General features: G+C 44.7%; 1 protein-coding gene across 1 annotated transcript; it reads left to right on the top strand.

Annotated features, from left to right (window-relative positions):
• Positions 1 to 12424: 12424 nt before the first annotated feature.
• LOC136613957 (zinc finger protein 585A-like) lies at positions 12425 to 66380 on the top strand. The gene is made up of 10 exons (XM_066594090.1): positions 12425 to 12845; positions 15105 to 15284; positions 15369 to 15492; positions 17220 to 18525; positions 26869 to 27031; positions 30832 to 31011; positions 31095 to 31218; positions 43667 to 44815; positions 48322 to 48339; positions 64923 to 66380. Exons 1-10 carry the CDS (start codon positions 12726 to 12728, stop codon positions 65807 to 65809), a joined length of 4251 nt encoding a protein of 1416 aa, XP_066450187.1. The 5' UTR covers positions 12425 to 12725; the 3' UTR covers positions 65810 to 66380.
• Positions 66381 to 72089: the final 5709 nt, after the last annotated feature.

Here is a 72089-nt window from a genome sequence, read left to right as displayed (position 1 = left end):
AATTGCAAGAAGTGTTGCCTCTTGTGAAACATGTGCACAAACCAAGACCTCACAATCTCCTCCTCCTGGACTTCTTTAACCACATCCAGTTCCATCCAGGCCTTGGGAATCAATATCAATAGAGTTTATTGTGGATCTCCCCCTTCCAAAGAAATAACTGCCATCCTTGTTGTAGTGGACTGACTTACAAAAATGGCCCATTTTATTCCCATCAAAGAGATTCCCACAGCTGAACAAACTGCGTAATTAATGATCGAGGAGATATTTAGGCAGTATGGGATTCCTGATAACGTAGTTCAGTTTACATCAAGATTCTGGAAGAACTTATGTACAGTTCTAGGAATTACTGTTAATTTGTCTTCTGCCTTCCATCCTTAGTCCAATGGTCAGACTGAGAGAACTAACCAAACTCTAGAGCAATACCCTCGTTGTTTTATTTCCCATCTCCAGGATGATTACGTGGACTACTTACTAACAGCAGAATTCGCCTACAATAACTCCATAGTTCCACAGGTTAAAGCCACTTTTTGCTAACCCTGGCTTGTACGTGGTATTTATTCTTGACCTTCCTTGTAATACTGCTATTCCTGCTGTTACTCGTAGGCTAGCAACCTTATGGAGCATCCAGAAAAAAACTAATTAGAGGTACCATAAGAGGTGCAAGAAAGGTACAAAAGAGCAGACCAGTCTCTCCTACCTTTCAGGTGCGGGATAAAGTGTGATTATCTACAAAGAATCTTAAAACATTCTCCAATGTTTTGCCGAAGGATCTTTGGTCCATTCCAGATTGCTGTGAAGATTGGCCAGGTGGCCTTCTGATTAAAACTTCCTGGCAACCTGAAGATTCAACCAGTGTTCCATATATCGCTACTAGAGCCTTTTAAAAAGAAAATTTTTTCCTAAAAGAAATCAGCCTTCTTCTCCACCAGTAAGAGTCTATGGTGATGAGGAGACGTACCTTGTGGAAAAAATTTTAATATTTCAGGATTTTTAGGGGTAGACTACAATACTTCATTCCATTCCTGAGAGCCAATCTCCAATGTTCATGCCCCCAGGCTCACAAAGGAGTTTCACCACAAGCATCTAGGAAGGCTGGCTTCTGGGATATCAGGTGGCCATCCTGGAAGAAGGCAACTGTTACGATCGTGTGGGAAAACTAAGCACAGGGCCCACACTATCGTGACCAAAAGGGGAGTAGATAGGATGGACGCACACAGGTTGCACACGGTATTCACACGGGTTTCAGGCAACTGACTCTGTGCTACACGGGAGGATGACATGGCCCTACCTAAGCGGGGACATTGCCCCAATAAGGGCAACCCAGCGGTCTTCGGATCTGGGCCCTAGCTGATCCTAGGAGCCACGCACCAGAACAGGATGCCAAATGACAGGGACTGAACAGGACACACAGAGCCAGAATACACAGCATACAAAATGCAACCAGTAGTGACAGATGATAAGCTGAATATAAATACCAGGTATTAGTTGACATTTTGTACAAAACATGAAAGTTAGCAGGCCAACAACTCATGGCTCCTGGTTATACTGATAGTCCCTACACTAACCAGGAGTCCAGCAGAACCGGACAGAGTTCACACAGAACGCTGCAACAGGACAGGACACAGATCGCAGGTCATACAGCAAGCTAACACCAAGCTGACAGAATTTAAACATAAAAACGGACATGAACCAGCAAGACATAGATCACACAGCAAGCTTGCATAAGAAACAGGACAGAGCCCAGGGCACACAGCAAGCTGACAGGAAATAAACGTACAAATGGACATGAACCAGCAAGACACAGATCACACAGCAAGCTTGCAACAGGACATACAACCAGGGCACGGACTCTACCCAGAGCTCACATGAACACAGATGAAACTCACAGCAAGTCTATGTGTCCTCATACCAGGGGGATAGTCAGTCAGCCACAGAACTGACATAGGGGACTGTGTCAGGGATCCACCAACTGACACACTGGAAGCAGAGAGACAACAGACCTACTTGCAAACACAGATCAGAGTGGGGAGAAGCTGAACATGACTGATAACAAGTTACAGAACACAGAAGTAACATGACTGCTCACCCTGGGACCCAGACAGTGACTGACCAGGAGCTGGGTTTATATGGGAGCACAGACCCAGGAGATTGGCTAGCAGGAAGTACCACACCCAGCCAGCTCAATTAACCCTCAACCACCTGTGCTGCTAGGAAGACATAGTACAACAGACCCCAGCAGCACATGGAACAGGAACTGGTGTCAGGACTTGAACCGGGAGCCTCCTGTTCTTCGGGCAGCAACTTTGCCTGTTTAGCTATACAGCTTGCTGGACAGCTTACCTGTTAAATCATAGCTTAGTCCTTGCTCTTGTTTATCCAGTTCCTGCTTCTCTGTTTAGATCTGTCCCGTTCCTTGATTAGGCAAACTATTTAAGCCTGGCCTTGTGCCTCCCTTTGTGCATGGTTATTGAGCTCCCAGCTTATAGTCAAGCTCCACCACCTGCCTGCTCAAATGAACCAAACTACTACTGCCATGTACTGACCTCTGGCATCCCCCCGAGTACGCTACATGTCTGGTCCTTTGTACTGCAACAGATATTACCCATTACTGACCCCTGGCTTTCCTTTTGACTATGTATTTGTCCGCCTTGGTTACGACATAAAGGCTTTAAACCCACACCAGACCCATTACATGAACTCTATCAAAGGTGATAGAAAACTGTCATGCCAGCCAGCTCCCATTTTTGCCATGCTAGCACTCGGGGTGTAACAGGATAGTGCTGACAGCACTATACACTGCAATACAGAAATATGACACTGAATTTTATAAGTGATCACATTATCAAGTTTTCCTAAAAAACTGCAATAAAAAGCCCTCATACAGCTAAGTCAATGGGAAAAATAAAAGATTATGGTGCTTAAAAGAATATGATAAAAAAAATAAAACTGTTGCTGCATAGGGAAATGGTTAATACAAGCTGGATAGGTCATCAATAGTATTCTTGCCTAGAAAACCCCTTTGATCCATAAAGCAGTTAGTTTGTATAGCCTGCCTTCAATTTCCTTTTTCATACCATCAACCCACAGCTGTAAAATCATATAGCAATATTCCATGTGATCTAAATGATCATGATAAAGTTTACTTATTATTTTTTCCCCATGTTCTTTATCTACCTGCTTAGATTTAAAAGGGTTGTCCTAATTATTTAAGTGTTATGCAAACAGTCTCTCCATATGTTAAAAAAACAAACCATCTTATACTCCCCTTTCCCAGTTCCCTGCTGAGTCCAACCTAACCGATCTGGGACTTCCCTCTGACTTAATGTTTACAAACTACAACAGCCTTAAAACAGGACATCACAGGCTGCTGTAGCCAATAACAGAGCTCAGCTCAATCTTTAAGCTTTGTCATTGGCTGCAGCAGCCAACCACTCCCCATGCAAGGCTTCTGCAGCCTATAATCTACGCCAGAGGAAAGACATGGAGTTGTGGTGCTGGACACAGTTGGGAGCCATGAGAGGTGACTATAAGCTAGTTTGTTATTTTAACACAAGAGGAAAATGTTTGCAGAACAAATATGTCATTCCACCCCTTTAAGAGTACGTTCACACAAGCATTTTCCAATGTGGCTTCCGCTTCAAAGACTGTGACAAAAAAATCGGCGCTTCAGCTGTGGATTTTTGCCGCAGTTATGCAATTGCATGGCTGTGGATTTTGCTCTTTCCAATAGACAAAGCCGTGTACGGATTTTCAAACACAGTATCGGCATCAAGAAGTGATATGTCACCTTTTTTCATACGTGAATTTCAAATTCCTAATAGCAATGGGATGCGGATTTGATGCAGATTGTATGTGAAATCCATCAAAATATTCACTATGAACACACCTGTATAATTTTATTCTGCTTGGGTCTTCTGCGTCTATAATGGACAATAATTTTTCAAAAACCTTTCTGTATTTTTGTGCAAAAGCAGGGTGGAGGTGCGGGGTTTTCTTTTGTCAGGGAAAATTCTGCGTACAGCACCAATCAGGCCCACCCCAATGCCCCGCTGCCGGCGGTAAAGAAGAGACACCACACACGGAGGTCTGGTATAGTTCCTCACACGGGGACATGACTGCGCACTTTATTACAGATTACATGGGAACTTATACCCTTTGGTCTCATCACTAGGAATGGGTGATGGGCTCATTGGCTCAAATTCACCGCATAACCATATATGGGAAGTCCGGATTTCCGGCTGAGACAGTGAAAGTTATGTACGTAGTTGAACAGTCGTTATCTAGATATGGCGCTTCTGGGAAAACAGCCAAGTACACGGCCTTCGTGTTCGGTTCTGTATCATCTCTGAATTTCTGGACACATCTCTCTCGGCCTTGCAAACTTTTGGAATATCTGATGTAAGGCGACATATAAGTTTTTCTCATTTTAACTTTGAATAGAACTTGCATACAGGTATAAAAGCATAAAAAACATATGGCAATATATACATATTCCCTCACACTTTTACCCTTTTGACTAAATGCCCCCTTTAGCCATTGCTTACAAATTTCTGTTCATTTTTAACACTTAATTTAGTCTTTACTTGATCCAAGTTTTCTGGATCTACAGATTCCTCACGTGGGAATTCTGACTCTCCATTTTCAGTAATTCTACCACACTCCTTGCCGTGCTTACTGATAACTATTCCCAGTGGACTTCTCCCTGGTTCTAACCACCGCAGAGTGTGTCTGTGTCATTATGGCAGGCTTTGCATCAAAAAAGAAAGTCAGGACTTGCACAAAATAATTTAAATGTGAAGGTAGATGCAAGCCATGTAATAAGCCCCCTCACAGACTAAGCCAGACTCCTACTGCACACTGATGAGGGACAAGCACCCCGAAACAGTCTGTCTGTGCATGGTTTCTGGCTTGGTTTAATAGTCCCAATCATTGAGGACTTGTTATAAGGGCACGTTAAATTGAAGGAATGCTGCCATCCAATAGATGGTGCTGTAGAGGTTAGAGATCAGCGAGTGTACTCGCTAAGGCAAACTACTCGAGCGAATTCAGTTTTTCAGTAATTCGCAGGTCTTACAAAAAGGGATACAGAAAGCCAAAAGTACAAAAATACAAAAACCACGGTTACATGTAGTAATCAGTTGATTTGGTTTAGGAGATATGGTATGCCTCCCTGAAGAGGTGCAGTTTTAGAGCATGCCTGAAGTTTTGCGTATCAGGGATTACCCGGTTAGTTTGGGGTAGCGCATCCCAGAGGGCTGGTACTGCTCTGGAGAAGTCTAGGAGTTCAAATTAAAGGGGCACTTAGACTGATTTTACTAGCAGAGTGGAGGGCCTGGACTGGGTGGTGGATCAAGATGAGGGAGGCAAAGTAGGGCGGCGCAGTGCTGTGGAGAGCTTTATAGATGGAGGTAGGGAGTTTAAATTGAATTCTGTATTTAACGGGCAGCCAGTGCAGTGACCATCACAGGGCAGAGGCGTCTGAGTAGTGGGTGGACAGGAATATGAGCCTGGCTCATCTTCATTCAGGATGGATTAGAGAGGGTAGAGTCTGGCACAAAGGAGGCCAATCAGCAGCAAGTTGCAATAATCCAGCCGAGAGTGGATGAGGGCAACAGTGAGAGTTTTTAGTGTGTCGACAGTGAGAAAAGGGCGGATTCTTGAGATGTTCTTGGGGTGCAGCTGACATGTTCAGGTGAGAGATTGGATATAGGGGGTAAAGGAGAGATCTGAGTCGAATATAACCCCAAGACAGCAGGTGTGCTGGAAGTTATGGTGGTGCCACATACTGGAGATGTCAGGAAGAGGTTGGTTAGTAGAGGACAGTAACACCAGTAGGTCAGTTTTTGAGAGGTTCAATTTTAGGTAGAGAGAGGACATAGTGTTAGAGACAGTGGACCGGCAGTCGGTGATGTCATGGGAAGAGGTGTATAACTGGGTGTCGTCAGCGTAGAGGTGGTATTGGAGGCCAAATCTTCTGATGGTTTGTTCAATAGTGGCTGTATAGATGGAGAAAAGGAGGGGGCCGAGGACCGAGCCCTGGGAGACCCCAACAGCAAGGGGAATAAAGAGGGAGGTAGAGCCAGCAAAGGGGACACTGAAGGAGCAGTCAGATAGGTAGGAGAGGAACCAGGAGAGAGCAGTGTTCTTTATTCCAATGTAGCGAAGAGTACTGAGGAAGAGTTTGTGGTCAACAGTGTCAAATGCTGCGGAGAGATTGAGGAGGATCAATAGAGAGTAGTAACCACTCGATTTGGCTGTCAGAAGGTTGTTTAACACCCTTGTAAGGGCAGTTTCTGTCAAGTGTAGGGGTCAGAAGCTGGACTATAGGGGGTCAAGAAGAGAGTTTTCTGATAAATAGCTTATAAGGCTGGAGTAAACCAGGCATTCTATCAGTTTGGAGATGAAGGGGAGATTAGAGATGGGTCAGTAGTTGGCAGCATAAGACAAGTCAAAAGTCGGTTTCTTTAGCACTGGGGATATGATAGCATGTTTGAAAGAGGAGGAAAAAATGCCAGAGGTCAGAGAGAAGTTGAATATAGTGGTGAGATGGGAGATAACCACCGAGGAGAGGGACTGGGGAGGTGTGTGGGAGGAGGGTCGCTAGCGCAGGTGGTGGAGTGAGCAGAGAAAAGCAATCTGGGGACTTCTTTCTCTGTCGTTGGTCTGAGTACAGTGAGTGAGCAGCAGTTACTGATGAGACTAGGGTTGGGGCTAGTCTGGGACTGGGAGGTTATTTCCTGCCGGATGTTGTCGATTTTCTACTTGAAGTAGGCAGCCGGCTCATCAGCACTTAGATCCGTTCCCGGGGGCTGCAGTTTAGGGCTAAGTAGGGAGTGAAAAATGTCAAAGAGTAGTTTAGGAGACGAGGGAGGTAAAGTAGACTTGTTTGGCATGGTGGAGGGCGAGGTTGTAGGTTCTGAGCATGAATTTGTAATGAAGAAAGTCCGCAGACGTTTAAGACTTTTGCCACAGCCGTTCAGCACACCTAAAGCACCATCGGATGAAGCGCGTTTGAGGCGTGAGCCAGAGTTGCCATGGTCTGCACCGGATGGCTTGGATCACGGGTTGGGGGGTGTCGCTTCATCCAGGGCATGTTTGAGAGTGTTGTAGTGTGCGGCAGCCAGGTTGGGGCAGGAGAGGAGAGAGATAGGGGACAGAAGGAGACTGTAGGGACTCGGCAAAGTTTCGGGTGTGAACAGCCTGAAGGTTCCTGTATATACGGTAGGTAGGAGGGTCTGGGGAGATACTAGGAAGCTTGACAGAGAAAGAGAGGAGGTTATGGTCTGATAGCGAGAGAGGCGAGTTGGAAGCGGTGCAGAGATGGAGGAAGACTAGATCCAGAGTATTGCCATCTTTGTGAGTTGTGAGTGACTAAGGGAGGAAGTGAGCGATAGAAGCTGAGAGGCAGATGGGGAGATGGGGTCATTGGTGGGGATTTTAATGTCTCCTAGGATGAGGGTTGGAATTTTGCAGGATAGGAAGTGGGGCAGCAGGTGGCAGAGTGATTCAAAAACAGGCGAGGAGGACCTGGGGAGCAGGAGATAACTGCTTCTCGCATGGACAGCGGGCAAAAAATTCATAGGGCATGTTCCTCGAACGATAGGAAAGTGAGAGAGGATGACTGCAGAGTATTGAATCTCTAGGAATAAAGGCCCCAGAACCACCCGTCTCCACACAACATTGCAGCTGCTTCTCCGCTGATGCAGCTCACAACAGCCGGGAAGGGAGCACTACCTATTTAACTCCAGAATGGCTCCTCCCACACAAGAGTCTAGTCTCATGACTGTGACATCATCACAGGTTCTTCAGCCACCACTTCTCCTCCTCCCTGCTGAGCTTCGCCCCTTTATGTACTGATCACATGGTGGTGACATCATCACAGGTCCTATCGCAGTGTAGCAGCTCCTGGTCCCTGCTGTTGTCTCTGTTATCAGTCAGAGGATATATACACTGATATCAGAGCTCTGCATGTGACTCCGGCCGGCAGGTAAGAGATGCCAGAGGGTCTGTGCCAAAAATTTGACGTGCAGCACCCATCTCTGACCACCAGTCCAAGAGAAAAATGTGTATTTTTCACATGCGAGTTCCGTAAATATTGTAAGCGGACAGAACTCCCACGTGATAATCGTCCGTATTTGTTATTCCTTCCCCATTTTCTGTTTTCCTATTCTTTTCTCCATCCTGTCCTTTTGAGACCGGTAATGTTTATATTTTTATTGGCATTAGCTTTATGAAGGTTTGCTTTTGTGGGCCAAGTTTTTTTTCATTGACCCCATTTGACCCCTTCCCGCTCCATGACGTGCGCACATGTACAGCATGGGAAGCTGGCAGTTAAAGGGGGTCTGACCTATCCTATCTGCACGGGACCCCCGTCCAACAGCTTCTTGTCCAGTGCTGCGGGCCGGACATTGTTATCAGCAGACAGGATGTGACTCCCTGACCAGCAGAGAAGCAGGTAGCGGCGTAGTAGCACGGCGCCCCCATTGATTGCAATGGCAGTGAATCCTGCATCGATGCTTCCGACTGCTGGTCAGAGAGGTGGACCCCCAACCATCAACTACTGATGGACAGGGCATCGGTTTAAAAAAAAAAAAAAGGCATACAACCCCTTTAAGGCAAAGTGCCAAATATTTACAGCATATAGATGGTGGAGCCTCCTGCTGTGATGGCAGGGGATTTGAGAGGTCACCGATCCCCTCTATTAACCTCTTACATGCCACAATCAATGTTGATCATGGCATGTATGAAGTTAACAGAGGCAGAACAATCCTTCTATGACATCGTTGGTCCTCGGCCATGAAATTATGGAGGGCCGATAGGTAACAATGGCAACTAGATTCTAGACAATTTTGGGCAGGGGTCCCATGGCATTTGTATGGGGGAGGTATCATCACTCCTTCAGGAGAGCACCTTGAAGGTGAGTGAGGAGACTTATAAGGACATTGAGGCCCCTCTGGGAAATATATCTAAATAAGGAAGATGTAACAAAACCTCTGCAACACCACCTATTGGAAGGCAGCATTCCTGCAAATCAATATCAGACCCTTTATACAGGTCTTTGAAACAATAGGTGGCGCTGCAGAGGTATTGCTCCATCTTGCTTATTTGCATATATTTCCCAGAAGAGCATGCATGCCCTTATAAGTTTCCTCACTCACCTTCTAGGTGCTCTCCTCAAGGAGAGACAATACTTCTCCTGACCCAAGTCATAGGTCTCTCTCTAGCCAAGCCAGAAACCTACTGCACACTAATGAGGGACAAACACCCCAAAACAGCTGTCTGTGTATGGATTCTGGCTTGGTTTTCAATTCCCAGTCATTGTTCCAAAGAACTGTATAAAGGGTCAGACATTGATTTGAAGGAATGCTGCCATCCAATAGATGGTGTTGCAGAGGTATTGTTTCATCTTCCTTATTTGCATCTAGACAGTTGTAATGACAATACACTAAGATGGCAGGTTCAAATCCCTACCAGAAATAAAAATAGTTAAAAAAAAAAAATACAAAAAAATAGTAAGGGCTCCTGCCCACGGGCATATGTGTAAGATGCTGCAGGGAAACTGCAGCGTTTTACACACTATAGCCTATACGCTCTTCCAGCAGAGACTATGTATGGGCTAAGTATGCCACTGCGCATGCCTGGAAATATGGCGTCACGAACATGCTCAGTATGATTTTTGCTTTTAGAATTTTTTTTATAAATATTCTGCTCTGTTTAGAGCAAGATGCATATCAAAACACTGCCTGTACGCAATGTACAGCGTATTATACGCAAAGAAATAGAGCATACTGTGATGTATTTCTCTTGCGTATGAATATGCTGTGTCCACACACTGGTGTGCATTGACTTTCATTGCCTCAATTTACCGCCTATCATGCATGTTCTGAGTAACCACCAGAGATCTTATATGATGTCATGGGGGACATAGATGTTAAAAAAAATAGCTACAAAAATAATTGCAAAAGAATTGCAGAATAAAATTTTAAAAAATAATTATATATATATATATGTGTGTCACCATATGTGCCCTGTAATCTCAGACTATACAAATCGAAACATCTGAAACAAATTGAGGGGCCCATTTCTGCACTTTATTTTAGCATAACTATACTAATTTTAAAAATGAACTATAAATTAAAGAAATCTCTTTTTATTTTTTTTTTCTATTCACTTTATACCCCTAATAAAACTGTAAAATGGAAAAAAAAGTCAGTGATAAAAGATATTAAAAAAACAGCAATATGTTACGAAATAAAAAATACAGGAAAAATAATTATGGTAGCTGGAAAAAAAAATAGAGCAGTAAAACAACCACATGAGTTAACCCCTTAACGACAAATGACGTACCGGTACGTCATGGAGCGTCGGGGTATGTATGAAGAGAGGTTGCGTGGCAACCTCTCTTCATACAGTGCGGGCGTCAGCTGTTTATAACAGCTGACACCCGCGGGCAATAGCAGCGAGCGGCCGCGCGGCCGATCGCGGCTATTAACCATTTAAATGCCGCTGTCAATTCTGACAGCGGCATTTAAATCCCCCGAACGATGTTCGGGGGTCCCGCGCGGCCCCCCCCGCGGTGAGATCGGGGGAGCCATGCACGTATCATGGCAGCCGGGGGCCTAATGAAAAGCCCCAGGGCTGCCTTAGCAGACTGCCTATCAAGCCGTCCCCGTGGGGTGGCTTCATAGGCTGCCTGTCAAAAAGCAGTATGACCTAATGCTATAGCATTACGTCATACTGCAGGAGCGATCAAAGCATCGCATCTTAAAGTCCCCCAGGGGGACTTCAAAGTAAAGTATAAAAAAGAATCAATAAAGTTTTTTTTTAATTGAAAAAAAAAAAAAGTTGTAAAAGTTTAAATCACCCCCCTTTTGCCATATCTATTATTAAAAAATCTAAATAATAAATTAAAAATATGTATTTGATATCGCCGCGTCCGTAAAAGTCCGATCTATCAAAGTAGCACATAATTTTTCCCGCACGGTGAACGTCGTCCGAAAAAAAAAATGAAGAACGCCAGAAATGCACTTTTTTAGTTACCCTGTCTCCCAGAAAAAACGCAATAAAAAGCGATCAAAAAGTTGTATGTATTCCATATTGATACTATCGGAAACTACAGAACATCCCACAAAAAATGAGCCCTTGCTCCACTACGTCGATGGAAAAATAAAAAAGTCATTGCGCGCACAAAATGACGACAGAAAATAATTGAAAAAAATGTTATGTCTTTTAAAAAAAAAAAGAGGAGTATAGTAAAAAAAAACCTAAACAAGTTTGGCATCGTAGTAATCGTACAGACCCATAGAATAAAGTTATCATGTCGTTTTTGTTGCCATTTGTGCGTCGTAGAAGCAAGACGCACTGAAAGATGGCAAAATGTCGTTTTTTTTTCATTTTACTCCACTTAGAATTTTTTAAAAGTTTTTCAGTACATTATATGGTACTTTAAATAGCACCATTGAAAAATACAACTCATCCCGCAAAAAACAAGCCCTCATACAGTGACGTGGATGGATAAATAAAGGAGTTATGATTTTTTTAAAGGGGGGAGTAAAAAACGAAAATGGAAAAAGAAAAATGGCCGCGTCATTAAGGGGTTAAAATCCCTAAAAAATGACGGATGCTTTTGGATGGAAACACGGGTCACCTCACCTCCACCCGGCCGGATCCTCTTATTCTTGTTCTGATGCAGCTATTGCTGGCAATGTACATTACATCACTACGGATGTTGCGTTCACTGCCTAGCAAGGAATGCCGATCTATTGCTGAGACTGCGTATGCGGGCTATCTCACCGCTAGAGTCCATATACTATTGTACGAGTCCCCACGCATGTGCAGACTCGGCAATAGCTCGACACTCTTTGCTAGGCTGTGAGCACTATGTCACTAGTGACTAGGTACATTGCCCGGCAGGAAGAAGACTGTAGCTAATAGACGCTTCGTTACAGGAAGCAGAAGAATTCTCCAGCTGGAGGTGACAGGGGGGACTGCAAGGAGAAGATGTGGTAAGTAGGCTGCCTAGGGAGGAATAGGCATTGATTTTTTTTTTTTTCTAGTAACAGAACTCCTTTAATGGGTTAATGCTATATGACACGCTGAAGCTGATAATTAACATTTAAATATAATGTAAACTGCTGCAGAACCTCTATTCATGGGTAAGGTTCATATCAAACACTGATTACATAGTGTGTACCAAGTCTTCTGATACACCAGTAATGGCAAGGGCGGACTCTCAGTATTGACAGACATCTCTCTACATGGTGCAGCCAACTCAGCTTTTTCTACTATCGCCACTATGCAGTCTATATAAGAAAGGTCTGGGTAACCGACTGAAACATCACAATATTTGTTGATTGGCTCCAATAAAGAAAATTCTTTGTGCAAATAAGAGCTTCTGTTTATATACTGTTGGTCCAACCTCTTGGACTCGAACCAATATAGAGAATGGAGGTTGCTGCTTCCATGTATATAAAGAATGAAGAGGTGGCCATTCATATACGTAGCTCTCTAATAACTCCTCTAGTAGTTCTGGAAACACCTGAGCAGCCATCCAAAGGTGGGACCCCACACGTATCAACTATCCTACGGATATGCCATATATGTCCATATTGAGAACACCTCTTTATGGTGTTGAAGGCTGGGAACCTGTTTCTCTCAATGCTCATTAATTGAGGTTCTTCTATTTTCATAAAGGACCGGCAGTATTAGAATCTTCCAATTCTCTCATGTTCTCATCCGAAATGGTCCTCATGAATGACCCATCGAGGACGGAGAAGACCAGCAATGAGATTACCCAGAGAATATTAAGCTTCACCCTAGAGATCATCTACCTGCTGACCGGAGAGGTAAACTTTCTATATTTATATCTTTAGGCTAGGGGCTACACAGAGATATTTTGGCCACAATACAGCTCAAAACAGCTAAAGATTGCAGTATAGCCCCGTGACATTGTAAACTAATCAAAGTGAACGCGGTCATGTTGTGGCTTCTAAGTAACTGGGATCTGTTGACCACAAGAAAACAAAATATGGATTCTGTTGTAAAGTCATTAAGTCACAATGTGACTGATGGTTATACTGCGATCATTGGCCATTTGACCTGCCCTAGCATTTTTGTAGTGATTTAAATAGGGTTTTTCGGGCACAAACTATTGTGGACTTGCCCTCAGTAGAGGTCATCAATAGTTAATCTCTGGGGACCCACCGCTCGGGATCTCCAATGAAAAGCTGATCGCCTGGCCTGCTGTCAGTGCAGCGGGCCAGACATCACCATAGGGGGACGGGAACAGAAGTGCCTTTACTTCTTTACTCCCATTGAAATCAATGGCAGCTGAATTGTTTCTTACACTACCCCGTCTGACCCCGGTGTCATACGTGTAATAGCAGGCTTCAGCTGCCATGGATTTCAATGAAAGTGAAGCCAGCAAAGGCGCTTCCGCTGCCATCCCCACTACGATGACATCCAGCCTGCTGCACTGACAATTAGTCATCAATAGTTTTTGCCCAGTAAACCCCTCAAAGTCAAGCATACGAAAGTTAAAATACATTATATAGGTAGTAACAAGTACAAACCAGTGTCCTGTATAACGGCTTCCAGACCTTCCAAGTGAGGAAGAACTAAAGAACTGAACAGCAGAGAATGTGAAGATCGGCCCCCAATATGGTCAGTTCTGTATGGTGGGAACCAATGAGCTAATAGTAATGTTGTAGGAGCAATGAGAATGGCAAGTAGGCTCCTTGTAATGAGGAGGAGAGGGGCAGCCAGGAGTATCATATGGCTGGATATTTGGACTTTTGCCCCTTGACATCTATAGAGAGACAAAGAAGACTGACGGCAGGAGGAGCACATGGTCCATTTAGTCTGCCCTTATATTTCCTTCTTCTCTTACTCTCAGAATAGATCTCTGCTTATCCCAGACAGCTTAAACTCACTTACTTACTGTTGATTTTCCAACAGTACTAGTTTCAATAAAATATTTTCAAGCATTACGTCTGAATTCAAACTGCACTAATTTCAGATTGTCCTCTTTGTTTTAGTGTTTTGTTTCTTCCCTCCTGTAACATATATGTTAAGAGTTATGGTTATTGCTATTTTATTGTTCCTTTGATGTTCTACTGTGTCAATGATTTGTACACGACTGTGACTTTAAAGAGGGGATGGAACAAGGAGCAGCTCTCTGAGCAGGAAGAGGAGATGGGAAGTAGTTAGTCTGTGCAGCTGTGGATGCTCCTCTGTTCCTGTGCAGCTATGCTGCAGTGTAGAGGGTTGGAGATACTTCCCTGAGTTTGTGCATCAGTGGTGCAGAGTGAGGAGCAAGGGATACTCCCCGATGAGAGAAAAACTGTGGTTTGCAGGATCAGCACTGTGAGCTCCTCAATGGCACAGAGGTTTGTCTGAATAAAGCTGAATACAAGCATTGGAGAGACTTCTGCCTCCTTGTTTCCTCTCCTCCATTCTACCTGATAACGCTGATGTGATAGAGAGTTGCCAGAGACTACATTACTGGTGACCAGCTAAGGACTTTTGAGAAACTTGCTACATGGGGAAAAGAGAACTTAGACTGAAAGCCCGGTTACAGGGTAAGGATTTTGAGAAATCCAATATACAGGTAGTGGACTTTTAACAGAATACCACTAATGCTGATCCTCTGTAATAGCTGTCACTCTAGGTCAGGCCCTTGTCTGTTTTTTTTTTCTACATTTCATTAACTTTTGTTACTCCAAGACACTGTGATCTATAACCGGAGCCTCCTTGCTACCAACACCATCCTACATCACTAGGGAAACCCTGAACAGATACCAGGGCCCCCTCACGTAAAGAAATGCTTCCATCATGTCCTCATTTTTCCTTCTTACAAGCTATACAGATTAAGTTCTTTGTCTCTACTGATAATTTATGTTTTTGAGACCCTTCAACATTTTTCTATCTCATCTTTGGACCTCTTCTATTTTATCTGTCATTTTATCGGTGAGGTCTCCAGAACTGAACATGGTACTCCAGATGTTGTCTCACCAGAGCTCTCTATGGTGGGATCACAATCTATCACTTTCTACTGAAGGAGGCATAATAGGTTTAGTTCTCTACGTGTCTCTCCCTATACACAGGATTATACGATGGTGAAGAAGACATCAAATGACTGTATGATTCCCAACAGCCATCTCCATGAATTGGGAGGATGGAGCAGGAGCCAGAGCCCCAACACAGAGGCTCCTCCTCACTTATTGATACATGAACAGAAGATCCTTGAACTCACCAACAAGATCACTGCGCTGCTGACTAGAGAGGTGATATGGCTGGGAATGCTGGGTAATTATACAGTAACCGCACTAGAGGTGTCTGGGTAATGACGGTATCATTGTGTGTGTCAGGTTCCTATAAGGTGTCAGGATGTCGCCATTTATTTCTCCATGGAGGAGTGGGAGTATTTAGAAGAACACAAGGATCTGTACAAGGACGTCATAATGGAGAGCCACCAGCCTCTTACATCACAAGGTAAGAAGACACATACAAGATATATAAATTGTAGTAAGTTAAAACATATGCGCGTTTCTTCTGGACTCTGGTGACAGTGGAAGTCAGATGACCATTTCCTGCCAATCAAAGTCCAGTGTCCCGGCATCAGCGCTCACATCCTGGCCATCACCTGGCTTCCACTGTCACTAGAAACCGGGAGAATCACGGAACTGTAGCACTGGATTGCTTAGACTGTGGAGGGTAAGTACCTGTTTCTCTTATTTTAGGTGATTAGGCTCTAAATTTAAAGAGTTAGTTTTTATCCAGACAACCCCTTTAATGCTGAAACGGAGCCTTACCAGTTTTAGTCACAGCCATCTGTTTCTCTTGCGTTCTATCAGGAGCCATGGTTGGTCTTCCTGATGAAGGTTGAAGAAACCGGGAGTTCCTTTACTTTAATGCTGTGTTTTTGTGGATGGTGGCTCCTATGTTGAACTGAGTTATCTACTTGATTGATTGCAGCATGGATAATGGTGGTAATGTAACACAGCTCAGAGGAACTCCGTTATTTTGAATATTTAATTTTTGATGGGTATCGATTTTTAAAATAAAACTGAAAAGCATTATGGTAGATTTTCTTTAACCTCTTAGAGATGTACAGGATTTCTATGGAGCTGAGTTGGAAGGCAGGCACCATACATGCCATATATAAACTGACATCCAGCCTCAATCTCACATAATCCAGATCGCAGCTATTAACCCTTTAAATGGCCTGATAAAGGGCGAGAGCTCCATCTGTCTTCCGATTGCACCCCCAATGAGATCACGGCATTGGCATTTGGATATCATGGCCAGGGCTGACATGTTTGTGGGCTTCATCTGGTTCCTCCTTACTCCAAAAGCATACTAATAGGTGAATTTAGATTGCAAGCTCCAATGCAGACAGAACCCTATAATAAGTGACGAACAGCACTGCAAAATATATGAAATATATATATAAACATAAATTAAGATGTGCGTTGGTACATCTTAATAGGATGCCTGCATAAATACAATATACTGCGGTATACTACAGTGAAGTATTGCCATATATTGTATAAGAATTGGTTGCTTATACAATCAAGTTCCCTGAGGGGACTAAAAATAAATGAAATAAAGGTTTTATAGTTATTCAAAAATATAGCAAATATGAAAAATGCTTGCATCATGGAGGCTTTGGGAAAAGGGAAGAATACTACAATCATGCAAGAACACACTCACCTATGTTTTTTTTTAGTGAAATGATGTTCTGTCATTTTTTTGTTTTTTTTTTTGCTACAAATTGGCTTGGGATAAACCGAGCTGCTTATTAGCGGTACAATTTTATTGCCCAGCTAATCACAATGAGCAACATTAGAGAAATCAAAAATAAAAAAGATTGTATTCTCAAGGAGTTAAAAACAACCCTTGAAAGCATGCATCAATAGCACATTAATAAAGCACCCTAATACAAAGCTTTAGAAGGCTGGAATAGCATATTTTTGTGTCTATTTTTGTGCCAAAGTCAAGAGTGGGTTAAAAAAAAGGGGGAACTATAAAAGGATGAAGTTATACTTCTCCTTACTGTTGCATCTACTTTTTAGTTTTGTTTTTTGTTGTTAAAATTATGATTTGTAATGCAATTTTTTAAGCCAAAGTGTTTCCAGCCTTATCGGAAAATTTTAAGTTGTCTACTTTGTGATTTGAAAATTAAAATAAATCATTAAATCCATATTTAATCCTAACAGACAATCCAAGTGAGAACTCAGAGGAAGACTTCCAGTTCTCACCTGTTTATAAAGTAGAAGATGAAGATGTGCAGCACGAATCAGAAGAAAACCTCATTACCCTTCATGTACAGCCAGGACATCACAGTACTGATGAGAAGCCATACTTCTGTTCAGAATGCGGGAAATGTTTTACAGATAAAACAAATTGTATTCTACATATGAAAAGTCACACAGAAGAGAAGCATCTTTCATGTTCAGAATCTGGAGAATCCAAACTCAAGGATCATCCAGGAATTCATTTAGACAAGGAACCATTTTCTAATTCAGAATGTGGGAAAATGTTTAGGATGAAATCGGATCTTGTTAAACATAAAATAAGTCATACTGGAGAAAAGCCATATTCATGTTCAAGATGTGGAAAATGTTTCACAAGAAAATCAAATCTTGTTATACATGAGAGAATTCACACAGGAGAGAAGCCGTTTTCATGTTCAGAGTGTGGAAAGAGTTTTACAAATAAACCACATCTTGTTAAACATCAGAGAAGTCACACAGGAGAGAAGCTGTTTCCATGTTCAGAATGTGAGAAATGTTTTATTTTCCTACCCGATCTTGTTACACATCAGATAATTCATACAGGAAAGAAACCGTTTTCATGTACAAGATGTGGGAAATATTTTACAAGAAAATCAAACCTTGTTGCACATGAGAGACTTCACACAGGAGAGAAACCATTTTCATGTTCAGAATGTGGAAAATGTTTTACATACAAATCACAAGTTGTTACACATGAGAGAACTCACACAGGAGAAGATACATTTTCATGTTCGGAATGTGGGAAATGTTTTACCCTCAAAGCAGATCTCATTCAACACCAGACACTTCACATGAGAGAAAAGCCATTTCCATGTACAGAATGTGGGAAATGTTTTACAAGAAAATCGAACCTTATTGCGCACGAGAAAATTCACACAGGAGAGAAGCCATTTTCGTGTTCGGAATGCGGAAAATCTTTTAACTTGAAATCAACTCTTGTTACACATCAAAGAATTCACACAGGAGAGAAGCCGTATTCATGCTTAGAATGTGGGAAATGTTTTAGCCTGAAATCAACTCTTATTACACATCAAAGAACTCACACAGGAGAGAAGCCATTTGCATGTTCAGAATGCGGGAAATGTTTTATACTAAAATCAGACCTTATTAAGCATAAGAGGATTCACACAGGAGAGAAACCATATTCATGTTCAGAATGTGGGAAATGTTTCACAGAAAAATCAAATCTTCTTATACATCAGAGAATTCACACAAGAGAGAAACCATTTTAAATACTATACCCCTTTAAATACTATCCAACTATTGATACTAAAATTACTGGGGCAGAGGAATCAGCTATAATCTGGAAGTCTTTCACTAAACAAATTCCGAAAATGTAAGTTTTATTAGTAATTTAATAAAAATAATGGACTCAAGATTACATTAACAAAAATAAAGAAAAATAATAAATCACCACCATTTTCTTAATACTCCAGTCTTAGAAATTAGAATATAGTATCACTTGCTGTACGACAATCCGATAGAGACATCATATATTATGTGTAATGCCTACTGGAATGTTTCTCTATCGATGATTCACAAGCTAAGGATACTGCAGATGGGTTGAATAGATGATATTTGATGCAATCGTAATGCACAAAATAACCAGTTACTGCAGGTCTAAAGCTCACAAGCTAGCTTGTCCGGTGTGTTATTACTTTATATACAGATGCCAGAGTAATTAATGATGGCCACTAACAAGGTCCAATGACTGAACTTTGAATGACCAGTTCCATTTTAGCCTGATGAAGGATCGATAGAAGAACTTGAAAGCTTGCTGTTACATCATGTATTTTTGTTAGCCATTAAAAGGTATCATATCTACAAGATTACTTGGTTTTTCTCACTTAGAACAATCACACTTTACTTTTGAACATACTGTAATAAAGTTTGGTTTTAATTTTTCCCCCTGGAGCGCAGGAATTAATTTTCTCTTCTATCTGCTATTTCCTACAGCGAAGATAATGTATTAAAGAGAACCTGCAACCAGCAATGAGCAGCATAAACTTATGGCCTTTTACATGGACCGACAGTTGGGTAAATGACTGTACAAATGCTGACATCACCGCCAAAGTCGTCAGCACTCGTGCAGAGCGTTTACACTGAAAGACTTCATTGCTGAATCACTGGCTTCTGGCTCAGCACTTCGGCTTCTATGTTAAGTATTGAGTGGAGAGCTTTTAACCCTCACAAAACCCTCACAATACCCCTTTTTAAAATCCTTGAGGGTTGTATTTTCCAAAATAGAGTGCTTTGGTGGTTTTTGGCACCTCAAGGCCTCTACGAACTTGAAGTGGTGCCTGGAAATTGTCTCAAGAAGTGAGGCGCCCCAAAATCCACAAGGTGTTTCTTTATTGCTGATGTTTGGATTGGGAGACATGTTGCACACTAGGGCCATATGTAGGCTATTCATAAAACTGCAGAATCAGGGTAATAGATATTGAGTTTTACCTGCTCATTTTATTGCTTGTGTTTGCTTTAGAGGAACATCTTGAGTTAGTATGTCACTCGTGCAGCCCGTTCACTGTGACATAATAGGATCTTATCCATGATACCCGTATTAGCTTGAGATACCTTTTGCTCAAGCTATTACTGATAGAGATGAGCGAGCACGCTCGGATAAAGCAGTTACTCGAGCGAGCATCGCTCTTCTCAGAAACTGCTTACTGGTCCCAGCGCACTCGGGAGGGCGGCGTGGGTGAGCGGGGGGCAGAGAGAGTCTCTCTCACTCTACCCCCCGCCGCCCCCCTCGAGCCTGCTCAGACCAGTAAGCAGTTGCTGAGAAGAGCGATGCTCGCTCGAGTAACTGCTTTATCCGAGTGTGCTCGCTCATCTGTTATTACTGACGATAGGCATTAGTCTACCATATCCTCATTAATACACTTCACTTACATAAAGTGACCAATAAAAGAGCAGTAGATGGCCCTTCTGTGGATAGGGTGTGGATGGTCTTCCTCCTAGTCACAGAGACCATTCTAAAGGTTTACATAACCAAACAAAGTGGTGGGCAGGGCGTGTGTGTCTAAGAGATGAATGGTAGGGCACATTTTGTGTATTGCCTGTGAGGAGTATAAACGGGGGGGGGGGGGGGGGTTGTGGCACGCATGCTTGCTGCATTGACCACAGTGGTCAAACGAGATCCACAGAATCAATGCATGTCACGGCGCACTTAACTGCTCTCCTCATTCATTTGCTCCAGTCCTGTCCCTACACTGCCTACATTAGGCATCCAGACCCAAGAGTGGATGCCTAAGCAATGGGTTCCTATCCACAGTGACAGAGCCCCAGTAAGTGTTGTTCTCTGGTTCTGATCTTTGTCCTGGTTTCTGCATAATACCCTGTTCTCACTCTAAAGCTCCATGTCCACGGGCAGGTCGGATTCTGCATGCAGGAGCCCGCAGCAGAATCCAACCCTGCCCGCGGCCGAGGACCTGCAAACGTGCCTAGGTCTTCACTACGGTAGAGTTGTTTTTTTTTTTTTTTTTAAACTCCTGCTTTCCCGCAGAATCCGCGGCCAATCCGCAATGTCAATTACGGATCGGACGGCTTCCATTGACTTTAATGGAAGCCATCCACGCTGGAACCGCACTAAAATGGAGCATGCTGCGATTTGTTTTCTGGACTAAAAGGTCCTTAAAGCAAATCTGCATGATTTAACCCTTTCCAACCCACTGTCTGATGTCTTCCTACATTGTGATTGAAGCTTTTTCAGCTCCAATGTCACGAGACGTCCGACAGGGTAATCTTGCCATCTATTGTCAGCCACTCCGCTCTCAGAGCCTCTCTAGTGCACACACACTGGTTTTAGCCAGCAGATGGCACCATTGTATAATAGCAAAAAGAGAAAGCCTTTTAGGAAACCCTGAATCCAAAGTTGAAGTGGAAAGGGTTAATTCAGCTGCGAGCGCCCATGTTTCTCTATAGGCGCTTTGAACTGCGTATCATCCGCAGGAGTGTCCCACGCGGATTCTGCAATTAAAGTCTGCCTGTGTACATGGGGCCTAAGGCTAACAGGTGAGTGCGTTATCTGCTTTTCTGTAAAAATGCCACCCGTCACTTCAGTAAAGTAGTGATCCTCCGGTACGGCTTTCAGTCGCCTAAGGCTGGCTTCACACAGCCTTATATGTAAAAACACACACATTGGCGTAACATTAGAGATAAGCGAACGTGCTCGTTTAGGACAATTACTCGATCGAGCATCACTTTTTTGAATAACTGCCTATTCGGTCGAAAAGATCGGGGGGCGGCGGGGTGGAGCTGGGGGTAGCAGGGGGGAACAGGGGGAGCTCACTCTCTCTTTCCCTCCCACTCCCCACCGCAACCCCCTGCTCACCCCCGGCGACCCCCGAATCTTATCGCCCGATAGAGTAATTCTCCTAAACGAGCAAGTTCGCTCATCTCTACGCAACAGATTTGACTGGGCAGCAGTCACAACAGGTATCACGTACCCGTACAGACTCTGGAAAACATAGAAGAAAGGAAGAAGGTCTTCTGCTCTGAGCACGAGCCGCTTCAGTGTGCTCGCCGCTACAGCTCTTCTGCGCATGTGCAGACGAGCTGTATCTTCTCGGGAGTGCGCTGGAGCGGCCATTCTGCTACCATCCTCTGTTAGAGGAAGGTGCAGAAACTTGAGCCGCCCAGCCAGGAAGCCCAGCCCAGCAGCCCAGCCTCCGAGAAGCCGCCCAGCAGTGCCTAGAAGCCGCCCAGGTAAGTGATGGGTGACGGACTGCCGCTGTGGCCCCGGAGCCTACCGCTGGGCCCCGGGGCCTACCGCTGTGGCCCCGGAGCCTAGCGCTGGGGAGCCGGGGCCTAGTGCTGGGGAGCCGGGGCCTACCACTGGGGAGCCAGGGCCTAGCGCGGGGGAGCCGGGGCCTAGCGCCGGTTACCTGCTGCCTGGCGGTGGGTGACTGTGGCCCAAGAGCGTGTGCCGTGGCCGGCGGCTGCGGTGGGTCCGGACGGCGGCTGCGGGGCGTCTGGTTGTCAGGGAGACACAGCTGGTAGTGTCTCGGGAGCATGCACGTTGGGCTACAGCAAGCGACGGGAAAAGAGGCGGCGGTGGAAGCTTTTTATAAGTTGCTGAAACTCTGGAACTGTAAGTAGAAACCGGCTAGAAAAGTCATTTACAGGGGGGCTTAGTAATGTATGCTTAATAAGGGGGACTGGGCAAAAAAAAAAAAATCACTGCTTCCTCGAGACAACCCCTTTAATTTTTGCCATTGTTTTTTGTTTTTCATTTTTATGACGTTTAGGCCTCGTTTACAGATGCGTGTGTTTTGCGCGCGAATAATGCACGCTTCTAAAAGAACCAATGGGTTCATATGTGTGAAATTTGAAGCACAAAACAGCGCGTACCTAGATCGGACATAGGTGCGCGCTGTTGATTCTATTGAATCCTGTGGGAGCAGGAGTTAATGGAAATTCCTGTGCATGGAACAGATTCCCCGCTGCTTACGGCAGGGCATTTAAAAGGTGCTTTTGGCCAGAAGCACCTTTTAAATGTCCTGCTGTTAAATCCTTCATCCATGTGGGGGTGAGCAGACTCCCAGAGGGTTCTGTTATTTCCCGCAGGGGGTCACCTCATCACTGAACACTGTGACAGCACTGTCAGTGTTCAGTGATGGGGGGCATATGAAACATTGCCTGTTCACACATTTTCCGCTAATGCGAGCAGTGCTTATTTTTCTCGCACACATAGCACGATTCCGGTGACACTAAATGTAGAGTTCTTTACTATTTTTGTATAGTAAAAACACTTATTTTTTAAGATTTGCTTTCGTGTCGCCGCATTCCAAGAGCCATAACATCTTTTTTTTCCATCATCAGAGCTCTAGTCTTTATTTACTCCCACCTTTGGGAACATATAACATTTTGATCAATTTTTTATTCCAATTTTTATAGGGAAGATAAACAAAATCTGCAATTCTGACATGATTTTCTTGTTTATGGCGTATGCTGAGCGGTATAAATAGTCCAGTTAATTCTGCAGATCAAGACAATTACTTCTCAAATTTATAGAGTTTTTTTCTATTTTTTTTCAATTTATTTTTTCTGTCATGGCATTCCAGGACCCCAAACATTTTCCTGTTTTCATCAATGGTGCTTTTTTTTTTTTTTTGCAAGTCGAGTTGACTTTTTTATCCATGCGACCTTTTGATCGCTTTCAATTCTGTTTTTTGTAAGGCAAATTAGCTATTTTTGCCATGTTTTTTGTATTTTTTTCACAGCCTGCACTGTGCAGGTTAAATTATGTACTGACTTTTTTGGGTGTGGCGAAACCAAATTTGTGGTGTTTTTTTCTGTCTGTGGATGTTTGTTTATTTTATTTTTTTTACATACAACTTGGAGAAAGGTAGGGTTTTGACTTTTTTTTTGTATTTTTACTATTTATTTTCACTTTTGTCCTATTAGGGGACTGGAATTTCACTATTTTTCATTGTTCTTATTCATTTTTAACGTGGGTAACAGGAAAAAACACATTCATTTTTGTGGGGGATGATTATGCGGTATATATTGCATTCTAGCTTTTGGTTTTTTGGGTTTTTTTTAGGTGTTTTTACCTTTACACAATAAAAACACTTTATTATTTTTGGCTTTGCTACATTCAGGGGCTGTAAGAATCCCCCAGGGATTGGCCCTTGGCCCCCTTCTCTTCTCTATATACACAGCCCCAATCAGTTGGACCATTCACAGGCCTCCAATACCATCTCTACGTAGAGGACACCCAGCTTTACATCTCCTCCCATGACATCTCAGCACCATTACTCCAAAACATCACAATTGTCTGTCCGCTGTCTCAAACACCATGTCCTCCCTCTTTCTCAGACTTAGGCCGGCTTCACACGAGCGTGACGGGCTCCGCCGCGTAATATTCTGCAGTGAAGCCAGTCACGGCGCCCCCCAGAGACCCCATACTTACCAGTGGAAGATAGCGTGAAGACGCTTCCCCGCCCACCGCCGTCGCGTCATGTGACACGCCGGCCGCGTCATATGACGCGGCGGCGGCAGGCGGGAAAGCGTTTTTTTTACGCTATCTTCCGCTGGTTACAGCGGGAGATAGCGTGAACGGACGGCTTCCATTGACTGCAATGGAAGCCGTCAGCGCGTACACCCGCGGCAAATAGAGCATGCTGCGGGTGAGGACAGGAGATTTCACGGTGCGAAATTCCGCGGTGGACTTCCGCATCGTGAGCATTGAGCTATTAGGTTCAATAGAACCAAATAGCAGGGGGCAACGCAGCGGATTTTTGCCGCGAATTTACGCGGCGTAAATCCGTTCGTGGGAAGGAGGCCTTAACCTCTCAAAAACTGGCCCGAACCTGCCACCTCCACCCCAGGAATATTGCAAAAACCCGTCAGTTTCTGACCATCGGACACGCCAAAGACACTCGTCGCCCTCATCCTTTCCTGTCTTGACTACTGCAACTTGCTGCTCCTTCCCTTCACCAGACTCCCCCCTCTCCAATCCATACTAAATGTGGCAGAGTGTAGCGTTCTTGCAGAATAAACTATGCTTTTTTTTCGCACACATCGGTGTATCTTTCTGTACTTTTTGCCAGGAAAACAAAGATTGAAATGGCTAATTAGTCTTAATAAGTTCCGAATGTGTGTTCACACATCTCCTTGTATATTGCACACGCATTTGTTCCCCCCAATGACTTCTATGGAATCTTTAGTGCACAAATATGCAAAAAAACAGAGCATGTTCTATATTGCGCATCCGAAATGTGAACAAACTCACTGAAATCGATGGGTTCTGTTCTCTGCGTAAAGTGTACGCAAATATGCCCATGTGAAGTTGGCCTAAAGAAGCTTGTATGACTTCTCGGTCCATCATAATATGAAAAAATAATACATATAAGATGTATAAGCCAAATATATATACATTAAGGAAACAGTTTGTATCTGTATTTTTCCCTCCTCACACATCACCGACATCACAGCGCCTTCGGCCACAACTTATATACTGATCACATGACTATGACATCATCACAGGTCCTTAAGCCACCACTTCTCCTCCCCTTTGCTGAGCTCCGCCTCCTCACATACTGATCACATGACTGTGACATCATCACAGGTCCTATTGCAGGGTAGAGATACAGAACAGGTCCTGGTCTCTGCTGTTCTCTCTGCTATTAGCCAGAGACTTGTTTACAGAAGAAACTCAAAAAATTCCCAGAATTCTTTGTGTGAGTTGAGGATTAAGGTAAGTTTTCGGGTCTGCTATTGTGAGTGATAATGCACTGCAGTACAGATGTAATGCAATGCACTACCATAAAGGTCAGAGCTTTAATGGTTCAAGTCCCCCACAGGGACGAAAAAAATGTAAAAATAAACCAGCTGGTGCTTTGTATCATTGTATCTGTAATCACCTGTACAATAAATTGTAAAAAAGAATATCCATAAAAAAAATGGAAGCATAATGATTATTTTGTTAATTTTGCTTCCCGAAAAAAGACAATAAAAGTGATCAAAAAAGCTGTATGTAACTCAAAATGGTAGCAGTAAAAACTACAGCTCATCATGTTAAAAACAAGTCCTCATAGTGCTTCGTCCATGGGAAAATAAAAAAGTTGTGAGACTTCGGATGCAATAACCAAAAAAAAAAATTACCCCTAAAATTATTTTTGTATTCAAACCAGCCTGCAGAAAAAAAATGTCCATGTCATTTATGCTGCATGGTTAACACTGTAAAATAAAAACAAATTGTAGAATTCATGTGTTTTCTCTCCTTGCCCTCCCCCCAAAATTTTTTTATAATTCATTATATGTACCCAAAAATGGTACTGTTACAAACTAGCTTGCATCGCAAAAACCAAGCCCTCGTACGGCCGTGTCGAAGTTATGGTTTTTGAAGTGTGGAGATGAAAATCCCCCCAAAATCCTCATGTCTTTATATTCAAAATAAGCCGTGTCCTTAAGGGTTCAAGGGTTGTCCGAGTCTAATTTTTTTAATAGCTGGGCATGCCATAAAATAACAAAAGTTAGATTCTTCTCCCTTCCCCATGGAGGTAATGGAGCAGCTCCAGTGAATTTCCTGCTGTCAGCGCTGGCCGGAAGTCTGGTGACCTCTAACCAGAGGTGGCAACGTCTTGTCCCAAACTCCTAACATCATGGAGGCTAGTATGTGAGCACTGATACCAGGAGAAGGGGAGGTGAGGCTGTAGCTTTTGATTGGCCGCATTACTCACCTGACTTCTGTCCAGTACTGGCAGTGGGAAATTTACCGGTGCCGCTCTTCAAGGGGCAAGAAGGGGGAAGAATCTATCTTTTTGCTATTTTATAGCATGCTGAGCTATTAAAAAAACATACACTCTTGACAACTCCTTGAAGCTGCCACATATCAAGCATGGATTGCATAGTGTGTACCATGTCTTCTGCGATACTGGCAGTAGTGAGGGTGTGCGCCCTCCTTAGTGACAGACACGTCTCTGCAACGTGCTGCAAACTTAGCTTTTTCTGCTTTCATTACTATGCGACCTAAGCTTCTCTCAATACACAATAAGTGAGGTTCTGTATATCACACACGATGTCCGCCATGTGATTTAAAATGTTTTTCCGTTTTCCATAAAAGGCCGGCAGTACTAGAACCCTCCAGTTCCTCCAGTTCTGTCCTATTCTCATCAGAAACAGACCATCTCATGAATGACCCACCGAGGATGGAGAAGAACAGCAATGAGATTGCCAAAAGAATATTAAGCCTCACCTTAGAGATCATCTACCTGCTGACCGGAGAGGTAAACATCTCTGTATTTCTATTTAACATGTCAGATATAGGGAAGTTAAATACATTCTAGGAAGTAATAGGAACAATCCAGTGTCCTGTATAACGGCTTCCAGACCTTCCAAGTGAGGGAGAACTAAAGGACTGAGCAGCAGAAAATGTGAAGATCGGCCCCCCATATGGTCAGTTCTGTATGGTGGTAACTAGAGTTGAGCGAATGTACTCTGTCGAGCTTGATGCTCGTTCGAGTATTATCATACTCGATGGTGCTCGTTACTCGGACGAGCATCAAGCCGTGTTTGACCCCGCCACAGTTTTTGGCTCATCCCCGCTGTGACATGCCTGTTTTGGCCCCTCCCGGCCACGACGCAGCACGCGTCAATGGCAAATTTTTTGCCTGGCAGGGAAGAGAGGGAGAGAGAAACACATGAACCAAGACAAAAAAAGAAAAAAGCTTGTGACCCGGCGTCCCACATACAAAAATGCTCGAGTCTCCCATTGTAGCCAACGGGGTTCGAGCTCTCAAATTTTACGAAAACCTCAACTCAAATAACGCGGACCCGAGCATTTGGGTGCTCGCTCATCTAGTGGTAACCAATGAGCTAATAGTAATGTTGTAGAGGCAATGAGAATGATAAGTAGGCTCGTTGTAATGAGGAGGAACCAACTAACAGCCAGGAACCAACACATGACCGGAGTTCAGAGACATATTTTTGTCAGGATCAGCAGACATAGATCAACTTTGGTCTTAAGACAACAGCTGAAGTACCCCGGTCTTTACCCTTTAACACCACCAATTGGGATGTGGGTTTCGCTGCAGGGTCTCCAGGCTGTTACTCGGGGAGTAGCCATAGTAATGTGGCAGCTGACACTACTTTAGACCAGAGTGTGGTATCTGAAGGATGTGAACATGAGAGTAGTCAGATAGCCTTGGAAGGGGCAGGCAGCACACTTCAGCATAAGCCAGAGGTTAAATCACAGAAAATAGGTTCAATACAGTCAAGCAAGCCAGAGGTCTATGCAAGTACAGCCACCGGTAACCAGGCCTTCAGCCAAGAGAATGGTAGACAGTGGCTCTACCGACTCCCTCTTTCCAAGATGGCTGAAGGGTGACCCACGCCAGCCATGCGCTGGGGAGAATAAGGGGATTGAAACTTGGTTATCCCAAGGTGTCCTTGTTTAGCATCATGACGCCAGTGCCCCTGGATAAGTCATGAATCACCCACCCAGAATAAAGATCAGTCCACAACAGAAATGCTTTTCAAAACTGGGGGCACACGGTTTCCTTTTACTCACGGTTAACTTGGTTATTTGCATTTACAATCAGTTCACTAGAGCTTTGCAAAGTACGGCATTCAGTGCTTCAGAAAAAAACTAGAATTTACATTTCTTGACTCATTCAAATTAAAGTACCGTTCTTTTCCCAAGGCACACACATCCTCAGTTGCTGTTATCTGATGGATGCTTCTCTTGAGGCAAACTCTCTTACCCATCATGGTCGTTCATACACAATCACTACTCTTGCTAATGGCAGTTAGTTGCTTACTGGTTTCTTCAGCAGTTCAGTGAGGGAGCGGGCGGTACTGCACTCTCACACCAACTCCTTCCTCTCAATTCTTGCATTCCTATTCCCAAAGGGGATAAACTTTCCACGAGGAGAGACATAGTCCAGGCTCCGCCCCAACAGGAGCAGCCCTTCTCTCCTCCATCTCCATCCTCTCCACCACACTTCTCCAGCTCCTGTCTCTTCTTCCATCCTCACACTCTCTAACTCCTTCCCCTAACACCTGACACACTAACAGTAGTTAGGACAGACAATACACATAACTAGACTGATACAATTTCCAGACACCAGACATTAACTCTTTCATGCCCTGTTTTGCATTAATACAGAGAACACTGAGCCATACACCACTCTCAACAGTGACATAAGACAAACACAAAGACAAACAGACTCAGTGCTGGAGGGGCCCCTAACTCTGGGCCACTATACAGGAAGCGGTGAGAATATCAAGCTGTGGTCGCTAGCGGAGACAGGAACGCAGTCAGGAATAGCTAATGTCACGAACCAGAGAATCAGTGGCAGCCATGAGAGGTAAGTCGGCAACTACATACTGTAACAATTATTGGCACTTGTTTCATTTCTATATAGAAACATAGGAGATTGACAGTAGGAGGAAAGCACATGGTCCATCTGGCATCTTATATCATTTCCTTTTTATGTATACCTTTTGATAGATATGATCATCCATGCTTACTGTTCACTTACTGTTTATTGCTCAACCACATCTGCTGAAAGTGTGTTCCAAGCATCTTCTACTTTCAGTTATATATTTTCTGGCATTGCTCCTGATCATACTACTTGTGCCTTCTGGTTATTTTGTGTAGGTTCTTCCCTCCTGTTTCCATCATCTCCCTTCTCTCTTCTTTCTTCCAGGCTATGCAGATTGAACTCTTTGCCTCTCCTGATAAGTTTTGTGTTTGAGACCCTCCACCATTTTTGTAGCCCATCTTTGGACTCATTCTGTTTTATCAATGTCTTTGTGTAGGTGAGCTTCTCAGAATTGAACACAGTATTCCAGATGTGGTCTCACCATAGCTCTAAACAGCGAGATCACAATCTCTAACTTTCTACTGATGGAATAAAGATGTCAGGGAGGCGTTACTTGTACTGGCTTGGAGCTATGTATTCTCCTTATAATTACTCTAATTATGAATTAGAGTACTAAGATAGATGAGTAGATAAATAAATCAATAGAACTCACCCGGTGTCTGGCGAGCACCCCTGTTTAGAGGTCTCACCAGCACCTCCACATCCTCGTCGGCTTTAAAATAATCTGGCGTGTCCTTACGGCTGCTGGGCTCCTGTGTCCTGCTGGCTAGCAGGACCCACTTGAAGAAACTTCGTATAAGAACTCCGTAAAAAGAAAAGGCCCGCGCTCTTTGGGACCTGAACACCAGAGTCAGGCTATGGACACCACTAATTTCAAAGCTTTATTCTAAAAAATCCTCTGTGCAACGCGTTTCATCGTTATACACAACGACTTTATCAAGCACAATGCTTGTGCTTGATAAAGTCGTTGTGCATAACGATGAAACGCGTTGCACAGAGGATTTTTTAGAATAAAGCTTTGAAATTAGTGGTGTCCATAGCCTGACTCTGGTGTTCAGGTCCCAAAGAGCGCGGGCCTTTTCTTTTTACGGAGTTCTTATACGAAGTTTCTACTGATGGAGGAATACTGGGTTCAGTTCTCTACATGTCTCCCTTCATACACAGGATTAAACAATTATGAAGAAGACATTGGGTGACAGTGCATAGTCAATACTTATCCAGCACTCCATGTACAAATAATAGCTGCAGTTGTCTAGGAGGATGCTAGCTGAGCATAATAAACTAGACTAAAGCACATACATCTTGCAAGGAGTTAATGGAAGGGTCAAACTTTAAATGGGGAATGCAGGAGTGGGGCTGATCAGGAATGCGGGTTCTTGAATTCAAGAGGCAAAAACCTAGGCAATAGACTGGGTAAATGTGTTGCCCAAGAGCTACTGCCTGGGACATAGGAGTCTTCAGATTGAAATCCTGATAATCTTCTGAAGATACATATTTAAGACCTACCACCATTTTGTAACCCAGTTTTGGACCTGCTTTATTTTATCCATGTCTTCTTGTAGGTGAGGTTTCCAGAGCTGAACACAGTATTCCAGATTTTTTTCTCACCAGAGCTCTATACAGCGGGATCACAATCTCTATCCTTCTATTGAGGGAGGAATACTGGGTTCGGTTCTCTACATGTCTCTCTCCATACACAGGATTACACAATAGTGAAGAAGACATCGAGTGACGGTACGACTCCCAACAGCCATCTCCATGAGTCAGGAGGATGGAGCAGGAGCCAGAGCCCCATCACAGAGGCTCCTCCTCACTTACCGATACATGAGCAGAAGATCTTAGAACTCACCAACAAGATCACTGAGCTGCTGACTGGAGAGGTGACCCTGCTGGGAATGCTGGGTAATTATACAGTAACAGCACTAGAGGTGTCTGGGTAATGATGGTATCATTGTGTTGTCAGGTTCCTATAAGGTGTCAGGATGTCGCTGTCTATTTCTCCATGGAGGAGTGGGAGTATTTAGAAGAACACAAGGATCTGCACAAGGACGTCATGGTGGAAAACCATCAGCCTTTTACATCACAGGGTAAGATGGGACATGCAGAATATATATTATATAGTATGAATTTAAAATATAATATACACCATATTTATTTAGAACTACTGGATGCACTTTTTAAAGGTTCAAGCAATTAATGGTCTGGATCCCCCTCTGTTTTAGTCATGGATGTCTCTTTTACATTATATTTCACTGAGGCAGAGAAATCTACGTGTTATGTTTAAAGGGGTTGTCCCGCGGCAGCTCCGCCCCATCACATGTGCCGATTCCAGCCAATCAGGAGGCTGGAATCGGCACATGTGACGGGGCGGAGCTACGTGATGATGCGTACAAGGGGGCGGAGCCAGAACGCCGCTGCTGCTGGACCGAGCCGAAGGGAAAAGACCCATCTGCGCAAGCGTGTCTAATCGGGCGATTAGACGCTGAAATTAGACAGCACCATGGCGACGGGGACGCTAGCAACGGAACAGGTAAGTGAATAACTTCTGTATGTCTCATATTTAATGCACGATGTATATTACAAAGTGCATTAATATGGCCATACAGAAGTGCATAACCCCACTAGCTGCCACGGGACAACCCCTTTAAGCCCTTTCACAGTGTAGACAGTTTAAAAAAAAATTTTTTTTTTCATTATTAATGTCAATAATTTAAAACCACAGGGCACATAAGAGAGACTCTGTGACCCTCACTAACACACTGCATATAACACAAACACACAAATATGACTCAAACACAGTATGTTTTAGGGTTTGGTTCGAGGTGTTTCCCTACAATGTGTAATAGTTCGTCAGGAACCACCCTAGCCCTAACAGGGAGAAATGTCTCCCATTATGGTATAGTCCCTCATACATTCAAAACATAGACCGTTGATGAAGTGTCTGGTCTATATTATAGAGGCAAATCGATTAGTAACCTGGCCTAAAAAGGAAGGAAGAAAGGAGAAGGCAAAACAGGCAGACTAGGTATCACTGCCGTATTTTAGGTGATAGATAGTAGAAGCCTGGTCGCTTTCATGTATCAATTTCACTTACTTGCGAGCATTGCCCAAAAACATTCTCTTCCCTTCATGTTTGTAACAGAGGAGATAATTAAACTCTTCTTTCGTTCCTTTTTTCCTTTACTGACTAATCTGAATCTCTTGATTCAAGTTTCTACTTTCCCTATAAACTTGGCTAAGCAAACTACTCTTTTATCTACCGCTGATATATCCCTTAGGAATAGGTAGTTGCTAACCAGGACTAATCTACTTTGCCCCAACGATAGTATAAATCAAAAGAAAATGAGGGTACAGCAGAATAAATATAAAGCCTGCAGCCTTGATGGTAGGCTACAGGTGTCTGTGGGTCTGTGCTCCTGACCCTGCTTATATAGGATAAAGAATAGAGATGAGCGAACACCAAAATGTTCGGGTGTTCGTTATTCGTAACGAACTTCCCGTGATGCTCGAGGGTTCGTTTCGAACAACGAACCCCATTGAAGTCAATGGGCGACCAGAACATTTTTGTATTTCGCCGATGCTCGCTAAGGTTTTCATGTGTGAAAATCTGGGCAATTCAGGAAAGTGATGGGAATGACACAGTGACGGATAGGGCAGGCGAGGGGCTACATGTTGGGCTGCATCCTAAGTTCACAGGTCCCACTATTAAGCCACAATAGCGGCAAGAGTGGGCCCCCCCCCCTCCCAACAACTTTTACTTCTGAAAAGCCCTCATTAGCATGGCATACCTTTGCTAAGCACCACACTACCTCCAACAAAGCACAATCACTGCCTGCATGACACTCCACTGCCACTTCTCCTGAGTTACATGCTGCCCAACCGCACCCCCTCCCCCCCACAGCGCACACCAAAGTGTCCCTGCGCAGCCTTCAGCTGCCCTCATGCCACACCACGCTCATGTCTATTTAGAATTGCGTCTGCCATGACGAGGGACCTCAGGCATACACTGCAGAGGTTGGCACGGCTAGGCAGCGACCCTCTTTAAAAGTGGCGGAGCGATAGCCCACAATGCTGTACAGAAGCAATGAGAAATAGAATCCTGTGCCACCGCCATCAGGAGCTGCACACGTGGGCATAGCAATGGGGAACCTATGTGCCACACACTATTCATTCTGTCAAGGTGTCTGCATGCCCCAGTCAGACCGGGCTTTTTAATTCATAGACACAGGCAGGTACAACTCCCTATTGTGAAGTCCCTGTCGACCCACAGCATGGGTGGCTCCCTGGAACCCACCGGCGGTACACAGAAATATCCCATTGCATTGCCCAACACAGCTGAGGTAGTAATGTCGTGCTTAATGCAGGTGGGCTTCGGCCCACACTGCATGCCCCAGTCAGACTGGGGTTCTTTACAAGTGGACACATGTAGGTTTAACTCCCTGTGGACCCACTGCCTGGGTGGGTGCCAGGAAGCCACCGGCGGTACATAGAAATATCCCATTGCATTGCCCAACACAGCTGAGGTAGTAATGTCGTGCGTAATACAGGTGGGCTTCGGCCCACACTGCATGCCCCAGTCAGACGGGTTCTTTAGAAGTGTACAGATGTATTAAAAACTCAGTGTGCACCTACAGCATGGGTGGCTCCCTGGAACCCACCGGCGGTACACAAAAATATCCCATTGCATTGCCCAACACAGCTGAGGTAGTAATGTCGTGCGTAATACAGGTGGGCTTCGGCCCACACTGCATGCCCCAGTCAGACTGGGGTTCTTTACAAGTGGACACATGTAGGTTTAACTCCCTGTGGACCCACTGCCTGGGTGGGTGCCAGGAAGCCACCGGCGGTACATAGAAATATCCCATTGCATTGCCCAACACAGCTGAGGTAACGTCAGCTGTAATGCAGGTGGGCTAAAAATTAATTTGATTACACTGTAGGCGAGGGCCCACAAAAATTGCTGTATCAACAGTACTAATGTACATCCCAAAAATTGGCCATGGCCAGCCAAGAGGGCAGGTGAAACCCATTAATCGCTTTGGTTAATGTGGCTTAAGTGGTAACTAGGCCTGGAGGCAGCCCAGTGTAACGAAAAATTGGTTCAAGTTAAAGTTCCAACGCTTTTAAGCTAATTGAAACTTATAAAAATTGTTCTGAAAAATTATTTGAGTGAGCCTTGTGGCCCTAAGAAAAATTGCCCGTTCAGCGTGATTACGTGAGGTTTCAGGAGGAGGAGCAGGAGGAGGAGGAGGAGGAATATTAGACACAGATTGATGAAGCACAAATGTCCCCGTTTTGGATGGTGAGAGAGAACGTAGCTTCCATCCGCGGGTGCAGCCTACGTATTGCTTACGTATCGCTGCTGTCCGCTGGTGGAGAACAGAAGTCTGGCGAAATCCAGCCTTTGTTCATCTTGATGAGTGTTAGCCTGTCGGCACTGTCGGTTGACAAGCGGCTACGCTTATCGGTGATGATTCCCCCAGCCGCACTAAACACCCTCTCCGACAACACGCTAGCCGCAGGACAAGCAAGCACCTCAAGGGCATACAGGGCTAGTTCAGGCCACGTGTCCAGCTTCGACACCCAGTAGTTGTAGGGGGCAGAGGCGTCACCAAGGATGGTCGTGCGATCCGCTACGTACTCCCTCACCATCCTTTTGCAGTGCTCCCGCCGACTCAGCCGTGACTGGGGAGCGGTGACACAGTCTTGGTGGGGAGCCATAAAGCTGGCCAGGCCCTTAAAGACTGTTGCACTGCCTGGGATGTACATGCTGCTCGATCTACGCACATCCCCTGCAACATGGCCCTCGGAACTGCGCCTTCTGCCACTAGCGCTGTCGGCTGGGAATTTTACCATCAGCTTGTCCGCAAGGGTCCTGTGGTATAGCAACACTCTCGAACCCCTTTCCTCTTCGGGAATCAGAGTGGGCAGGTTCTCCTTATACCGTGGATCGAGCAGTGTGTACACCCAGTAATCCGTAGTGGCCAGAATGCGTGCAACGCGAGGGTCACGAGAAAGGCATCCTAACATGAAGTCAGCCATGTGTGCCAGGGTACCTGTACGCAACACATGGCTGTCTTCACTAGGAAGATCACTTTCAGGATCCTCCTCCTCCTCCTCCTCCTCAGGCCATACACGCTGAAAGGATGACAGGCAATCAGCCGGTGTACCGTCAGCAGCGGGCCAAGCTGTCTCTTCCCCCTCCTCCTCATCCTCCTCCTCCTCCTGTACGCGCTGTGAAATAGACAGGAGGGTGCCCTGACTATCCAGCGGCATACTGTCTTCCCCCGCCCCCGTTTCCGAGCGCAAAGCAGCTGCCTTTATGGTTTGCAGGGAATTTCTCAAGATGCATAGCAGAGGAATGGTGACGCTAATGATTGTAGCATCGCCGCTCACCACCTGGGTAGACTCCTCAAAATTACCAAGGACATGGCAGATGTCTGCCAACCAGGCCCACTCTTCTGAAAGGAATTGAGGAGGCTGACTCCCACTGCGCCGCCCATGTTGGAGTTGGTATTCGACTATAGCTCTACGCTGTTCATAGAGCCTGGCCAACATGTGGAGCGTAGAGTTCCACCGTGTGGGCACGTCGCACAGCAGTCGGTGCACTGGCAGCTTAAAGTGATGTTGCAGGGTGCGCAGGGTGGCAGCGTCCGTGTGGGACTTGCGGAAATGTGCGCAGAGCCGGCGCGCCTTTACGAGCAGGTCTGACAAGCGTGGGTAGCTTTTCAGAAACCGCTGAACCACCAAATTAAAGACGTGGGCCAGGCATGGCACGTGCGTGAGGCTGCCGAGCTGCAGAGCCGCCACCAGGTTACGGCCGTTGTCACACACGACCATGCCCGGTTGGAGGCTCAGCGGCGCAAGCCAGCGGTCGGTCTGCTGTGTCAGACCCTGCAGCAGTTCGTGGGCCGTGTGCCTCTTATCGCCTAAGCTGAGTAGTTTCAGCACGGCCTGCTGACGCTTGCCCACCGCTGTGCTGCCACACCGCGCGACACCGACTGCTGGCGACATGCTGCTGCTAACACATCTTGATTGTGAGACAGAGGAGGAGGAGGAGGAGGAGGGTGCTTTAGTGGAGGAAGCATACACCTCCGCAGATACCACCACCGAGCTGGGGCCCGCAATTCTGGGGGTGGGTAGGACGTGAGCGGTCCCAGGCTCTGACTCTGTCCCAGCCTCCACTAAATTCACCCAATGTGCCGTCAGGGAGATGTAGTGGCCCTGCCCGCCTGTGCTTGTCCACGTGTCCGTAGTTAAGTGGACCGTGGCAGTAACCGCGTTGGTGAGGGCGCGCACAATGTTGCGGGAGACGTGGTCGTGCAGGGCTGGGACGGCACATCGGGAAAAGTAGTGGCGACTGGGAACTGAGTAGCGCGGGGCCGCCGCCTCCATGATACTTTTGAAGGACTCCGTTTCCACAACCCTATACGGCAGCATCTCAAGGCTGATGAATTTTGCGATGCGGACGGTTAACGTTTGAGCGTGCGGGTGCGTGGCGGCGTACTTGCGCTTGCGCTCGAACACTTGCGCAAGCGACGGCTGAACGGTGCGCTGAACTACACTGCTGGATGGGGCCGAGGACAGCGGAGATGAGGGTGTGGGTGCAGGCCATGAGGCGGTAGTGCCTGTGTCCTGAGAGGGGGGTTGCATCTCAGTGGCAGGTTGGGGCACAGGGGGAGAGGCAGGGGTGCAAACCGGAGGCGGTGAACGGCCTTCGTCCCACCTTGTGGGGTGCTTGGCCATCATATGTCTGCGCATGGTGGTGGTGGTGAGGCTGTTGGTGTTGGCTCCCCGGCTGAGCTTTGCGCAACAAAGGTTGCACACCACTGTTCGTCGGTCGTCAGGCGTCTCTGTGAAAAACTGCCAGACCTTAGAGCACCTCGGCCTCTGCAGGGTGGCATGGCGCGGGGGGGCGCTTTGGGAAACACTTGGTGGATTATTCGGTCTGGCCCTGCCTCTACCCCTGGCCCTGGCCACCGCACTGCCTCTTGCAACCTGCCCTGCTGATGCCCTTGACTCCCCCTCTGAAGACCTGTCCTCCTGAGTAAGCGTTGCACACCAGGTGGGGTCAGTCACCTCATCGTCCTGCTGCTCTTCCTCCGAATCCTCTGTGCGCTGCTCCCTGGGACTTACTGCCCTTACTACTACCTCACTGCAAGACAACTGTGTCTGATCGTCATCGTCCTCCTCACCCACAGAAAGTTGTTGAGACAGTTGGCGGAAGTCCCCAGCCTCTTCCCCCGGACCCCGGGAACTTTCGAATGGTTGGGCATCAGTGACGATAAACTCCTCTGGTGGGAGAGGAACCGCTGCTGCCCAATCTAAGCAGGGGCCCGAGAACAGTTCCTGGGAGTGTTCCCGCTCCTGAGCAGGTGTCATTGTAGTGGAGTGAGGAGGCTGGGAGGAAGGAGGAGCAGCAGACAGAGGATTCGGATTGGCAGCAGTGGACGGCGCAGAACTGCGGGTAGACGATAGGTTGCTCGAAGCACTTTCTGCCATCCAGGACAGGACCTGCTCACACTGCTCATTTTCTAATAACCGTCTCCCGCGTGGACCCATTAATTGGGCGATGAATGTGGGGACGCCAGAAACGTGCCTCTCTCCTAATCGCGCAGCAGACAGCTGCGACACACCTGGATCAGGAGCTTGGCCTGTGCCCACACCCTCACTTGGCCCTCCGCGTCCTCGGCCACGTCCACGTCCACGTCCTCTAGGCTTACCCCTACCCCTCAGCATGCTGTATTACCAGTGATTAGATTTCCCAGGCAGGAAATAAATTGGCGCAAGACTGCAGGCCAAATATAATTTTTGCCCTTTTTGGAAAACGAAAGGCCCCACTGCCTCTAGTGAATGAATTATCTAAGTTTAATAACTGCGCTGTGTCCCTGCTTATGTGTCACAGAACGTGAGGGTAGCAGAGTTATTATAACTCTTGGAGAGCAGGTATTTTTTTTCCCAATTAAGGAAAGCAAATGGCGAACCCAGCAGTAAACCGTAGCTGGCTGCGTATGATTTAGCAATGTTTTTCACGCAGCTCACACGTCTCCACAGGCGTAAGGACGGACACAGGCTGGACAAATAGATTTCTTTTCAGTTTTTTCCCACCAACAGGCAGCACTGCGTATATTCAATGAACCTGCGAAGTTTAATAACTGCGCTGTGTCCCTGCTTATGTGTCACAGAACGTGAGGGTAGCAGAGTTATTAACTGTGGCAGAGCAGGTATTTTTTTTCCCAATTAAGGAAAGCAAATGGCGAAGCCAGCAGTAAAGCGTAGCTGGCTGCGTATGATTTAGCAATGTTTTTCACGCAGCTCACACGTCTCCACAGGCGTAAGGACGGACACAGGCTGGACAAATAGATTTCTTTTCAGTTTTTTCCCACCAACAGGCAGCACTGCGTATATTCAATGAACCTGCGAAGTTTAATAACTGCGCTGTGTCCCTGCTTATGTGTCACAGAACGTGAGGGTAGCAGAGTTATTATAACTCTTGGAGAGCAGGTATTTTTTTTCCCAATTAAGGAAAGCAAATGGCGAACCCAGCAGTAAACCGTAGCTGGCTGCGTATGATTTAGCAATGTTTTTCACGCAGCTCACACGTCTCCACAGGCGTAAGGACGGACACAGGCTGGACAAATAGATTTCTTTTCAGTTTTTTCCCACCAACAGGCAGCACTGCGTATATTCAATGAACCTGCGAAGTTTAATAACTGCGCTGTGTCCCTGCTTATGTGTCACAGAACGTGAGGGTAGCAGAGTTATTAACTGTGGCAGAGCAGGTATTTTTTTTCCCAATTAAGGAAAGCAAATGGCGAAGCCAGCAGTAAAGCGTAGCTGGCTGCGTATGATTTAGCAATGTTTTTCACGCAGCTCACACGTCTCCACAGGCGTAAGGACGGACACAGGCTGGACAAATAGATTTCTTTTCAGTTTTTTCCCACCAACAGGCAGCACTGCGTATATTCAATGAACCTGCGAAGTTTAATAACTGCGCTGTGTCCCTGCTTATGTGTCACAGAACGTGAGGGTAGCAGAGTTATTATAACTCTTGGAGAGCAGGTATTTTTTTTCCCAATTAAGGAAAGCAAATGGCGAACCCAGCAGTAAACCGTAGCTGGCTGCGTATGATTTAGCAATGTTTTTCACGCAGCTCACACGTCTCCACAGGCGTAAGGACGGACACAGGCTGGACAAATAGATTTCTTTTCAGTTTTTTCCCACCAACAGGCAGCACTGCGTATATTCAATGAACCTGCGAAGTTTAATAACTGCGCTGTGTCCCTGCTTATGTGTCACAGAACGTGAGGGTAGCAGAGTTATTATAACTCTTGGAGAGCAGGTATTTTTTTTCCCAATTAAGGAAAGCAAATGGCGAACCCAGCAGTAAAGCGTAGCTGGCTGCGTATGATTTAGCAATGTTTTTCACGCAGCTCACACGTCTCCACAGGCGTAAGGACGGACACAGGCTGGACAAATAGATTTCTTTTCAGTTTTTTCCCACCAACAGGCAGCACTGCGTATATTCAATGAACCTGAGAAGTTTAATAACTGCGCTGTGTCCCTGCTTATGTGTCACAGAACGTGAGGGTAGCAGAGTTATTAACTGTGGCAGAGCAGGTATTTTTTTTCCCAATTAAGGAAAGCAAATGGCGAAGCCAGCAGTAAAGCGTAGCTGGGTGCGTATGATTTAGCAATGTTTTTCACGCAGCTCACACGTGTCCACAGGCGTTAGGACGGACAGAGGCTGGACAAATAGATTTGTTTTCAGGTTTTTCCCACCAACAGGCAGCACTGCGTATATTCTATGAATAATAACTGTGTTGTGGCCCTGCCTATACAATTCTTTCCCTGCAGTATCAATGGAGGGTGGAATGCTCTGCAGAGGCGATTTTGAGAAGCCCAAAAAAAATGCAGCACAGCCAACAGCAGCCTGGACAGTACTGCACACGGATAAATATGGCCCTAGAAAGGACCGTTGAGGTTCTTGAAGGCTACACTCACTCCTAACACTCTCCCTGCCTATGCAGCACTTCTGTCCCTAATGCCAGGTGCAACGGTCTGCAGAGGCGACTTTGAGAAAAAAAAAAATCCCACTGCTAACAGCAGCCAACACACAGCTATCAGTGGCCCTAATAAGGACCTTTGGGGGGTCTTGAAGCCTACACTAACTACCAATTCTTTCCCTACAGCAGCTCCGGTATAAACAGCACTGTCCCTCATCTAACTCACACCGCATCTGAGGCGAGCCGCGGGAGGGGCCGACTTTTATATTAGGCGAACACCTGATCTCGCCAGCCACTCACAGCAGGGGGGTGGTATAGGGCTTAAACGTTGCAGGGGGAAGTTGTAATGCCTTCCCTGTCTTTCAATTGGCCAGAAAAGCGCGCTAACGTCTCAGGGAAGGAAGTGAAAGTAACCAGAACACCGCATGGTGTTCGTCACGAATAACGAACATCCCGAACACCCTAATATTCGCACGAATATCAAGCTCGGACGAACGCGTTCGCTCATCTCTAATAAAGAACCCACCCTCAGGTGGAGATACAAGTGGCTTGAGCCAATTGGAATTCAGAGTAGGCGCGTTATCAATTAATTTTATGGTCTCTGCAAATATCTAGTTTGATAGCTATTTTATACAGCGCAATTAGATAGATAAGGTTATCATCCTCCAGATATAGTACAAGTGATGGTCATACGTACTCCGGGCCATTCTGATCGCCCGCCAAATGTGAGAAAAGGGTTAAGATACCAGTAGGGAAAACACAACACTCTGTATTCACCAAGGAGACGCCAATCAGTGATGAATCACGTGGCAACCTCCCCCATGACGAGTCAAACCACCTAGACTGCATCACCACGGGGCCTGCCTGCATCGGGCGTCTGTCATACCCAGGCAACCACTAATCGTGTGACTGTCAGTCATGTGAATTCCCGACATAGCGTCATTGCAGTACAGGGCGGTCCTCCCGGCATCTGTTCACCAGTGGGATTATAGAGAGGCTGAGTGTGTCCACTCTGTTGCTAGATGATCGCGAGTCACGTGACTACCACCCCCCCAGGTGACGTGACAGTCGGTCACGTGATCGCTCAATGCTGTATTATAGTCATGCAAGAAGGTAGCAGAATCCATAAAATCAAAAAGTTAATATAGTAAATAGTAAATCAATACTCAAATCTGTTTTCATCAATGTGTAATAAATCGCTCATCTGATGTTTTTATGATAGAAAGAATCGCGCTTCTTTTCCTAGTCGCTTATAAAATCATAATTCAAAAAGAACTATTAATGAGTATTTCTATTGGACGCCAGTTATACTTGATGCTGGAGAATAATCTGCCAATGGCCCCCTGCACATGAGCGGAAATTCCGCGGCGGGATTTCCCGCAGAATTTCCGCTGCTGGAAGCCTGCATAGGATTGCGTTAACAAACGCAATCCTATGCAGACGGCCGCGATTTGGCCACGCAAAATATTACTCACCCGCCGCCGGCTCTGGTCTGCGCATGCGCCAGCTGCCCGGCAAGCGGGCGCGGGTGAGTACGCGCTGATCCCTGCAGGCGCTCGGCTCATGTCCCGCGGTGATAATTCTCGCCGCCGGATCCGACCCGCCCGTCTGCAAGTGGCCATCTCTTTCGACGTCCTGAGTATTGCCAATCAACCTTACGTGACTAAGGGACAATTTACAGCCCCGGCAAACATTAGATGGTGACCACGGCCATAACAACACCAGGGCACCAAGGCATAAAGTGATTTTATCTGATACTTAACGTGTACTTACAGGAAGCAATTAAATAGCACATTCTCATTCATTCCAGATGGATTGACTGAGTTCAGCCTAAAAATCCAAGCTGGTTCCTTCTGAAGGAGTCATTGTTCTATATCTCCTTTATGAATATTAGTTCTCATAACCTCTATGCCTTGAAATTTAATAGCCTCTGGATTCCCGTTGTGTTTGTTCCAAATAGGGTTCGCCAAAGGTGTATTTTCCCATATTTTCTACATATATTGCCGATATGGCCCAGAATCTGGTGTCTAAACTGCTTCTGTGTTTTTCCTACATAATCTAACGTGCATGAACAAGTTGCAAGGTAGATAATGTTGGATTATAAATTCGCGGGTGGAGTATAGCTTGCCTGTTGCTGCCCCTATGAAATGGGACTTTCGGTTCACAAATCCGCATGCGTCGCAATTAGAGCACAGGGACGTACAAGCTGGTTTGGTGCTCGTAAGCCAGTTGGTACTTGGCTGTATTGGTGATAGATGACTTTTCACCAGTCTGTTCCGGATATTCTTCCCCCTTCAATATGTTATTAATGGGAATTCAGGGATCATATCTTTTAAATCCCAATTGTTTTTTAGTATGTCCCAGTATTCTTTTATTATATCCCTGACTTGTTGACTGCCCGTATCGTAGGCAACGATAATCCGCAGTTCTTGTGTTGATAGTCATGGACGGGGTGTTAGTAATTCGGATCTTGATTGCGTTTTCGCACATCATTTGGCTTCGTGCACTATATCGCTGGAATATTTTCTATTCAGGAATCTGAGGAAGAGAAGGCTACTTTGCTCCATAACCAAAAAGTATTGTAAGCACTAATAGAACAGACCAGGGCATTTTCTGCAGATCCTGAGTTCTCCCACCACGAAAAAGTCTTCAGGAGAAAATTTATAAGTATATGGCGCATATAAAAGATAGAAAGCACTCACAGTTCGTCCCTGATATGCAAGATTTTCAAGAAAATTAGGCGTATAATAATACACATACTAATTTGTGTCTAAACTCACACTGTGCGGTATTCAGAAAACTGCAGTGTGATTTTTGTATAACATCACTATATTGAACTGTGTTATCTACTTGATTGGTTACAGCATGGATAATGGTGATAATTTAGCACAGCAAGTATTATTTGGTAGGTTCTCTTTAAAATACTACATGAAAAATGCATCAACATGGCACATTTTAAATCCCCTCCATGCAAAGTTTTAGAAGGCTGGAATTGCATAGATTTTTGTGTCTGTTTTTGAGCAAAAGCCAGGAGTTGATTGCACATATAAGGGAAGGACCTATACTACTTCCTATTGGATCTGCTTCTGGTTTTGGCTCAAAAAATTGCATCGCAACTAGAGATGAGCGAGCATACTCATTAAGGTCAAATACTCGAGCGAGTATCGTCCTTTCGAATATCTGCCTGCTCGTCCGCAAAGATTCAGGTGCCGGCGGAGGTGAGCGGTGGGTTGCGGGAGCGAGCAGTGGGGGGGGGGGGGAATCTCCACCCCCCCCCCCCACCATTCCCCCCACCCGCTCTTCCCCGCTGCCCCCCGATTCTTTGCGGACGAACAGGCAGATACTCTAAAGGGACGATACTCGCTCGAGTATTTGTCCTTAACGAGTATGCTCGCTCATCTCTAATCGTAACCCACAACTCAAACTGCATCAAAACGAAAAGTGTTTCCAGTCTTATCTGAATATTCTAAATGTGTGTAAATTATGATTTTAAAATAAAAATGATAAAATCCATATTTAATCCTAACAGATAATCCCATTGAGAAATCTGAGGAAAACGTCATGTTACTGCCTAATTACAAAGTAGAAGATGAAGATATCATGTGTCACCCTTCAGAAGAAAACCTCATGACCGTTCATACACATCCAGGACATCACAGTACAGACAAGAAATGTTTTACAGATCAATCAAGTTGTACTGTACATATGGGCAATCATACAGAAGAGAAACTGTTTCCATGTTCAGAATGTGGGAAATGTTTTCTGCTGAAATCAGATTTGGTTAAAGATCAGTTAATTCACATAGGAGAAAAAGCATATTCATGTTCAAGATGTAGGAAATCTTTTACAAAAAAATCAAATCTTGTTGCACATGAGAGAATTCACACAGGAGATAAACCATTTTCATGTTCAGGATGTGGAAAATGTTTTACAAATAAATCCCATCTTGTTGCACATGAAAGAGTTCACCTAGAAAAACAATTTTCATGTTTAGAATGTCGGAAATTTTTTATCCTGAAATCAGATCTTCTAAAGCATGAGAGAATTCACATAGGAGACAAGCCTTATTCATGTTTAGAATGTGGTAAATGTTTTGTTCGAAACTCCGATCTTGTTAAACATCAGAGAATTCATACAGGAGAGAAGCCATTTCCATGTTCAGAGTGTGGGAAATGTTTTCAGCACAAATCGGATCTTGATAAGCATGAGAGAATTCATACTGGAGAGAGGCCATATTTATGTTCGGAATGTGGGAAATGTTTTACAGAAAAATCAACTCTTGTTATACATCAGAGAGTTCACACTGGAGAGAGGCCATATTTGTGTTTAGAATGTGGGAAATGTTTTATGCAAAAATCAGATCTTGTTAGACACCGGAAAATTCACACAGGAGAGAAACCATTTCCATGTTTAGAATGTGGAAAACATTTTAAACAGAAATCAGACCTTGTTAAGCATGAACGAATTCACACAGGAGAGAAGCCATATTCATGTTTAGAATGTGGGAAATGTTTTACAGAAAAATCAAGCCTTGTTATACATCAGAGAATTCACACAGGAGAAAAACCATTTCAATGTTCAGGATGTGGGAAATGTTTTACAAATAAAACACATCTTGTTACACATGAGAGAGGTCACAAAGGGGAGAAGCCATATTCATGTTCAGAATGTGGAAAATGTTTTCCTACTACTACCAAATGTAGGTATCATCAGAGACGTCACATAGTGGAGAAGCAGTTTTGATGCTCTATATGTGGAAAATATTTCACAAGGATATCTAATTCTTCAAAGTACCATACTGTCTGGAATGTGGAAAATGCTAAAGAAGATTTTTTTTTGTTATTCACAGACATTAAACAGCCTGTAAAAGTTTATTTTGTGTGTGTGTAATTAGCTTAGAGCTTTCAGAAATCCAAAGTTTTCGTTTCCTGAGGTCAACTGTGACCAGGATCTAGCAGGATATAGCAAAAAAAGAAGAGACACCTTTACTTTCAAAGCAGTAAATCACCATGCATCTTTTTTTAATTATTGTATTCATAAATCACCCACCACAGGAGAATTCTGAGTGACATAATGAAAAAGTAAGGACACCCCATGTAAACTTTTTTTTATTTTAAACATATAGCAACATAATTTGTGAGGCTCACTCTATTATCTTGCAGTGTTGAGCTTGAGTATATGTAGACATTCATTGAAACAGTATGCAAACAATTCACAGATATGCAGTTCTCTTATGTTTTTGCCTATTTTGGCAAAAACTACCTTCAACAAGAATTTAATATTCTAAAGCCATATTAGCACTTGCATATATTGGTCAGTATTTAGTATCAGTATTTGTATGACCAATCTCTGAGTAGGTCTAAAACCTTAAATTTGTGCACATTTTTCCATTATACTTTACTACATTTTTGTTGCACTTCCAGTTTTGGCTTACAAATACGATATTGACTTAGTTACACAAATGTGAATAAATGGGGCATTACTATTTAATAATCTCTTCTTTGTGAGATTTCTTTTTTCACTTTTACCCTGGGCAGTCCCAAGCCATAACATTTCCACCAACCATTCTCAAGTCAGTATCATGCTTTTCTGGTGAAATGTTGTCCTTCATTTTTGACAAACATGTCTTCTGATCCTGTGGCCAAATAACTCCACTTACTACTACTTTCCTTAACTCCCCCATCCATCTTTAACATTACAGGAAGTACATTTACGTCCTGGAAGTAAGGTGTTTATATGGAGGGTGATCAGAGGTTGATCCCGCTCCATACAATGCTGGTGCCCGCTGTTTCTTACAGCCGACCCCTGCCCACAACAGCGCCACTAATTGGAGATATTAACCCTTTAAATGCTGCCATCAATTCTAGCGATGAGATTGCAGTGTGCTGTGCAGTTGCCATGGCACCTATGGTCCCAATATGGCAGCTGCATGAAGATTGAAGATGGCAGCTGCAGGAAGATTGAGCCTTTCCCAGAGCTGCAGCAGTGCCCGAACTGAGGCAACAGACACCATCACTGCTGCCCACAAGAGTTAGTGGGTGGCTCTCAATAAAGGTACTTCAGGCCAGTGGACTGTTGGTTGGAAGTGCGCCAGTCAGGCAGCCAGGCAAGACATGGGCTTCAGGAGGTGAGTCTGAGAGGCAGAGGCGTAACTTGAAGCTTCTGGGCCCCAATGCAAAATCTGTAACAGGGCCCATAACTATAATGCTTTTTTCATAGTACTGGGCTCCCAATAGGGAAAAGAGAGGCCTTAGGGGCCCCCTAAGGCTCCTGGGCCCGGGTGCAACCACATCCCCTGCACCCCCTATAGTTATGCCCCTGCTGAGAGGTATAACTCACCCCTCAAAATGTTTTGCTCCACTCCAAGATTGTAATTGGGAAGGGCAGGTACAATTCTAAGCCCAAAATCTTGCAGGATAAAGGGGATAAGCAGGGTCTATCAGAGCTCCTCTGTTATGCGTCCTCTCTCAAATCCAGCCAAGTCACCTTGCCCTCTTTTTAGAGGGCCAAGGCTTGCTTCCTAATCTTGTCACCTACCAATAACCAGTCATTCCCTGCTGTATTAGGCATCCTTACCTCATGGAGGATGCCTAAGCAATTAATTTTTCATTAGCCATTGTGAAAAAGACTCAGTTTGCGCTCATTCCTAGTTCTGGCCCATGCCTGATTAATGACCATTTTGACTTCTGTGCTTCCTGAGTTTTGCTCTATATATCACTATTGCTTGCCCTGACCTACAGTATGGACCTCATTTATGTGTGGTGCAGAGTGTTAAGGCAGCAGAATGCAGTCCTAAGCTCTCACTCACGACCTGAAGGTTGCGGATTCAATCCCCGCCTGTTTCAGGTAGCTGGCTCAAGGTTGACTTAGCCCTTAATCCTTCCAAGGTCAGTAAGATGAGTACCCAGCAGGAGAGTAATTGCCCTTCCCCACTTATCATTTATGACCCGTACTGCCAGCCCTGAATCTAGCTTATCTGTCCACTATGGGCAAGTTCAGACATTCAGGTACTGAGCCTCAGCCCAGTGCAGCATCAGCAGCCACATTATGGAGCTATCAGTGTGTGTAATTGTAGCAGGGCAGGAGGGTTTGTGTCATGGTGGCTACAGTCTATAACTCCCACCGGGCTGCACTACAGAGAATGATGGGTTATATGTTTGTCTCTGCTCCTGGGGATGGTATTGTGTTTTTTGATCCCCCAATGAGAAGTAGCTCAGATGACAAACAGGGTGACTGTCCATACAGGCCATTTCAATACGTCCAGGCTCAAAGTTTGTGACTGGAGATACTACTGATTAGTTGAGAGTATAGACAAGTACTGTAAGTATTATTGCAGATTAAAGGCTACTCTATTCCTCTGCATTAAACTCTCTGATCCTCTAGTCACCAACTCCACTAAAAACACCTCTTCAGTCCGTTTAAAAGGAAAAACAACGCAGAATCATCACAGTAATAAACAGTTTTGTGACACTACTTTCAGAGAATTCTATTAACATTTACTAGTGACGAGTCTAAGTCAATACCTAATGGCTTGGGACCTTGCAACAGAGATGGTATCCCATTTGGAGTGGTCAAGCATGAAAACCAGGATTCTCCAGATGCTGCCATCTAAGATAGCCTAAAGCCAAATCGGTTTATGGTAATGTGGATCCACATCCATCTGCTTGAAAGATGCCTTTAGAGAAACAGAAACAGGGGCTGTGACAATAGGGTACGTTGCAAATGGGAAGATTGACCAATACCTCTGCAACACCACATATTGGAAGGTAGCATTCCTGCAAGTCAATGTCAGACTTTTTAAACAAGCCCTGTAACAATGACTGGGAAGTGTGAAATTGTGAGCCAAAGCCAGAATAATCATAAACAGACAGCTGTTTCGGGGTGATAGTGTAGTGGCAAGGAGGGTCCTCCAGAATAGTTACACTTACATTTGTCCTGTCACACCCATCTATGTGCTGCCATGAGGCATAGAAGGTGCTATACATCAGAGAAACCTTGTTTCCCCCTTCTTCCTAACCTTGAATCTTAGAGCTGGCAGTAGCTGGTTGCCTATTGGCTGAATGCCATGCCTCCACTGATTGGTGGGAGAGTCCAGAGTGGGAAACATTAGTATGGGTCTCTATGCAGAGGGGAGGGGGGAGAGAAGAAAGTGTGGGAGGAGAGAGGAAGTGAAGTAGGAGTTAGCATGGAGTCATAAGGAGAGTCTGCTGCAAGTCGTCATCGGAGGTGTGTGTCAGGAGTGCAGCCGAGCGTGTAGTGATTCAGCAAGCCTTCAAGGGAAGTGAGGTCCTTTCCGCTCCCCTCTCATGCCAGCAGTAAGGAGAACAGAGTTGGAGGTCATCGTTCCACTAAAACAGTGGAGTTAAACCACCCAGTGAATTCAAAGCCTGGAATAGCAGAGCACCGTTTCTGTCATTGTTGGGAGACATTGCAGAGCCACCAGTGCCAACCATCTTGCAATCCTCATGGTCTCCCCCACTTTGGCGCGCTCAGCTCGGCCATTGCAATAGTGTCTAATCAGTTTGCAGCACGTTTCTGGCTTGTCTAGGACCGTTCAGATGGTGAAATCCATGTCGGAAAAATCCACCACAGAATTGCCTCATAAGGCATGGCAGAAAACTGAAACTGAAGTGTGGATTTCTGCTGCATATTTTCACATGCATTTGGCATGGACCTGCATACAATTAGGACCTTTCATTTGAGCAAAAATCACTATCACTGTGTAGAACTAGTATCTGACTTTTATATGTTGACATCATTATTTACAAGTACACTAGAGCTGAGCTCTTGTATCTAAGCCTACCGTATCTAAATGTCTTAATTTCCAAATATTTTTTTAGGGGGCAGAGAGATGAATAGAGGGGCAAATTTTAGCTTTGTTATGGCCCCATAAATTCCTTGTATGCCCCTGATGATTGTAGGTCATGAGTAGCCTCTGAGTCAGTTGTGCTTTTATATGATGCCTCACACGCTAGTGCCCCAATATGGGTGGGTGTCTGTGGCTGGTAGGTCTATCATCATCCTGCAACACATCTGCCTTGCCGTTGTGAGATCCCAGGCTCTAATCCCCATCAAGGTCAGATTCACGCTGAGAACTCCAGCAGTGCCAAGCCAACACACCTGTCCTTACTGCTCCAAGTAGAAAGCCAATATTTTGTTGATTTTTGCTAAAAATCAGATGGGGATGATCTGATCCGATTTAGCCAAATCGGCCCAATTCTACTGCTCAGCAGATCACAATGAGTAACACTACTTATGATTGTCTTCTATCCCTGTATGTTTCTTTCTGGGATCCTTACATACTTTTTTGTTAACTTACCACCATAGAAGAGTCTTACTGCTTCTCCTTCCTGAAACATCAACTTGGGGGTATAATGGGTGGTATGCTATATGTTAGCTGAGGAGTACTATAGGGTAAAACAAAAGGGGTTCAAATAAATAAAATCAGCATTCAACGGATACATTTAAAAAAATCTTCAACACAAAGACCTTGCTTTCTTAAGTGATTAGTATCTATGAGCAACTGCCTGTTTACTGTAAATGGAGGTGGGCGGCTGGTAGCGATCTCTGGCCTGATCCACCTCCATTCACTGAATGATTACCATTTCACATGTGAACGATAATCATTGGGACGACTGTAGGCCCCCTAAATCATCGCATGTAAATGGACCCTTAAACACAATATCTCAATAAACATTCCCTCTTGGAACACTCTGCACCTTTTCTAGCTCTTCCTCCTTTCTCCAGTTTGGGAAACCTCACTGGAAAAATGTTGTCCGGGAACAGTAGGGGTGGCCTCACTTACGGAAGATTTCCTTGGGCCTTTCCCTTCCTGGTCCCAAAATACTAGAGTCTTTATCACCACCTCTTGGAATTCCAGGAATGTTCACCACTAGCCTGAACATTGGAATAACATGTAAGTATAGTACTGTGTAATGCCATCTATAGTATGTGCACAGCCAGCTTCTTGAAATACACCTTCAATTTCTGCATGGCCCTGTATGACTTCAGCACATGATCCAACAGATCAACCCCTTCTATGTACTTATTGTACTCTTAGATACCTACTGGTACAGCGGTAGCCAGGCCAGAGAGCCAGGCACATGACCTCCTGAGATCCAAGCTATCGAGATTACAGATGGAGATACAAGTGCAAAAATGGCATCTGCCTCTGCTGGATAGCGTAGGTGGCAGGCTCCCCTGGCAACGAGCAGTAAACAACTAAAAGGAACAATAAAGAATATCAGGGATACAGGCCATTTATCTAATAAATAGGTGCTTTATTTTCATATTTAGAACAAACTGGAATGAGATTTCCTGGATAGGACAACCCCTTTAAGGATGTCGTCTAGTTTGGTACTTAATTCAAAGCTATAACTTTTTTTTAATTTTCCATCGATGCAGCCATATCATGGCTTAATTTTTTGTAGGGTGAGTTGCAATTATTGGTACCATATTGAATGCACACAACTTTTTGCTCACTTTATATTATGTTTTTGGGAGGTGAAACGAACAAAAGACAACAGTTTTGCTTAGTTTTGTTTAGTTTTTTTTTACAACATTTACCATTTGAGACAAATAATTTGCTTATTTCATTGTATGGGTTGTTACTAGAGATGAGCGAGCACCAAAATGCTCGGGTGCTCGTTACTCGAGACGAACTTTTCGCAATGCTCGAGGGTTCGTTTCGAATAACGAACCCCATTGAAGTCAATGGGCGACCCGAGCATTTTTGTATATTGCCGATGCTCGCTAAGGTTTTCGTTTGTGAAAATCTGGGCAATTCAACAAAGTGATGGGAACGACACAGCAACGGATAGGGCAGGCGAGGGGCTACATGTTGGGCTGCATCTCAAGTTCACAGGTCCCACTATTAAGCCACAACAGCGGCAAGAGTGGGCCCCCCCCTCCCAACAACTTTTACTTCTGAAAAGCCCTCATTAGCAATGCATAACTTTGCTAAGCACCACACTACCTCCAACAAAGCACAATCACTGCCTGCATGACACTCCGCTGCCACTTCTCCTGGGTAACATGCTGCCCAACCCCCCCCCCCCACGAACCAGTGTCCACAGCGCATACCAAACTGTCCCTGCCCAGCCTTCAGCTGCCCTCATGCCACGCCACCCTCATGTCTATTTATAAGTGCGTCTGCCAGAGGAACCGCAGGCACACACTGCAGAGGGTTGGCACGGCTAGGCAGCGACCCTCTTTAAAAGCGGCGGGGCGATAGTCCACAATGCTGTACAGAAGCAATGAGAAATCCAATCCTGTGCCACCTCCATCTGGAGCTGCACACATGGGCATAGCAATGGGGAACCTATGTGCCACACACTATTCATTCTGTCAAGGTGTCTGCATGCCCCAGTCAGACCGCGGTTTTTTATAAATAGTCACAGGCAGGTACAACTCCGCAATGGGAATTCCGTGTGCACCCACAGCATGGGTGGCTCCCTGGAACCCACCGGTGGTACATAAATGTATCCCATTGCATTGCCCATCACAGCTGAGGTAATGTCGTGCTTAATGCAGGTGGGCTTCGGCCCACACTGCATGCCCCAGTCAGACTGGGGTTCTTTAGAAGTAGACACATGCAGTTACAACTCCGTGTGGACCAACAGCATGGGTGGGTGCCAGGAAGCCACCGGCGGTACATAAATATATCCCATTGCATTGCCCATCACAGCTGAGGTAATGTCATGTTTAATGCAGGTGGGCTTCGGCCCACACTGCATGCCCCAGTCAGACCGGGGTTCTTTAGAAGTGAACACATGCAGTTACAACTCCCTGTGGACCCACAGCATGGGTGGGTGCCAGGAAGCCACCGGCGGTACATTAATATATCCCATTGCATTGCCCATCACAGCTGAGGTAATAATGTCATGTTTTATGCAGGTGGGCTTCGGCCCACACTGCATGCCCCAGTCAGACCGGGGTTCTTTAGAAGTGGACACATGCAGTTACAACTCCCTGTGGACGCACGGCATGGGTGGCTCCCTGGAACCCACCGGCGGTACATAAATGTATCCCATTGCATTGCCCATCACAGCTGAGGTAATGTCGTGCTTAATGCAGGTGGGCTTCGGCCCACACTGCATGCCACAGTCAGACCGGGGTTCTTTAGAAGTGGACACATGCAGTTACAACTCCCTGTGGACGCACGGCATGGGTGGCTCCCTGGAACCCACCGGCGGTACATAAATGTATCCCATTGCATTGCCCATCACAGCTGAGGTAATGTCGTGCTTAATGCAGGTGGGCTTCGGCCCACACTGCATGCCCCAGTCAGACCAGGGTTCTTTAGAAGTGGACACATGCAGTTACAACTCCCTGTGGACCCACGGCATGGGTGGCTCCCTGGAACCCACCGGCGGTACATAAATGTATCCCATTGCATTGCCCATCACAGCTGAGGTAATGTCGTGCTTAATGCAGGTGGGCTTCGGCCCACACTGCATGCCCCAGTCAGAATGGGGTTCTTTAGAAGTGGACACATGCAGTTACAACTCCCTGTGGACCCACAGCATGGGTGGGTGCCAGGAAGCCACCGGCGGTACATTAATATATCCCATTGCAGTGCCCAACACAGCTGATGTTACGTCAGCTGTAATGCAGGTGGGCAAAAAATTAATTGGATTACACTGTAGGCGAGGGCCCCAAAAAATTGGTGTACCAACAGTAGTAATGTACCTGAGAAAAATTGCCCATGCCCAACCAAGAGGGCAGGTGAAACCCATTAATCGCTTTGGTTAATGTGGCTTAATTGGTAACTAGGCCTGGAGGCAGCCCAGTAAAAATTAAAATTGGTTGAGGTGAAAGTTTCAACTCTTTAATGAGCATTGAAACGTATAAAAATTGTTTAGAAAAATTATATGACTGAGCCTTGTGGGCCTATGAAAAATTGCCCGTTCGGCGTGATTATGTGAGGTTTCAGGAGGAGGAGGAGGAATATTATACACAGATAGATGTAGCAAAAAGGTCCCCGTTTTGGATGGTGATAGAGAACGATGCTTCCATCCGCGGGTGCAGCCTACGTATTGTTTAGGTATCGCTGCTGTCCGCTGGTGGAGAAGAGAAGTCTGGGGAAATCCAGGCTTTGTTCATCTTGATGAGTGTAAGCCTGTCGGCACTGTCGGTTGACAGGTGGGTACGCTTATCCGTGATGATTCCCCCAGCCACACTAAACACGCTCTCTGACAAGACGCTAGCCGCAGGACAAGCAAGCACCTCCAGGGCATACAGCGCGAGTTCAGGCCACGTGTCCAGCTTCCACACCCAGTAGTTGTAGGGGGCAGAGACGTCACCGAGGACGGTCGTGCGATCGGCTACGTATTCCCTCACCATCCTTTTACAGTGCTCCCGCCAACTCAGCCTTGACTGGGGACCGGTGACACAGTCTTGCTGGGGAGCCAGAAAGCTGGCAAAGGCCTTGGAGAATGGTCCCCTGCCTGCGCTGTACATGCTGCCTGATCTCTGCGCCTCCCCTGCTACCTGGGCCGCGGAAATGTGCCTTCGGCCACTAGCGCTGTCGGATGGGAAGTTTACCATCAGTTTGTCCACCAGCGCCCTGTGGTATAGCATCATTCTCGAACCCCTTTCCTCTTCGAGAATGAGAGTGGAAAGGCTCTCCTTATACCGTGGGTCGAGCAGTGTGTACACCCAGTAATCAGTAGTGGCCAGAATGCGTGTAACGCGAGGGTCACGAGAAAGGCATCCTAACATGAAGTCAGCCATGTGTGCCAGGGTACCTGTACGCAACACATGGCTGTCCTCACTCGGAAGATCACTTTCAGGATCCTCCTCCTCCTCCTCCTCCTCTGGACATACACGCTGAAAGGATGACAGGCAACCTGCATCTGTACCCTCAGCAATGGGCCAAGCTGTCTCTTCCCCCTCCTCCTCATGCTCCTCCCCCTCCTCCTCCTCCTCCTCCTCTGGCCATACACGCTGAAAGGATGACAGGCAAGCAGCATCTGTCCCCTCAGCAGTGGGCCAAGCTGTCTCTTCCCCATCCTCCTCATGCTCCTCCCCCTCCTCCTCAACGCGCTGAGATATAGACATGTGGGTGCTCTGACTATCCAGCGACATACTGGCTTCCCCTGCCTCCGTTTCCGATTCCAAAACATCTGCCTTTATGCTTTGCAGGGAACTTCTCAAGAGGCATAGCAGAGGAATGGTGATGCTAATGATTGCAGCATCCCCGCTCAGCATCTGGGTAGACTCCTCAAAGTTTCCAAGGACCTGGCAGATGGCTGCCAACCAGGCCCACTCTTCTGTAAATAATTGAGGAGGCTGACTCCCACTACGCCGCCCGTGTTGGAGTTGGTATTCCGCAATAGCTCTACGCTGCTCATAGAGCCTGGCCAACATGTGGAGCGTAGAGTTCCACTGTGTGGGCACGTCGCACAGCAGTCGGTGCACTGGCAGATTAAACCGATGTTGCAGTTTCCGCAGAGTGGCAGCGTGCGTGTGGGACTTGCGGAAATGTGCGCAGAGCTGGCGCACCTTTCCGAGCAGGTATGACAAGTGTGGGTAGCTTTTCAGAAAGCGCTGAACCACCAAATTAAAGACATGGGCCAGGCATGGCACGTGCGTGAGGCTGCCGAGCTGCAGAGCCGCCACCAGGTTACGGCCGTTGTCACACACGACCATGCCCGGTTGGAGGCTCAGCGGTGCAAGCCAGCGGTCGGTCTGCTCTGTCAGACCCTGCAGCAGTTCGTGGGCCGTGTGCCTCTTATCTCCTAAGCTGAGTAGCTTCAGCACGGCCTGCTGATGCTTGCCCACCGCTGAGCTGCCATGCCGCGCGACACCGACTGCTGGCGACGTGCTGCTGCTGACACATCTTGATTGCGAGACAGACGTTGCGTAGGAGGAGGAGGAGGAGGGTGGTTTAGTGGAGGAAGCATACACCGCCGCAGCTAGCACCACCGAGCTGGGGCACGCAATTCGGGGGGTGGGTAGGACGTGAGCGGTCCCAGGCTCTGACTCTGTCCCAGCCTCCACTAAATTCACCCAATGTGCTGTCAGGGAGATATAGTGGCCCTGCCCGCAAGTACTTGTCCACGTGTCTGTAGTTAAGTGGACCTTGGCAGTAACCGCGTTCGCTCATCTCTAGTTGTTACAGATGCAACAATACTAATTATTAGAGATGAGCGAACGTACTCGTCCGAGCTTGATACTCGTTCGAGTATTAGCGTGTTCGAGATGCTCATTACTAGAGACGAGTACCACGTGATGTTCGAGTTACTTTCACTTTCATCTCTGAGACGTTAGCGCACTTTTCTGGCCAATAGAAAGACAGGGAAGGCATTACAACTTCCTCCTGCGACGTTCAAGCCCTATACCACCCCCCTGCAGTGAGTGGCTGGCGAGATCAGGTGTCACCCGAGTATATAAATCGGGCCCTCCCGCGGCTCGCCACAGATGCATTCTGACAGAGATCAGGGACAGTGCTGCTGGTGCCGGAGCTGCTATAGGGAGAGCGTTAGGAGTTATTTTAGTCTTCAAGAACCCCAACGGTCCTTCTTAGGGCCACATCTGACCGTGTGCAGTACTGTTAAGGCTGCTTTTAGCAGTGTTGCACAATTTTTTTTGGACAGCCATTATCTGCTATTTATCCTTCTCTGCAGAAGTATCGCATCCTGGTGTATAGTGGGGATGCAGACATGGCCGTCAACTTTCTGGGCATTGAATGGTTTGTGAATGGACTCGACTTGGAGGTAAGCAGACTTAAGTGATCATGTAGGATACTGTATTAAACATTTTCTGCATCTTTCATACAAGTTTTATATCTGCTACTCAGTAATTCTTTGTGGTTTGTATTCACTTCTGTATGTACAGCCGGTGGGTTCCAGGGAGCCACCCATGCTGTCGGTCCACACGGAGTTGTAACTGCATGTGTCCACTTCTAAAGAACCCCAGTCTGACTGGGGCATGCAGACACATTGACAGAATGAATAGTGTGTGGCACATAGGTTCCCCATTGCTATGCCCAAGTGTGCAGCTCCTGATGGCGGTGGCACAGGATTATATTTCTCATTGCTTCTGTACAGCATTGTGGGCTATCGCCCCGCCCCTTTTAAAGAGGGTCGCTGCCTAGCCGTGCCAACCCACTGCAGTGTGTGCCTGCAGTTCCTCCTCATGGCAGACGCACTTTTAAATAGACATGAGGGTGGTGTGGCATGAGGGCAGCTGAAGGCTGCGCAGGGACACTTTGGTGTGCGCTGTGGACACTGCGTCGGGCGGGGGGGGGGGGGGGGGTGGCAGCATGTAACCCCGGAGAAGTGGCAGCGGAGTGTCATGCAGGCAGTGATTGTGCTTTGTTGGAGGTAGTGTGGTGCTTAGCTAAGGTATGCATTGCTAATGAGGGCTTTTCAGAAGTAAAAGTTGTTGGGGGGGGGCCCACTCTTGCCGCTATTGTGGCTTAATAGTGGGACCTGGGAACTTGAGATGCAGCCCAACATGTAGCCCCTCGCCTGCCCTATCCGTTGCTGTGTCGTTCCCATCACTTTCTTGAATTTCCCAGATTTTCACAAATGAAAACCTTAGCGGAGCATAGGTCCCATACAAAAATGCTCGGGTCGCCCATTGACTTCAATGGGGTTCGTTACTCGAAACGAACCCTCGAGCATCGCAATAATTTCGTCCCGAGTGACGAGCACCCGAGCATTTTGGTGCTCGCTCATCTCTACTAATTATGTTCTTCTGCTTACACTATAGCTCATCAAACCCAGTGCACCACCCAAATTCTTGAGTCTTCGAAAATGAACAAAAGAAGCTAGTTTGTGATGAATATGGATTTATTCAGGCACAATGGGTGCCTAGTAGAGATGAGCGAGCATACTCGATAAGGCAAACTATTCGAGCGAGTAGTGGCTTATTCGAGTACCTGCCTGCTCGTCTCTAAAGATTCGGCTGCCAGCGCGGGTGAGAGGTGAGTTGCGGCGGTGAGCAGGGGGAGGCGGGGGGGAGAGAGGGAAAGAGCGATCTCCCCTCCGTTCCTCCCCGCTCTCCCCCGCCGCTCCCCGCCCCCTGCATGCACCTGAATCTTTAGAGACGAGCGGGCAGGTACTCAAATATGGCACTACTCGCTCGAGTAGTTTGCCTTATCGAGTATGCTCGCTCATCTCTAGTGCCTGGTAGCGAGTACCTGCCCGCTCGGAAGAAAAGATTCGTGTATCGGCGGAGGGCGGGGAGTGGCGGGAGAGAGCATAAGGGAACAGAGGGGAGATCTCTCTCTCCCTCTTTCCCCCCGGCTCCCCCATGCTCACTCCCGCAACTCACCGCTCACCCGCGCCAGCACCCAAATCTTTTCTTCCGAGCGGGCAGGTATTCGCTAAGGACAATACTCGCTCGAGTAATTGTCCTTAGCGAGTATGCTCGCTCATCTCTAGTGCCTAGTGACATAATGCTTGCTAAAAGTCCTGGGTAACTCAGCATATCATATGAGGCCATGGCAGAATGTAAGCTGGTAATATGGGGAGGCATTTTTTATTCTTTATAGTCTGTTGTCTGCCTTGTCTCATTGATTGGCTCCTGATTACCTTTTGTATATTTTAATCAGGTATATTGTATATGTATTGTTGACTGACATGTTTTTATTAGTTTTCTTTAGATAAAGGACGCTGTTGTCCAAAACGTTGTTACACTATGTCTAAGAAATTAATCATTAAATTATAAATGGAACCTTTTTTATGTGTGGTTTGGAATGTAAAAAACAATGCTGTGCATTCTAAGTCCAGAAGTCTGTGGTGCGATTGTGTTTTTGAGATCATACATTGACTTCTAAAGGCCCATTTACACAGATCGATCATTTTGCATAAACTATTGAGTAGCTACTCAGCTACTTAGTAGAAATTAGGTGTGCAAATGAAGCCTTAGCTGAAAGCAGTTAATAGCCCGAGGGCTCTTATCTGCATTCAGATCCTTTGTTCTCCAGCAGGAAACAATGCTATCAGCACTACCCATGGAGAACTGCTGATAAGGCTGAAGGATGATTTTTAGTTTGGACTGCACTTATCAATCAGCTAGCAGTGCAGAAAAGTGCACGATGGGTGCGTGTTTAGACGCAACGATTATCGCTCAAACGATCGCTTTTTAGCGATTCCTGAGCAATCATCACTCAGTGTAAAAGGGCCTTAATAGGTGGAGCTGCAGAGGCATTGTATCATCTACCATTTGCATATTCAAATTTCCCAGAGGTGCATGGATGGCATTATAAGTTTTCTTCCTCCTTCCAGACACTCTCCCCAAGGAGAAACTATACCCTTCCCCACATGTCATAGGTCTCTAACCCAGCCAAGTCAACAATCTACTGAGGAGGAGCAATAATCCTGGCTATCTCTACCTTCTGGAGAAGGCTTTGGTTTATATTCCCAGTCATTCTTACAAGGCTTGTTAAAAGGTCTGACCTTGACTTACAGGAATGCCGCCTTCTAATAGGTGGCGCTGTAGAGGTATTGTTCCATCTTCTATTTACATATATAAAAGTATCAATAAAATAATAGAGAAACAAATCAACTAATGTTACCAATTTATAATATTTTATGACTTTAGAGGTATTGGGGTTTTCTAACTTTAGTGTAGAGACTCGCAAGACAATGAAGACCCTTGATGTGGGCTGTGAGTTTACATACTTTGGCCAAAATCTCACTAATATCTCCCACTTATTATGTCTGCTGGAAGCAGTTTGTCTTTAGAATGCTGGAGGATCTTGGGGTGTCAGTACTTTGTGGGGTACATAAGGCGCGGCTCTGCCCGCTGGAGGTAATAGTATAGGGGGCACTAATAGGCGGTAAGCCTGCATGGTGCCCTACATGTAACTGTGTGACCGACACCCTGTGGAGGCCTCATCTATGTACAAGTATAGTACTAAGCCGCCTCCTTCTATGACCGATTGCTCTGTGAGGGTCCGTTCCTCAGATGTTTCCACCTGTATAACCTCCTTCATATAACATTGTTCCGTTTGCTACACACTGCTGGGAATTGGCATTTGTGTCTGTCCTTTTCTATTTGCACAGAACACATGAGCACCGTCCCCTCATGGTCTTCATCCACAGCTTCTTCCCTTCACTGTTTAGCTCCGCCCCCTTATACACTGCTCACATGATGGTGATGTCATCACAGCTCCTTCAGCCACCACTTTTCCTCCTCACTGCTGAGCTCTGCCCCTACTGATCACATGATGGTGACATCATCACAGGTCCTATTGCAGTGTAGCAGGTCCTGACTCTGCTATCAGCCAGAGGATATATATATACACATATACGGCACACTGATATCAGAGCTCTGCGTGTTACTCCGGCCGGCAGGTAAGAGACGCCGGAGGGATTTACGAGGATTTATTGCATTTTTATAGTGCAGTTTCCGTAATTTCAGTGAACCTTTGATGGTCGTGATTTTCTGAGGTGATGTCTAATACTTGGCATAATTTCCTTAATATAAGGGGTACCCTATTAATTATAAGGGATCCCGTCACATATAAGTACCTTCTGCTCTGTTGGCAGCATAGTATAGAGCCGCTGAGTTATAGTTTAGTGGGAAGAGTCCCTCCTCCTCAGTTCATAGCCTTGTGTATACAAAGAGAGCGGCCAATCACTGAGTGAGCCCGCCCACTGGACTCCTCAGCCAAGACTCAGCAGGAGTTTAAACTCCAAAGAGCGCAGTTTTTTCTTTTACATTACATTTTGAACACCACAACTTTTTAGATTTTCCATAGACAAAGCTCTGAGAAGTGATATAATTGTTGACTATTTCTCTACTATACTATATGTTAGATGGCTTTCCAGGCAGAAATGCTATTGATGAGTTATCCTCAGGATAGATTATCAATAATATTTGCTTGGTAAACACCTTCAACCCCTTTTTTCATTTTAGTTTTTTCCTCTTCCCAAAACATCAAAATTAGAGATGAACAAGTACCAAAATGCTAGGGTGCTCATTATTCAAGTCAAGCTTTTCGTAATATTCGAGCGATTTGTAATATTTTTTCATCCCTAGCTAAAAAAAACTTTTACTCACCTAGAAGAGCAGTCCGGCTCTTCTCTCCGGCCCTGGCATTGAATTATGAATGCCTAAGCGCTGCCTGTGATTGGCTGAGCACTGTGACAAATCACAGGCAGCGCTTAGCTGTCATTCAATGGCTGAGCACTGCCTGTGATTGGCTGAGCGCTCAGCCAATCAGACTAGCGCTTTTTTGGGAGTGGGAATTTTTCAATCCCCGACCTCCAGAAAACGGAAGGCTCGCTCGCACATCGCAAGAAAACATATTGCTAGTGGGTAAGCATCCTTAGGATAGTTATAAAAACATTTGAGCAGCCACTCAGAGATGGGACTTGCATCTATCAGAAATTTTGGGGTATATCCTATGGACATCTATTTAATGTTGTGAAAGCTCTGACAACCTGTTCCTCTCAATACTCAATAATTGAGGTTCTGTATATCACACATGATGATATTCCCGTATGATTTAGAGTCTCTCCTTCTCTCATAAAGGGCCGGCAGCACTAGAACCCTCCAGTTCCTCCAGTTCTCTCATGTCCTCACCCAAAATGGTCCTCATGAATGACCCACCGAGGATGGAGACGATCAGCAATGAGATTACCAAGAGAATATTAAGCTTCGCTTTGGAGATCATCTACCTGCTGACTGGAGAGGTAAACTGTTCTGTATTTCTATCATCTTTAGGCTGGTGGTACACGCTAACTTTGATCACAAAACAGGTCAAAATGGTCAAAGAACGTAGTATTGCCCTGTAGCAACACAAACTAATAAAAAGTGAATGTGCTCATGTTGTGGCTTGTAAGTTGCCATGACCCAAAGATCACAAGTAATCAAAACTTGCTGGATTTCTTATGATTATTAGGTCACAAGAACTTGTGATCTGCAATGCAACTGCATTCATTTCCATTAGCTTGTGATGTTGCAGGGTCATATGTTGGACTTTTTGCCTGCATGACCTGTGTCTCAGCCAAAGTTGACAACTCTCTGTAATCTAATTGTATTATTTAACAAATCAAACATAGAGAAGTTAAAATACATTACAGAAAATGTACAGAACAATCCAGTGTCCTGCATAACAACTTCCGGACATTTCAAGTGAAGCAATACATAGCCAAACACAACAAAAAATGTGAGCACGAGCCACCAATATGGTCAGTTCTGTATGGTGGTAACAAGAGATGAGCGAGCATACTCGATAAGGCAAACTACTCAAGCCAGTAGTGCCTTATTCCAGTACCTGCCGGCTCGTCTCTAAAAATTCGGCTGCCGACGCGGGTGACAGGTGAGTTGTGGCGGTGAGCAGGGGGGAGCAGGGGGGAGAGAAGGAGAGAGAGATCTCCCCTCCGTTCCTCCCCGCTCTCCCCCGCCCCCTGCCGCCACCCGAATTTTTAGAGACGAGCGGGCAGGTACTCAAATAAGGCAGTACTCGCTCGAGTAGTTTGACTTATTGAGTATGCTCGCTCATCTCTAGTGGTAACCAATGAGCTAATAGTAATGTTGTAGGAGCAATGAGAATGGTAAGTAGGCTCCTTGTAATGAGGAGGAAAGGGCAGCCAGGAACCATAAGGATCACATGGACTGAGTTCCGCCTGCAGACTTGGACTTTTGCCACTTGTTTGATATCTATATATAAAGATAACAGAGCAGATGGTCCATCTAGTCTGCCCTTATATTATCTCCTTTTTATGTTTCTTTTAGGAACTATTTTAAAATCTTCTATAGGCTTTTCTTCTTAGCACATCTAGTTAAATTATTTCCAGGTAAACAGCATTCCAATGAAGTTGGAAATCAGGTGAAGATGTGTGTGCTTGTGTAATATTTTGCAATCACGGTCCAGGGATGGAGTTTCTACTAGTAAACATATATTTATCCCAGGCCTAAATGGACTTACTGTTGATTTTCCAACCACATCTTCTGGAAGCTTGTTCCAAACATCTACTTCTCTTTCAGTAAAATATTTTCTGACATAGCTTCTGATTTTAACTTGTGCCACATCTTGTGTTTAGTTTCTTCCCTCCTGTCATATATATAAAGGTTTCCATCATCTCTCCCTTATTTATTCCAGGCTATGCAGTTTAAGTTTTTTGTCCTTTCAGATAAGTCTTGTGTTTGAGAACCCTCATATTTTTTGCACCCATTTTTTTTCATGAATGTGTTTTTTTGGTGAGGTCTCCAGAACGGACCACAATATTCCAGATGTGTTCTCGCCATACCTTATACAGCGGGATCACAATCTCTCACTTTCTACTAAGGGAGGAATACTGGGTTCAGTCCTCTACATGTTTGTCTCTATACACAGGAGTACACAATGGTGAAGAAGACATTGGGTGATGGTGTAACTCCCAACAGCCATCTCCATGAGTCAGGAGGATGGAGCAGGAGCCAGAGCCCCATCACAGAGGCTCATGCTCACTTACCGATACATGAGCAGAAGATCCTAGAACTCGCCAACAAGATCACTGAGCTGCTGACTGGAGAGGTGACACTGCTGGGAATGCTGGGAAATTATACAGTAACTGCACTAGAGGAGTCTGGGTAATGACGGTACCATTGTGTTGTCAGGTTCCTATAAGGTGTCAGGATGTTGCTGTCTATTTCTCCATGGAAGAGTGGGAGTATTTAGAAGGACACAAGGATCTGTATGAGGACGTCATGATGGAGAACCACCAGCCTCTTACACCACAAGGTAAGAAGAGACAGTGGATCCTTACAACTTTTAGTCACTATTCTAACTCCATGCCTAGACTGCTAGTGCTAGGCTGTAAGACAGTATCACTATGCCTGTAGTGGGCCATACCCACACCAAGAAGCGTTGTCAGACATTGTCAACTCCGCTGCGGAGGCATGTATAAAGAACCCAGAAAGGTTTAGTTCCGGCTGAAGTTCTTGGAAATGTACAACCATCAGCAGGTGAAAGATAATTCTTTGACAGGGAATGAGGTAAAGTAAAAGTAGAACACAGCAAGGGACAGAAAGAAGAAAGGGCCTATTGACAGTAATCAGAGCCAACTACAGGGCGGTAACAGGAGAAAACTTAGGTTCCTTTTACACAGAGTGAGAAATCCTTCAGCCAGTTCATACAGACAATTTAAATTTCATTCGCTCGATCGTTGAGTCGTTCACATTCACCTTACTAGTTGCGAGCAACTGAACGATAATTTTTATGCCTATAAAATGAACAACGAACAATAAGTGAACAAATCGTTCGACGTTCAATCGTTGGCCAAGTTTACACTGAGTGATTATCGTTCAGATTTGCTCAAGCCAACGATTTTTTGAACGATAATCGTTCCGTGTAAAAGGGCACTTAGTAATGAAGACCATCAGTGATAAGAGCAGAACAATAATCGAATTCTCAAGTTGTGGGACATGACAGTCACAAATGGCTGGATATCTTAAGGTACCTTTACAAACGGTGATCATTGTCTGAAGAATAGCTTTAAGCAGCAAATTCAGACCATAGTTGCCCTGTGTGCAAGCACCAACTGACAGGGCAAGGAGCACGAAACTACTCACTTTTTAAAGTCTGCCCATGTAAACAGGCAGTTGTTCCGCTATGAATGACTACCTGTTTCAATGAATGAAGGCAGGCAGCCAGAAGCGATCTCCGGCTGCTCCATCTCCATTCACAGAATGACTATCATTGTGTATAAGCACAGGAGTTGGTTGGACGGTTGTTGGACACTTATGCACCCAACAGTACTCCTGTGCAAAGGGATCTTTACACTTTAGAAGGAGCTGTAGCTGGGCTACTTGGTCAGTAGTCATGAAGCAGCAGGGTCAGACTGGAGTACCTTAGGCCTACTTGTGGAACCGATTTTGGGGCCCCTCCAGAGCTACATGGATATGTCAGAGGTACAGGAGCTGTGCCCACATCATCACCTGCTGGTGAGAGCTCTAATGTCCGGGATCTGTGCTATCTACTTGGTTGATTACAGCATGGATATTGATAGTAATGTAGCACAGCTCACAGCAACTTTTGAACTTATCAGTCAAAAATGCATCAAAATGGCACATTGGCACATTTCCCACTTAACATATGGCACACATATATTAAGTGGGAAGTATAGAGGAAGGATTACTTCCTGCTGATTCCACTTCTAGCTTTGACTCAAACAACAGCATCACAATCCACAACTCAAACTGAAAGTAAAAACCAAAAGTATGTTACCAGCCTCATAGGAATATTACTAGTAATTATTAGAAAATTATAGTACCAGTGTTTAAGGTGGCACAATGCTCTGCTACAATGTACATCCATTGTGATCCCCACACATCACACACAGCTGTGTTGACGTCACCAGAGGTGGAGCGATGCTGTCACCATGGGTGGAGCCTGAGAAGCACCCACATACATACATACAAGTGGTCGTTAGTAGTTTGATAAATGTGTCTATTTTGTGATTTGAAAATAAAAATATTAATTCAATTTTTAATCCTAACAGATAATCCTAATGAGAACTCGGAGGAAAACTTCCAGTTATCGCCCAATCGTAAAGTAGAAGATGCAGATATTATGTATCACTCTTTAGGAGAAAACCTCATTACCTATCATGCACATCCAGGACATTATAGAACAGATGAGAAGTCATATTCCTGTTCAGAAATTGTGAAATGCATAGCAGATAAAGTCAATTCTCACATAGAAGAGAAGCAATTTCCATATTCACCATGTGGAAATTCTTGTATTACTGAAGCCAAACAGAAGGATGATCCAACAATTCATGTAGAAGAAAAGCCATTTTCCAGTTCAGAATGTGAGAAATGTTTTATGCTGAAATCAGAACTTGTTAGACATCGGAGTATTCACACAGGAGAGAAGCCTTATTTATGTTTAGAATGTGGGAAATGCTTTATCCAAAAATCAGATCTTGCTAAACATCAGAGAATACACACAGGAGAGAGGCCATTTTCATGCTCAATATGTAGAAAACAGTTTACTAATAAATCACATCTCGTTGCACATGAGAAAATTCACACAGGAGAGAAGCCATATTCCTGTTTAGAATGTGGGAAATGTTTTCTCTTGAAATCGGGTCTTGCTAGACATCAGAGAATTCACACAGGAGAGAAGCCATTTCCATGCTTAGAATGTGGGAAATGTTTTATTCAAAACTCAGATCTTGCTAAACATCAGAGAATTCACACAGGAGAGAAACCTTATTCATGTTCAGAATGTGAGAAATGTTTTGCAGAAAAGTCAAATCTAGTTTCACATCAAAGAACTCACACAGGGGAGAAACCATATTCATGTTCAGAATGTGGGAAATGTTTTATCCAAAAATCAGATCTTGTTAAACATCAGAAAATACATACAGGGGAGAAGCTATGTCCGTGTTCAGAATGTGGAAAATGTTTTACAGAAAAATCATCTCTTCTTATACATCAGAGGATTCATACAGGAGAGAAGCCATTTCAATGTTTAGGATGTGGAAAATGTTTTACTTGTAAAACACATCTTGTTACACATCAGAGAATACACACAGGAGAGAAGCCGTATTCATGTTCAGAATGTGGGAAATGTTTTACCCAAAAATCAGAGCTTGTTAAACATCAGAGACGTCACACTGGAGAGAAGCCGTATTCATGTTCGAAATGTGGGAAAGGTTTTAGTAGTAATGAGAAACGTAGGGATCATCAGAGATTTCACACAGTGATGAAGCGGTCTTGATGTTGTAGATGTAGAAAAATGTATTACAAGGAAATCATATTTTGATAATTCATCAAGTAATTCACATAGAGACAAATTGTTTGGAATGTGGGAAATACTAAAAAGATTTTTAATGCATCGGGTTATTCAAAGACCATAATATTTGATAGCAATCTTGATATTTTTCCATCAGTATAGCTGTTTAAAGGAATTATTTTTTGCAGCACAAATTGTATTTATTTTCAATTTCATTATTTAATGCATCATACAGTGTATTGAAAAGCACTTCCATACAATCAAAGATGGCTTTAAGCACTTCTCTAACTACCTGATGCACACTAGGCACTACATACTGCCTAACTGACCAGTGTTGCCCCCATGAGCATCATTAACAAGTCAGATCAGCATGTTATGTGTTAGATTTTTGATGCATACTAATACACTGTGTGCATCAGGTAGCCAGGTAATTGGTTAGGCCATCTTTGTTTGTACAGGACCGGAGGGTCGCTTTAAGTGGGCTGGAAAATAAAGCCATTCTGGTTATTGTCTTTTGGGTTGTTTTTACAGCGTCTGATTAACGGTAAAAATGATAACTTTATTCAGCAGGTCAGTCGATTAAAGCAATGCAAAATGTATATAGTATTTGGTATGTTTTATTGAAAAAAATAACATTTTTTAATAGAAAGATTTGGATCATGTAACCAAATTCAAAGCCCCGTATCTTTTTTATTTTTCCATCAATGGAGCTGTATGCGGCCTTGTTTTTGGGACAAGCTTTCGTTTTTAGTAGTACCATTTTGGCATATACGTTTTTGATAATTTTTATTCTGTTTTTTGTCATCGTAACAAAAAAACACTAATTCTGGCATTGTGTATTTACAGCGATCAAAGTGCAGGATAAATGTATAATTTACTAGTTTGTACTTTTTCGGACACAATGTTACCAAATTCAGTTTTTTTTCAGTACCATTTTTATGGTTTATGTAAAAATATTCATGTCCCCTTGTGGGACAAAAAAAAGTTGGCTAAAAACAAAATAAATTAAAAGACCAAAAATCACCCTTTTAGGCTTGTCCAACACAACCGGATTTGAATTGCGGATTCCGCAATTGCCGTCCACGTGGACGATCTGCAGTAGTACTCAGTCTTTGAAATGCATGGACTTTCACCGTTTCAATGCTGGTAGGAGTTGTGGATTCTGAGAGCGAAAGAAAAATTACAGTATTCTCTATTTTAACGAGGATTCCATGCGTATGGTCTCCATTGATGCCTATGGATACGTGTGTTCCGCAGTGCATATGCAATTAACGTTGCGTATGAAAGCGGAATCGCTCGCAATTTGCCTAGAGACCAGATAGGCAAGCCAGAATTCCGGCTGGGGAAGGCGAGAGAGATTGAGAGCGAGAGGGAGAGAGAGAATATTATCACTTGGGAGGTCAACTGTGCGATTTTCTGATGTTATTTCCTGCTCATGAGCTTTTTTCCGCAGACGATACGCAGAATCTGCGCGAACATCCGCAGAAAATTGCAAGCATACGCGACCATTCGGAATTCATTTCTGCGATTTCTTGCAGATCTTCCATAGCATACATTTGCATACGGAATCCGACCTTACTGTTTATCCTCTTAGTGACAAAGCCTGTTTGCGCCTTAGTGACAGAGCCAAATTTTGGAAATCTAACATGTGTCACTTTAACATAGAATAACTCCATTAAGGAATTCTGACATTGTGTTTTTCTCAACATGTACATCATTTAGGTGGTAAAAATAGATCAATAGAATTTGTGTATATTTATCAAAAGCGCCAAAAATTGGGAAAACTTTGAAAAAAATATTTTTTTCACATTTTAAACTGTAATATCTCAAATATGTGCAAACATACTGGACAAATTTTTGATAAGATATATAATTCCATCGGTTTACTTTATTCTGGACGCACATTTAAAAAACTTTAGTGTTTTGTTAACCATTTAGGAGATGTACAAATTTTACATTAATTATCAACATTTTAAGGAACACTTTGTTTTCCTTCACCAAGCTATGATTGCAGAGGCTCCTAGGTGTCAGAATGATAGATACCCCCACAAATGACCCCTTTTTTAAAAACTACACCCCTTACTATATTCACTGAGGGGGTCAGGAGTATTTTGATGCCACAGGTTGTTTTTCAGGAGTTAATACAATTTAGAGGAGAAATATAAAATTTCATATTTTTGCAAATATGTCATTTTAAAGACAGTTTTTTTTCTATAGTACACATGAAAATGAGGATTTACACCCCAAAATGGATACCGCTGTTTGTCCTGTGTTCAGAAATATACCCATTGTGGCCCTAAACTTATGTCTGGATGCACAACGGGGCTCAAACGAAAGGAGCAGTCAGTGGCTTTCAGAACAGACATTTTGCTTAGAGGTGATCTAGAACCCCCACAAATGACCCCTGAATGAATTCATCTAGGGGTTTACTGCGTATTTTGACCCCACAGTTTTTGAATGAATCCAAGCAAAGCAGAGGGAAAAAAGTGAAGACTTTCACCCCAAAATGGATACCCCTTTTGTTCCGTGTTCAGGAACATACCTATTGTAGCCCCAATCTACTTATAGGACACGTGGCTCAGGCTATAATGGAGGGAACACCCGTTGGATTTCAGGGCATAACTGAATAAATTCCAGACCCCATTGCCCCCATGTGCAAAGAAAAAATTTACTCCCTAAAAATAATCACCCCCACCCTTTTGGCATTCCCTAAATCTTAGATAAAAGTAATAATGTAAACTGTGTGGTATGTCTCAAAGTAGGGGTTCACTGTTGTATGTTTATATTTTCAGCGCCGTCGTTGAACGATGACACGGGTAACCGGTGTATGGGTTGCGGGTACCGCATCGGTGAGGGGAAATTAAACTTCAACTTTTTTTTACTTTTACATTATCGCCATTAACCATTGGACCAGACACAAACCGTGAGAGGAAATTAAATTGCTTACCTAAGGCCTACGGCGATGTCCCCGGATGGGATCCTTATCCGTGGACTTCTTCCCAGCTTTGGCGCATGCGCCGGTGACCAAAATGGCAGACGCAAGCGCAGAAGCTGGGGAGGCTCCTGGAAATTTAAAATCTCCTTGCTCCTGGCTACTAAAGGTAGCCGAGAGCCTGGAGCAGTAACTGAGGGCTGCGTTGTCCGGTCCCAGGTCACATGATCGCAGTTATCCAACAGGTAATGTCAATCACGTAAATGTTAAAAAACAATTGAAGTGTAATGCTAGTTTCGGTTGGAGCCCCATTGTGCGTAAGATTAGGGCCATAATGGGTATGTTTCTGAATACAGGACAAACAGGGGTATCCATTTGGGGGCGAAAGTCTTCATTCAGATGTGTGCTTTAAAAAAAAACTGTTTTTAAAAATGACACAATTGCCAAAAAAATCCTAATTTTTTCTTTCTGCTTTGCTTAGATTCATTCAAAAACTGTGGGGTCAAAATACGCAGTACACCCCTAGATGAATTCATTAAGGGGTCTAGTTTTCAAAATGGGGTCATTTGTGGGGGTTCTCTATCGTTTTGGCCACTCAAGGGCTCTACAAGTGGGCAATGGGGCCTAAATCACCTTCAAGCAAAATGTCTCTTCTGAAAGCCACCGGCTGCTCCTTTCGGTTTGGGCCCCGTTGTGCATACAGACAGAAGATTAGGGCCACAATGGGTATGTTACTGAACAGAGGACAAACAGGGGTATCCATTTTGGGGTTTAAATCCTCATTCTCATGTGCACTATAGAAATAAATCCTGTCTTTAAAATGACATATTTGAAAAAACATGACATTTTACTTTTTTCTCCTCTAAATTGCATTATTTCCTGAAAATAAATTGTGGGGTTAAAACACTCCTGACCCCCCTCAGTGAATATATAAGATGTGTATTTTTTAAAATAGGGTCATTTGCGGGGGTATCTATCATTCTGACCCCTATGAGCCTTTGCAATCTTGGCTTGGTGTAGGAAAACAAAGTGTTCCTCAAAATGTTAATAATTAATGTTAAATTTGTACGTCTCCTAAATTGTTAAAAAGTTTTTCCAATGTGCGTCCAAAATAAATATACATCTTATCAAAACTTTGCTTAGTATGATTACACATATTTGAGATATTGGACTTGAAAATGATAACAAAATTTCCCAATTTTGGCGCTTTTAATAAATATACACCAATTCAATTGGTCTGTTTTTACCACCTAAATGAAGCACAATATGGTGTGAAAAAGCAATGTCAGAATTACTTGGATATGCAAAACCTTAACAGAGTTATTCTACGTTAAAGTGACACGTCAGATTTTTAAAATTTGGACTGGTCACTTGGTCACTATGGGGTTTAGCAATGAACTCTTATTAGATGTCACCTTAGAGATTAATGAAGGTCAGAGGCGTCAAGCACTCATTATTTACAGGTGTGGGAAATGGGAAGATGGAGCAATACTTCTACAGCGCCACCTATTGGAAGGCGGCATTCCTGCAAGTCAAGGTCAAGCCTTCTAACGGGCCTTGTAACAACGACTGGGAAAATAACCCGAAGCCAGAATCTTCTCCAGAAGGAAGAGACAACCATGTACAGACAGACTGTTTTGGAGTGTGCAGCAGGCTTTTGGCTTGGCTAGTGAGAGGCCTATGACGTGGGTCGGGAAGGGGATCGTTCCCTTAGGGAGAGTTTTGGCTCACAATTCCCTGTCATTATTACAAGGCTTGTTTAACACCTTCCCTCCCCATGACGTAAGGGTACATCATGGGAGCAGGGTACTTCCCGCAAAATGACGTACCCTTACGTCATAGGGATAGCGCGAGATCATAGCAGATCTCGCGCTATCCCGCAGCGGGAGCCGGCTGTCACTAGTAGCCAGCCTCCTGCTGCGACAGCGGGGGGCATCGGAGATGCGCCTCCTGCTTTTAACCCCTTCCCTGCCGCGATCTAAGTAGATCGCAGCAGGGACAGGGTTCACAGAGGGAACGCGCTCCCTCTGTGACTCCAGCCGGCTCTCGCGATAACATTGTGAGAGCCCGGCTGGTTGCTATGGCAACAGGATGCCAGATACCGGCGTCCTGTATTCCCATTGCCTAAGATCGCTGTAATAAGTAATAAGGCATGGCAGGAGAGAAGTCCTGTCATGCCTTATCGCAGCGATCATTAGTGCTGTAGTAAAAGTCCCTAGAGGGACACAGATTTTGTAAAAATAAGAGCAAAATAAAGTACAAAAACTAAAAATGTAAAAACAATGTTTAAAAAACCCTTTTTTATGCTTTTTCTCATATTAGCATAAAAATCCCATACATTTGGTATCGATGCGTAATGATGTGTACAATAAATTGAACATGCTCTTTTTCCTGCATGGCAAAAAGTGTTAACAAAATGCTAAAAAACTGAGGCAAAATGCTAGTTTTTAGTATTTTGCTTCCCAAAAAACGCAATAAAAATGATTAAAAAAAACGTGTGTACCCCAAAATGGTACCAATAAAGACTACAGCTCGTCTCACAAAAAAGTTATGGGACTTTGAATGCAGCGATTTTAGAAAAAAACAATAATTTCCAAAAAAGGGTTTTTATTGTGGAAAAGTGGAAAAACCTAAAGAAAATATAAGAATTTTGGCATCGTTGTAACCGTACCAGCCCACAGAAAAAAAATGTAGTGTGTCATTTATGCTGCATAATTAACGCTTAAAAAAAAATTAAAAATCTATGGCAGAATTGATGCGTTTTCTCTCCCTACGATCATAAAAAAGGATAATAAAAGTTTTACAATATAGTCTACGTACCCCAAAATGATATCAATAAAAACTATAGTTCGCCACACAAAAAACAAGCCCTTATACGGCCGCGTCGACGGAAAAATAAAAAAGTTATGGCTGTTGAAAAACGGAGATGAAAAAATACCAAAAATCGTTTGGTCCTCAACGCCAAAATAGGCCATGTCATTAAGGGGTTAAACATTGACATTAACTTCTAGGAATGCCGCCTTCCAATAGGTGAATTTTTAAAAAAAAATTTTAAACTCCTGCACTCATAAGAAGGATATAAATAGAGACCAAAGTTTGAGGTGTCAAACGAGGACTATAACAGACACTTCCTTTGAAGGAGGGGGATATGGATCACACAGGTGCTCCAACTGGACGAAGCACTCAGCCACACTATGCCTGTACAGGTAAATCTCACCCCTTATAAATGTGCACTATTGTTTTTATTGTATCAGAGGCTTGATAAAGGGGTCCCAGAGGCACAGAAACACGTTGCCATTGGGATCTTATTGATTATTATATGGGGAAATAAAC

This window comes from Eleutherodactylus coqui, chromosome 1, assembly GCF_035609145.1.
Source record: "Eleutherodactylus coqui strain aEleCoq1 chromosome 1, aEleCoq1.hap1, whole genome shotgun sequence".
Classification (NCBI taxonomy): domain Eukaryota; kingdom Metazoa; phylum Chordata; class Amphibia; order Anura; family Eleutherodactylidae; genus Eleutherodactylus; species Eleutherodactylus coqui.
Note: the sequence above shows the minus strand (reverse complement) of the source record. Positions and strands in the feature narration are given on the sequence as shown.

Bases quoted from the DNA above. Each gene is read 5' to 3' on its own strand.
- LOC136613957 (XM_066594090.1), top strand. From the start codon at position 12,726: ATGTTCTCATCCGAAATGGTCCTCATGAATGACCCATCGAGGACGGAG. The intron at 18,526-26,868 runs TTAAATACTATA...TTTCCATAAAAG, and splicing joins CACACAAGAGAGAAACCATT to GCCGGCAGTACTAGAACCCT. The intron at 27,032-30,831 runs GTAAACATCTCT...CTCCATACACAG, and splicing joins TCTACCTGCTGACCGGAGAG to GATTACACAATAGTGAAGAA.